The sequence below is a fragment of the Diadema setosum genome, chromosome 2, assembly GCF_964275005.1.
Source record: "Diadema setosum chromosome 2, eeDiaSeto1, whole genome shotgun sequence".
In the NCBI taxonomy this organism is placed as follows: domain Eukaryota; kingdom Metazoa; phylum Echinodermata; class Echinoidea; order Diadematoida; family Diadematidae; genus Diadema; species Diadema setosum.
The window spans coordinates 41858963-41918788 of record NC_092686.1 but is presented as its reverse complement, the minus strand read 5'-3'; the positions used below and the strand labels follow the sequence as shown (position 1 = coordinate 41918788).

Here is a 59826-nt window from a genome sequence, read left to right as displayed (position 1 = left end):
GGGTATATTCCACTTAATACCCCCACCACGCCCTTGCTCGACGAGGAAAACCCGGGCTACTCCCCACCGATCACCGGGGGTGATGTCGAGAGAGGCGACGTCGGAACCGAATTTACATCCACTAGACCAGGTCCTTCCCTTCCATAAACGAACACACCACCGGTGGCTTTTCAACCGAACCCTCTGCCGCAAAGGAAGACCCAGCCCCCACGAAAAAGAAAATACTGCACTCTTGGTGAAGACAATGAGACCCGACCTGAAACTCCCCTCTCTGAAACGGACCGCATCATCCGGGCCATATCAGCGATGGAGCAAACACTCAAAGCGGATATCGCATCGCTTCGGTGCGATATTGCCAGCCTCTCGCACGCGGTCGCCAGGCTTGAGGAGAAGGTCGATTCCGAAGGAGACGATGCCCGCGAGTACGCCCAGCACATTCAAAATGACCTCAAAAATGGAATAAATCATCTGTCTGGGGTTCTCGGCGGACAACGGAACAAAGTCTACCGGGCTTCGTCCATTCTTCAGGACCTCCTAACGACGACCTCAACGCCGAGCTCATCCTCGCTGTCGGATTAGCAGTTAGGTGGCTACGATACAGCTGGGGAATCTGAACGACCCTATGGGAATACAGTCATCAAGAAACGACTTTTTTTTTGTCCTTATTAATCCGGCCGAGTTCGTGCCTTTAGTTGATTTCAGTGTAAAAGAAGCCCGGCCTATAACGGCACCTTATATGATATATGCTTTTGGATTCAACTTTGAAGAGAAAAATTCCCGTGCGCATTCCGTATCACTTTTATGCGTGGACTGTTCGACTTTTGCCACGGGATGATGTAGAAAGGAGATCTGATTTATAACACGGGACACAATTATTGCCTCCTTTTGGACAATGAACTGAGTGTGACCAAAAGGGACACTAAAAAAACAAAATGTACGTATGAATTATGGTGTTCATTTCATTTATTTGGAATCATGCTTTGATGACGTATATACTTTTCTGTCGCAATAGGCAATACTTTTCTTGGAGTTTTGATTTACCTTTGCGTCCAATATACCGCACTCTCGTGTCTCTCTTATGACATGTATGATGCGTTCGAAAACTCACGATGTCTGGATTTATATGCAATTGTGACATACTAGAACTCTCTACTTTATTTTTCTCTCGTCTTTTTTCTCTTCTTTATGTTTTTCCTTCTTCCTCTCTTCTTACTTTCTTTATTCGTTGCATAATTCGTTTGAATAAGACGCATTATATATATATTTTTTTTCTCAGTCATGAAGTTATAATTTATCATGCAGTTATTTTTGTGTTTTCGCCAAAATATGTCCTTAAATAGTTGCTGTGAGGATTTATCGTTTACACATTTTCATGATGTATCATTACTTGTACATAGATTTTTTTTTCTCCTTTCATGCATTCGTCCCTTTAATTATGGTAGCGCCATTACTCGCTGTTGAATTTCTTATATCCATCTACTTTTTTTTTCTTTCTTTCTTTCCCTCTGGCCTGTCACACCCCTGATCCTCTTTTACTCACTGGTTCCTTCGTCTGGCTTTTCTCTTGTTTACACTCTCCCTCATTTCACTTTTTCACTTCTCCGTCTTTCTTTCTTCTATTCATCGTCGATCCTTTCTGAGGAGTACCTCGGGCTTCTCGATTTCTTACATTTTTTGTTTTGTTTTGATGTTGTCTTTTCCGCTAGTGCTTACTATACGTACATTTTGATTTAATTTGTTTTAATTTGATTTGATTTTATTGGCGCATTTCGAACCACGAACAGGGTCATGATATTGTTTGTGTATATTATGTTTCTGCATTTGGGAAACGCTCATTTTTTTCGCATCATTCTTTGAAAGTGTTAATTTTCGTTGTTCTGGATACGTTTTTGGAATCTAAATAAAAAAAAAAAAAAAAAAAAAAAATCCTCTACTCAAAAAAAAAAAAAAAAAAGATGTAGCAAACAACTCGGCCATGAGAATCATTTGGGATAGTAATCATCTCCTGGACGGGGGGACTATACACCCAACTGGACTGTCTAGCATTTATCTCGTTATTTTAGTCCGTGTTACGTAAGGAAGAATGTATCCTTGAGTGTAGTATTTCTCAAATCTTGTCGGCGAGCACGTGTACAAAGTGTAGGAATTCATTCCTTCGCCTTCGTAACTTTTCCGATGTAAATACCACTTTGTAAATAGCTGGATTTATTTCGTAGGTCTGTTTTTTTTTCTCTCGAGCTTTGTGCACAATGATGGACTTGTTCAGTACAGACACGTGCTCTTGTCATGACGACTGTTTGATTTGCCGCAATGATGATGATACACTTTTGAATTTGAGTTGATTTTCATGCTATTTTTTTTTTTTATTGCTGCGTTGTTAGTACATACAGTAAGCCTGTTACCGAAGTTGCTTTAAGTTGTTAATTAGAATCGATTCTCCCATATCACTTATGTGCCCATCTGGTTCTTCTACTTTGTTTTCCTTGCCTTTCCTTATCTACTCGTCTTTACATCCTCATTGTCGGCATCTATCTTGGTTCGCTCTCGCGATTTCATTTTTGATTGTTTAGGCTTTATTTAGCTCTCCGTTTCCTCAATTTTTTTCTCCTCTTCTGATTTCTCTAAGTTCTCTGTCATCCTGCTAAATGTATTTATTCCATCTCTATCATTGCGATGCTCGTGTATATAGAAGTTCCTTTCGTTTAAATTTTATCTTACAACGTCATTGCTGAGGACAGCAATATTTTCGAAGGAGGGGGATGGTGTTACGAATTCTGTTGAGACATAATTCATGATATAGCATTTACATCGTATGTTCTGTATATTCCATATATATTCATTTATTTTTATGTATTGTTGTATAGAATTGCATTTAAATTGATATTGAAAGTAAACTGAGTTCTATATCAGGCCTTGCTTCTCGTCCTCGCTCTATCCTTGCTTCTCGTCCTCCCTCTATCCTTGTTCTTTTCGTCCTTGCTCGACGATCGGCCTCTGTCCTCGTACGATCCTTGCTACTTTCTCCTCGAAATGTCCTCTCGTAAATTTTACTTGTCTCAACTGCCTGTAGCCCTCCTTCTCGTTTTCTGCTGACTATTATTTCTAACCCACGCTATCGTTTCATTTCTGCTTGCTTGCACTTTCATCTCACCTTCCCTCGTGATTTCTCTGACCCTGCAGCCTGCGCGTCCGCGAGCAGTGGCCTCGTGTCGTAAAAAGCAAGGATGCCGCATGCGACCTCGGTATTACGTAACGAGAGGACGCGTCCGCATGCGACCCCAGCTAAGGACAGGGTCGTGTGAGGACAGGGACGCGTAAGGACACGCCCTCGTCCTCGTAGTGATGGACGGCGACAGCTGTCCGTAAGGTCAGATTGCTTGCTCACAGGAAGGCCACTCTCGCTGCCGCTAACAGGCGAACTCAGTATAAATAGACTTGTTTATGCCAAGTTGAGGAGCTTGTTCGTTTAGGAGTTTCAGCATGTAGATCATAAGTTTTTCGTTGTAGTTTTCGTGGTGGACATAACTTTCTTCACAAATAAATTGGACAAACTCCATATGATGCCTCCTGTGGTCTTTGTGACTTGTGACTCTAGTATTTCTTGTTCCGCAATAGCTTACAATTAATTACGTGATTTCCAGTACACTGGCTACCAGTAGGCACGCTTACCAACCACATAACGGATTTTGAGGAGAGTAAACGAGGAACGGAAACTAAGTACCCTCAGTATACCAATCGCCCTCTCCATACCAAAATTTCGTTACAATATCATGAACGCCAATACACTATATGTTCCAAACATACATGTTTTCAAACATCGATCGTGCCGTAAATCAAGGGCACTTTTGTTTTCAAAAATACGTTGTAATTAATAGAGGAGACATTGCTCTACAATATCCATATCGTCAAGAGGGTGAACGTTAAAAGACAACCCCATGGGAATTGTCCAAAGTACACCTACGCTCAAGCCCCCTTAAGACAAAATATAGATATTAGCAACACAAACATCGTTGTTCTATAGCGTGGATGGTTTTAAAAGCAGTTCCGGCAATATAGCAAATACACTTTTTAACAATGAAAAGTCATGGAAATGATAGAAGAGGTTTAACTTTACAAGATCTATGCAGTGAAGAGGGTGCACATTAAATGGCAACCCTGTAGTATGTGCCAAAAAATATCCCACCCTCACGGCAATATTATATAAGACATATGAAATCATATAATGCGAATATTATGTTCCAAACGTGTATAGAGGAGACATTGCTCTACAATAAATATATTATCAAAAGGGTGAACATTTAAAATTTATCCCTTGGGAAGTGTCTAAATTCACACCTAAGCTTACGCCCTCTTGTTACAGAGCACATAATATATATTAGCAACGCAAATACCGTTGTTCTAGCGTGAATGGTTGTAAAAGTAGTCCCGGCAATACGGCAAATACAATTTTCATCGACGGGAAGCAATGGAAATGATAGAAGAGACTTAACTTTACAAGATCTATACAGTGAAGAGGGTGCGCATTAAACGGCAACCCTGTGGGATGTGCCAAAAATACTCCACCCTCACCGCAATATAGAAAACATTGTAATATCATATAACGCAAATATAATATGTTCCAAACGTACATGTTTTCGAAATTCCATCGTGCCGTATAGCAAAGGCACTTTTGTATCCAAAAATGCAACCAATTACTAGAGGAAGCATTGCTCTACAATAACTACATTGTCAAAAAGGTGAACATTCAAAGGTAAGCTTTTGGGAGGTGTCTAAATTTACACCTACGCTAACGGCCTTTATTACAAAATATGGATGTTAGCAACGCAAATACAGTTGTTCTAACGTGAATGGTTTTAAAAGTAGGTCCGGCAATGCAGCAAATATACTCTTACATCAATGAAAAGTCATCGAAATGATAGAAGAAGATTTACCTTACAAGATCTACATGATAAAGAGGGTGCTTATTGAAGGGCGACCCGGTGCCGTGTGTCCCCAAAATGCTCTTTATCCTCTTGGCAATATAGAAAACATATATTATCCTATGACGCGAATATATAATATGTTTCAAACGTACATGCTGTCGTGCCTTATAGCAAGGGCACGATTGTTTCCAAGAAATGCAATGTAATTAATACAGATTGTCACATAGTTCTTTACCTCAAATGTGACATCCATCATGTCCATATTAATATATTTTGATAAACAGAATACACAAGCAAAATGACACTTGACAGATATGTTGAAATTGCACTCTCATTCCATTGCGTAAACCTGCTTCCGAAGCTCTTTCTCGTTGCCATGGAAACAATTTTGGTGACCATGGTTAGCCTTACAATGAGTTGAGTCATCTAGTGACTGGATACGTTTACTGGGCACCTACTTATGTAAGCTTAATAATAAGCTTAACTTATTAAGCTTAATTTATAACTATTTGCGTAGAAAGAATTACATTTTATCATTTAGGGGTTTTTTTCATGAAAGCGTTACCATGGCAATGACTATATTTCCCCCGTATCAACACACGAGTAAGACGGAAATTGGTTCGGCACTTCGCTGAAACCAACAAGACACATCATAAAACATATATTTAGGAATTCTTATTATATTTCAACAAATTAGATGAAAATTATGAAAATTATTATGAATTTTTTGTTTATTTCTACTACGTCAGTGTAAGGTTGCTATAGAAACGCTATTGGTATGCGTACAACTCACCAGCTCAACTGAAAATGAGCATAATTGATGTCTGATGACCTGAGGTACATGAGAAATAGCATTACTGTAGCTAGAATTACTTCCTTTCCGAAATATTCCATTTTTATTATTACAGATGTCGAAGTGACAATTACTCTGGCAAAATTGCAGTTCTTAAAAGGCCATTTTGATGACGTCATTTGAGCATGTTCCGATTAGATTTTTTGGGGTAAATTTCACGTGGGATATTGTCAGGATGTATACTTTTTAAAAAAGTTAAAATTTGCTTGTTATACGATAGTTGCCAGTTGAGTCTTTTTTAAGCCACTTTTTGGCCATCGTCTGCAGGCCTACAAGGGGAGGGGAGGTAAGCTGGTAGATGGTCCCTGTCGAGGAGAGGTTGGTCACCTGCTACTGACATAAAGGGCTCACACGGGTAAATAATTCCCCATAGAGACGTGTGTTAAAATTCAAATTTCAAAAAATTCTGTAAAATAGCTGGGAGAAATGAGATGTTTCATCTTCACTAACCTGGATAGGTGAGCTATTATACCCTGTCATCCATCAAATTTCCAAGGCAGGTTCGTCGGCTCAAACTCTGTCCAAGGGTCCGCAAAGCAAGACTACGAGTTCTTGTCACTCAAAAAATCACCTATTTTCCGTATACGCACCCAATGAAATATAGTCCCTTCAAAGTCCATGAGGAAAGCTTTCATCTTCCAACCAAAATGCAGTTTGTAGAGGAATTCATACTCAATATCTGCAGCTATTCAGTTTTATGCCAAACTGCATTAATGATTTTTAATTATTTTTTTTCTTCATTTATTTTGGAATCTTTGGTACGAATTTGTGAAGGGGTCTGGGACATCCCTTTTTATTTACAGGTGTGAGCCCTATAATGATTGTTTATACATGCAGTCCGCTGTAACCTTGAACTGACAGGGATCATCGGCATCAGTCCCGGGTACTGAGATTGGAGTTGGGCGTGCATCATTGTTGGTAAGTACTTTGATCTGCTTATACCACTTTGCAGGCAGGTTGTCAACTTTGAGGTTCTTCACTCTTTTGCTATTATAAGCGAATCTGGCCTTTTTGAGACAACGAGTAACTTTATTTCTGAAATGACGCCAAAGCGGTATGTTATTCCGTTGAAAGCAAGCTGCCTACTATACGGATTAAAGATTTGATTTCAGCGGTTATCCATACTTTATCTGAACTGTGGGCATGGGTGACTCTGGCAGGTAAGTAAACATCCAATTGACTCTGAATTGAATTCATCAACACATCACACTTGACAAGAAGGATCCTGTTCCTGGAAAACCTCCTCCCAGGTATGACTTGTTAGTTGTTATCCAGTTACCAAAGGCTCTTTTTCCACTGTCGAATCAGAGGCAGAATGACAGAATGACAGAGGCAGAATGACACAAAAAATGACAAAAATCAGTTAAGAATTAGGGAAGATATGGCATTTTGAAATTTCACTTTTTTTTTTTCGGAAAATATTTCTTGACCAGTCCTTACAAATATTCAAATGAGCAAGTTGATGATGTCATACCCTTACAATCTTTTGTGTATGTTATACGAAATTCGGGGAGGAGGGAGGGAGTTATTTCTATGAATAGGTAATACAAGTAAAAGCATGTTCCCACACCAAGATATATCAGTTTGTTTGTTTTTCGGGGGGGGGGGGTTGAGTGGTTTTAAGACAAGTTTTGTATTCATACAGATAAAATGTGATATTTCTGTAATTTCTGTATATCAAATGAATAAGAAATGCTGCTTTGAATATTCATAAGGACTGGTCAAGAAAATGTTTCCCGATAAAATGTGAAATTTTGAAATGCCACATCTTCCTCATACCATTTTCTTATCCGTTTTTCTTATTTTTGTATCGTTCTGTAGGGAATGTTTTTCTCTGTCTTTTGAAGTTTATTTATTTTGGCGTGGATTTCCTCTTTAAGAGGACGAACGTAACACCGAGCCATATCAACCATAGTGAAGTATAAACGAGTGTGGATGTCACTCATAACGTCACGATCTGGTTCTCCCTCGTGTCTGTGTTCATTTCTTCCTACATTCATGAACCAAACTTTGTAGAGTTTTGGGGGATTTATATAAACTAGGACATTGTTTACATAGACCCTGCTATTCAAAGTCTTAGGAAATGAAGACCTGAATATAAGAACGACCCACGTCCAATATTTGGCCAAATTCAGTTTGGCATGGGAAATTGTAGCTTATGCATGGACTCATCTTGTGTATAAATGATAAATCCTAATTACCCCCGGAAGTGCCTGAAGTGAATGATTTAAATCTTATATGAATGTAAGAATGAAGGACTTTGGTCATTCTTACATTCATATTATAGCGCCCTCTCTCATCCTTCTCTCATCTCTGTAGCAGAATATCATGTGTATGATTCAAAGAACGACCCAAGTCCATCACACAAAATGGTCTCTCCACAATTAATGTAAATATTAATTGTCATAATAATATAATTATGTTATAATTTGTACATACAATGTTGCCTTCCCATCACAGTTAAATAGAATATTATTGGACAAATAAGATATTAAGTTTTTTTAAGTTTACTCGAAATGGTCTTCCATGGACTTGGGTCGTTTTTATATTCAGATACTCAAAATAAAATGTATGTCTACATTCAATCAGCATTGGTTGAAATCACTAAAATCTTACATTAATGGAAAATACCAGTAGCAATGGTGGCAATACACGTTGTACTAATAGCAAATGAGGGAAAATATTGTTATAGAATTCAAAACTTAATATGCCCAAAAGGCGACAAAGTAAACCTATAATGATGCTACATCCTTTGTTAAAGTTTTCTATGATGGAAAGGCATTTATTGGAACATTTTGAAAACAATCTATGCATACGTTCAGAGGTTCAAGATCACTGCGCAAAACTGCAGATCAAGGGGTGCGAGAAGTTTGCGAGAAAGGGATTCATTGGACTACTTGTTTTGCCCAGTTTTGTTAGTTTTGCACGGTTTTTTTTTTTCTTGTTTTTTTTTTTTTGTGGGGACTGCTATTTAACCCTCTCCTCCATTTCCAACAATTTTGTTTCGGTTTTTGTAATAAAAGTTACAACACACACATATACACGTGTATGTCAATTCTCGTGCAGTTTGTTTGTTTGTTTGTTTGTTTGTTTGTTTGTTTTTATCATGCATTGGTCCACTGATTGCAATCACGACTTGTCGTGTATTCAAACATGTCATTGTCATTACATTGATTTTGTTAGAGGTGAAATTGATCATTTTCACTTGAAGTTGAACTCGCCAGATCGCCTTGTCTAAGACGAAAATGCGAAGCGTCTTGTACAAACTGGTAAAGGCGCCTTGTTTGAAACAAGAAGATGAAAAGGAGATCATAATTATGTACAGACTCGCCAAGGTGTCTTGTTTAAGACGAAAAGGTAAGAGTGCGACTTCTACAAACTCGCCAAGTTTGTACTTTCGTCCGAGACGAGGCGACCTGACTAGTGTTTAAATGTCGCTAACTCGCTTTCTCGTCTATAGACAAGGTACCTTGATGAGTTTGTACCAGCCACCCTTTCCCAAGGCGCCTTGGCAGGGTTTTGCAAGACACTTTCTTGTATTTAAAGGGGAAATCCATTTCAAATATAATTCAATCTGATAAGAAAGAGTAAAATATTAGTATATATTAATAATAGTATAATAACACACACACAATGGACACTCAAGGTCGTTTCTTACAGACACCTTTGTAGTGATCCTTTGAAGACCCGCTTTTAAAAAGTCTTTACGTACGCATAAGGACGTTTTCGCGGCACTGTAAAAATGATTAGATACACTTTCTTTTAATCAACACAAAAGTACAGCGTATCATACTAAGCCTTCGGTCTTAAGGCAAATATCACTTATTTTTGTTGCACACGAAGGTGCAGATCAATGAACAGAATAACAGACTGGTATTTATACGTAGGTACTGTATTTCCTTTGCTCCCAAAATGTTTGTTGTTAATTAGAGCGATAATTTCCACTATTTGGAGCGGAAAAGGTAAGTGTAGATGAAGTATGAAAAAAAAAATGTTCCTTTTAAATCCACTGCAGAGAGGTATTAATGTATAAAGCTCTTCCTACTAACACAGTTACCATACTAACACAGTATACAAACGCAGTATCGAGATTCAAAGCGCTTTAATTTCCAGCCAAGTGAGGGTTTTGTGCGTGTGTATGTAGGGTTTTTTTTTTTTCTACTTTTTTACTTTTTAGGGGGGATTGGGGCGAGTGTGAACGGTAGAATAAAAAACAAAAATAGAAGAGTGGAACATAAGTCCAGCCCGTGACGTATTCTTAGCCATTTTTCATATTTTGACTGTCCGCCCTTGTCATGGTTACATTGCGTGATTGTCACGATTTGCTGGCCGATGTGGTAGCCCGAGTATTATGAGTCGGGGTATACCATGTTGGCCAATTAGGTAGATCCGTGATCGCTGTAAGCAACGAAAGGAGATCCAGTGCCGTATTTACGGCACTGAGGAGATCATAAGACTCACGCCATCTATTGATGGGCAGCCAAAAAAATGAAATAGGGCAAAGAAGACATAACAAGCTAGATAGGACTGCGCAAAAGGCAATAATTCCCGTTTCTGTTACACGCAACGGTGACCCTGAATGTTTCAAAGCGCATCGTCGCTCATTGCATTGTTCGTGGTATCATTGGTGTTATACAATGCGATCAACGCATTCTCTGCACTGTAGACGCCTGTAAGAGATAAAGTGCGCACAACTGTTAGGGCAGCACTCCAATAGTTTTGAGCGAGGATCTAAGATACGGCAAATAAAAGTTTGAAAACGACTTTTGAAATCTCGCAGCCGGCCACTGTTTCCAGAATGATGAATTCAGCTCAGTTCAGAAAGACCATCTCTAGAATATCGTCATATTTGTAAGTTCAGATCACCAAGCAAACGTCGTATACCTATATTCACGTACTTTATCTTTTCATGACCGCTTGTTCATTTTGTGCTTCCATCTATACAGTCATATGACTGCGCGTGGTGTGGATGTACAGTTATTGCTGCTTGACTTAAGACTCAATATCTAATATCAGTCATGTTTTGCCCAGAAAAGGGGGCTTTCGTAAAGGCAACACAGAGTATTTGGGAGAAACGTTCTTGCTTTGTTTTGCCTTTTTCTGAGCGGGGATAAATAACATATGTGCATGTAGATCCTACACATCCACTTAATGTTCCGCGCCTTTGGTCGTGACTATCGCCACATTGCCATTGCCATGTATTATGTGGCATACTCAACCATGACAACGACTTCTTAAAGCCACTATTTCATTTGCAGAGTATAAAAAAAAAAAAACTAAAACAAAACAGCATAGCACTACTACTACTACTACTGATATTTTCAGCGGGTAATGATACTACTTATAATAGCTATGACAACACTGACAATGATAATAATAATAATAATGATAGTAATAATGATAACAATTATTATTATTATCATTATTATTATTATTATTATTATTATTATCATTATGATTATGATAATAGTAATATAATGATAATAATAATAACAATTATAATGATAACAATAATAATAACAATTATAATGATAATAATGATGATATGGTAATAATGGAGTCTAAATGCGCCATGTCTGTCACGCAGTGGCACTTCTGGCATATCTGGCCCAGAAAGGTAAGACCTCCTCTCACATTGCTTCAATGGGAAAAGAGCTACGATTGAAAGAAAGCACACAGTTACTGCAATGGAACAAAAACGTTTGGAATGAGGTCTCCGTAGTAGTTCAAATAGTTCTAAAATAGTTTTAAAATGTGAATTATGGATAGAAACCACAAACGTTAAATGTTAGTCGGTATAATAAATGTTAAGTTCTGTTAAGATTATACAAAATACATATAGTTTAATAGTTATGGTTTATTGAGAAAATTAGTGAAATCTCCATATATTTGCGGCTTTATTGCCAAATTTGTATACGGTAGGATGTTTTGTGTACAAATGAACTTTTCATATTCATCAAATAAGATAATTGGAAAATTATATTTAATCACGGCTCCCAATAGTAAACAGTGGCTTTAACAGAAAGCTTGAATACTGTATAGTATGGACGGCATGGACATTGGAATCAACCCACAGTTTATAAAGCCAAAGCTGGAGTTACAGTGATTTTGCATAGATTGACTTCCATTGTTGACGTAACTGAATGATCAGCTGTATTAAGCTCCTTTGCATTTAACGAAAGCTGTACCATTAGTCAACACTGAGAAATCCATTTCACCTCAGAAATATTGATCGATATGCTAAATTTTTTATTTGTAAAAGCAGAGAACAGAAAAAGCCACCTTCATTTATAATGAAATAAAAAGGAACAATAACAACTGTTTTATATTTTTGTAATATTTTTGTGTTTTCATGGACCAAAGCAAGGCATTCGATACTCTTGACCACACTCTCCTTATACGTAAATTGCATTGCTATGAAGTTCGTGGTGTTCCGCTAGAATGGTTCAAAGGTTACTTATCGAATAGAAAGCAATATGTGTATTATGAATCTGTTAACTCTGAAGTATTACCTATACAATGTGGCGTCCCACAAGGATCTATATTGGGACCGCTACTATTTCTAGTGTATATGAATGATATTTCAAACTCATCTATGTTACTGCAATATTATTATGTTTGCCGATGAAACCAACGTATTCTGTTCCAATTCTGATTTTCATTCCCTCCTAAAAACTCTTAATACTGAATTACCAAAATTATCTACATGGTTTAAGAGTAATAAATTATCACTTAATTTAAAAAAGACAAATTTCATTCATTTTCATAATAAGAAGCATAAAAATGAAATGCAACATTTGAATATTATGGTAGATGGTATACCATTGGAACAAAAAGAAAGTATCAAATTTCTCGGAATTTACATAAATGAAAATATGAAATGGAGGACACGTGCAATACATCTCTGATAAAGTGTCTCGTAACGTTGGTATACTCCATAAGCTTAAGTATTATGTCCCTAAGAATATTTCATTTATGTTATATAACTCGTTAATATCATCGTACATTTCATATTGCAACATAGTATGGGCAACTTCAAAAAGTCACATTGATAATAATACTTCTACAAAAGAAAGCTATACGTATATGCACCAACTCAGGTTAACGAGACCATTCATATCCTTTATTCGCAGAATTAAAAACACTAAAGGTAAATGACATTAGTTTGGGGGGGGGGGGTTTGCAAAATTCACTCTTTATGTTTCGTTTACATAATGGTCAATTGCCATCTTCTTTCTTCTCACTATTTCAATTAGCAGGACATACATTCTTATCCCACGAGACAATCTGATAAATTTCAATTATTAATCCTAAAACAGTGATGGCTCTGAAATCTATCAGACCTTGATCAGACACACCGGACCCGATGTTTGGAACTCTCTTCCTTCTGAAATTCGAAGTTTAAAGTCCTTGTATTCTTTCAGGAAAGCTGTAAAAACAATGTTACTCTTTCGATATCAGTAATTTCGCTCTCATTGTTCGTGTATAATACAAGAAGTTCCTTCGTTTATATAAATATCGCCGCATTTCATGTATTATGTAATCTATTATGTAATCATGCAACCAGCCATGAACTGTCACTGTTCACATATACCTCGGTGAGAAATATTTTGTCATGCCTTACTGATCAATGATCCAGGTAAACTAAGTTTGTGTAAGCCTTTAGTGAAAGCAGACAAAACCTCTCCTTTCCCTTTCTCCTTTCTATATACTATCCTATCTCTACGCAAGTCATCCCTCTCTCCTAATTTTGCTATGTGTATGTGCGAGGGCTGCACGCATATCAAGTCACGCTTAAGTTGTGGCCCTACTGTATTATTCATTGTACGGTTGTATTGCTGATACGTTTCTGCTGTACATTGAGTAAAGGCAATGAAGAAAAAATATTTTGTTAGCTACCGATGTTTATGTATATGTATGGCTCCAACAAAGTATGTATATTCATATACATGTGCATGTATGTTCATGTACAATGATGATACAGGAATCAATAAATCAAATCAAATCAAATCAAATAATATCATTCTTTGTATAGGATATTATTTTCTTCATGACATTTTACTTTTTTGTAAAAGTCATTTATGCTACTTTGCAGTTATTCTGTATCATTTGGATACGGAAACAAATAAATGAAATTAAATGGAATCTTTACTTTCAAAAGCATATCGGATCATACACATAGATAACTGAAATAGTTTTCGTGTGTAATAACCTGTATAGAAAAAAAAAAAAAAAAAAAAACCTGCTACCATAATGCCAACTTTGTAGTACTCAATACAGTTGAAACGTCTGACGACAAGAGTCACTGTCTCTTACAGTGATAATTGGGAGCCCTGAGACATAATGGGTAAGACTCCATGACTTTCATTCAGAGGTCAAAAAGTTGTGCCTACGTCCTTGGACAAGATGTTTTTACCTACCACGTCTCCAGATATTTAAAATCAATGGATAGCCTGGCAACGCTGTATGGTAATGATAATGGTAGCGCCCTTTGGTAGAGCGGTGGCAACACTGAAGAGGTCCCTCTGTATAGAGAAGACCACTATGACTATTATACTATCATAATTCCTCACACCATTTATTTCAACTCCCTTGGTAACATTTCCGCTATAGATTGTCAATTTATGTGACGCACACTACAATACAGTCAGGCAGTAACCCTCTGCGTGACACATTAATTCCTGTCCATGGGTTTGTGTATGAAATTGATGCACACCTGACTTACTGGCATAGAAAGGATTAATAGATACCAAGTTATAGTGTGAAAAAATAATTAAAAAGCCTAGACAAGTCAATATACAATACAATAGAATATCCCTCGGATATAATAGGAGATTGTAAAATGGAGGTCCCGTGTGTGAAAGAGTCACAACTCATGTACGTGAATATCTCTTTTCATATACATTCATCGCAAAGAACAGGGTGTATAATCCGGTGAAGTGGTCCCGCCTCACACCCGACTGGACCCCATGGAAAACCACCTAGTGCAGCTGAAGATGCTCTATCCAGCCATCTTCTCAGATGGAAAGTGAAACAAACAAAACAAACGGGCACGGCAGGAGAGAGATTGTGTCTCTTTATCTCATGTCCAAGTAGACAGACTCGTTACACTTAAGTTTCAGCTTTAGTATGTTTTATCTCTCCACGGTTTTGTAATCCGTGTGACAAAATCAAACATTTTCCACGTGAAAATATGAACATCATATTACTCATAAGAAATAGATGATTAAGTGCTATGCTAAACAGGTGGCCGGAGGAGATCGTCAGCGATAGGTAATTCGCTTGACTTGGATAACGGTCTCTGGGCACTATAGTCTGTTACAATTCTCCCTCATCTTTCACTGAAGAAGCAACACACACACAAAAAAAAAATATATATATATATATAAGTAACGTGAACTTCAGAGTATTTTCATTGTCATTTGACGGAGAGGACAACCAAGGAGAATACAAGAAAAAGACGAAATCAAGGGACAAGAAAGGCGATACCTGAATATGAAAAAGTAGGGAGAAGAGAAGAGGTAGGTAGGTAGGTATTTATTTCCGTTAAAAACATATGAAAACAAATTACAGTTTAAAACGGCTGGAATGCCCATACAATGGCACCACTGGTCTTCCATGGGGTCCAGCTACATAATAATTAAACAAGCCTTTACAATATGCAAAGAAACAGAATGATAAATAAAGACATAGAGATAAAATTGGAAAGAGGATGAAAAAAAAAGAGCCTAAGGTTACAGCAAACATACGTGAGATCACATAATCAAACATTACAACAGAACAGAATAAAATAAACCCGGCTATCCTGTCACAGCAAACAATACATTGCAATTGAGATTCATGAATTTGTACATATCCTTAATTTAGAAAAAAAAAACATTCAAATTTAAGGCTGATCGAGCAGCCGGTGGTAAGTTAATATACATAAATGCCACTCGATATGTAAATGATCTTTTGAGAAATTCAGTATAGGGTTTGGGTAAACTCAGTCTGTTTCCGAAAAGCAAAGAATAAGGGTTAGAGAGATAATGAAAAGATTCAGAAAAGTATTCTTGGGTCATACCATGGAGTGTTCTAAACAGCATGTCATCGGGTGTTTGTTTCTTCTTTCTACCAAAGTGTCCCATTTCAGAGCATTGTGAATCTCCACAGACTTTAGGAACTCCTCTAAGAAATCTGCAAGAACAGAATAAAGGAGCAGTCATCGAATCGAACTAAAATAAACACTATAATATGTGAATTCTTCGTATATTTCACAGATACGAATGTTTTATAATATTTCCGCACACTGTTGCTACTCGAGTCTCTGCTGGTTGCGGATATGTCTCCGCGTTTTGGTGTTCTCTCCTTACAATAGGACAAGGTGCTGACATAATCATTTTCACATATTTTCTCCTTTTCTGACATGATGCCAAGTAAAGAGAGAGAAACTTTGTCTACTTCTCATGATTTAATCGCTGTGCAATACCAATCTAAGAAAAATATTAGTGATTTTTTTTTCCAGCATGTACACAAGATCATTTGCGATGTTGTTTTTTTTTATATGGTATTTTCTGTGAAAGAAGAAAAATGAAATTAATTTAATTGAAAAATATATATATATATTTTTTTTTTTTTCTAATTTGGTGAAATAGATTGGGGAAAGTTCGTAGGCTAGTCAATAAATCACAGGCTACACAAATTGACCAGAGAGATTTGAGTTCAGGTTATGGGGGAGCTGTGGTATAGTGGATAAGACTCCCGACTCCCGATCGGAGGACCCGAGTTCGAATTCCGCCCAGTGCTTACGTCCTTGGACAAGATGTTTTTACCCACTATGTCCCTCTCGACCCAGGTGTATAAATGGGTACCTGGCAATGCTAGGGTAATAATAATAGCAGGGCCCTCTGGTAGAACAGTGGCAACACTGAAGAGGCTACCCTGAGTAAATAAGACCTTATTATTATTCTTATTATTATTATTATTATTATTATTATTATTATTATTATTATTATTATTATTATTATCATCACTATATCAGCGATACTGAAGTATAAACGAGTGTGGATATCATTCACAACGCCATGATCTGCTTCTCCCTCGTTCCCATGTTCATTTCTTCCTAAAGTCGTGAACCAAACTTTATAGAGTCTTTATGCCTCTGCCACGTAGTAACGCCGGAGGCATCATGTTTTGGGGTTGTCCGTCCTTCCGTCTGTCCGTCCGTCCGTAATCAATATTTTGTGTATAGCGTAACTAAAAAACAGTTTGCGGTATCCTAACGAAATTTGACATAATTATATAGGCTCTACAATTATGTATCAGTAGGCGAAGTTGTACCTATCAACTTTTGGGTGCACATGCTCAAGGTCAAACGTCAAAGGTCAAGATCAAATGCTCAAAAACGTTTCCCCCATATCTATACAATGCCGGAAGTTATTTTCTTGAAACTCAGTGTATACAATAGTAGTACTCAATAAAGATTCTCTAGAGAGAGTTTTCAGGCTATGAGGTCAAAGGTCAAAAGTCAAGTGCAAGTGTAAAAATTTCACTTTTTTCTCCATATCTCGGAAATGGTTCAAGGTATTTTCACGAAACTTGGTACATATGCATGTACTGACTGGCAGTGATTATCTTGGGAATTTTACAGGATCATGGGATCAAAGGTCAAGGTCAACCCCTCATATCTATGCAATGCCTGTGGGATTATTCATGAATTGTATTACCCAACAGAGATTCGCTGGGAAAGGTTTTTGCCAACAGGTCAAGGGTCAAGTTGAAATGCTAAATTTCATTCTTCCTCCCTATCTCGGAAGTAGCCGAGGTATCACCATGAAGCTTAGCGTGTATATGTGCATGTAGCCTACTACTTGACAATGATTCGCTTGGGAATTTTGGGGTCATAGTTCAAAATCAAGGATCAAAAGCCGGGGCACAATGTTACAAATTTACTGTTAAAGGTCTTGTTTACCTTTGGGAACGGTGATTTAAATTTCTTTCAAGATATGACATTTAATGCATATGAGCAGGTCTGTTGTAACCCAAAACATTGACATTGACATTGACATTGACATTGACATTGACATTGACCCAAAACATTGAATGCAGAAATAAAAGCAAACAAACATCCTATCATATAAAAAATTTGCGATAAAGCCTAAAATATAAGGAGATATCTGTATTTTTCTCAATAACCGTAACTGTAGACTGTTTAATAAGGATACATTTTTATCACAACTATTGTTCACATTTTGTATATTTAACATCACTTAACATCGAATTTACAGATTCAAATCTTAATAGTTGCTGTTTTTATCCCAAACTCACATTTTATTTTAAAGCACTCATGCTGGGTTTTTGTTTCGTCTGTAAATGGTAAATTATGCCTTTAAGTAGTACTGAAAGGATATACTCATAAACTGCATAAACTTATAAAAGGGTCAAAAGTCAAATAAAAATCCTCAAATCCCCAAATACCTGCTCTCTTAGACAATATACAGCCATTCATCCAAATAAACCTAGTTTAAAAGTGAACAATCAACACATTTGTGACAAAATGTCATTTTAATATTTTGCCAATTATGTGAAACTGTCGAGATGTGCTATAGACCTAGAAGTACAGTGCACTTACGCTATAACGAACACGGTTATAACGAAATTCTCAGTCCCGAGGACTTCGTTATAACGGGAGTACACTGTATCGGGAGAACCATGCATTATGGCGGAGGCATACCAGTTACATATCGACATTTCTAGTCGGGTTTAAACAAGGACAGTGTCTACAAGGGGCCATCATAGATCCTGTTAACTCTAACGAAATGTATGTCCACATTTGATCTGTATTGGTTGAAATCACTAAGTAACAAATCTTACATTAATGGGAGTAGCAATTGTGGCGATACTAATAATTATGAGGAAAAATATGGAATTCAAACTTCGTCATGATAGTATCTTATGCCCAAAACTCAGCCGATGTCAGCAAGGCCTGTAATGATGCTACAGCCTTTGTTATTGTTTTCTGTAATGGAAAAGACGTAAATAACAGCTTAAACAGAAAGCAGCTTAGCTGCATATATTTATGCACGCGTAGCGCAAGTCGCGTTTGCTATGTAGACGCGCCTTGCTCATCTTCACTTTCATGCTGTGCAAAGTTTTACACTTATACGTGTACACATGTCTCACTGTGCAAAGTTTTACAATTTGTATCATTTGTATACGTGTACACTCTATTGCTGACCTTCGATCATGGAGTAACCGTCATGCTTTGATTCGCTGATTGGGCCGGATGCATAAACGCTAGCAATTGCTTGTGCTAGCCTTTTACTTGAATCCACATGCATAAAAACAAGCAATTGCTTGCGAGCAGAAGCTTTTGCTAGCAAGCACAAGCAATTGCTTGCTGCCCGCAAGCAATTGCTTAGAGACCAAGCATTTGCTTAAAAACGTATGCATAAAACATACCTTTTGCTTGTTCTTGCTAGCAATTGCTTACGATTTTCCAAGCTCTGTAAAATGAGCTTGAGCTTTTGCTTAACTGGGACGTTCCCTTTTAAGTATCATTTTCATATTCATAAAAGAACGACCAGACTTGTGCAGGAGTGGTATAAATCTACAAGAAATTACTCCTAAGTAGTGTAAGAAACTTTCTCGTTTCAACAACGGGAATGTCCAGTGGTTAGCACGCAAATGTAATGAAAAACAGGTAGGATGTCTGTCATCTGTGGAGAGCAAGGAGACCTCTCTTAAGCTCCACGTGCGATCTGGCACATCCGGGCTACTGTAAGCAGTGATGGGAATTAGCCAGTACGTGTGTGTGTGTGTATAGACGTGTGTGTGCGTCGGTGTGTGCATTTATGAGTGTCATTTCATAGCTCCTTTGCTATGTCGGGAAATGTTTCCGCACACACGTGCCCTTTCAAATACAAGTACAGTGTACTGTAGTACATGCTGCCACACTCGCCTTTGTTCTGTGTTCGCACAGGCGTGACGTCCCTTTTGTTGGACAAGCAAAAGGCATAAGCACAAGCAAAAGGTTATGCATATGGATTTAAGCAATTACTTGAGCTAGACCTTTCGCTAGACGACCTTTTGCTTTTGCTTGAAGCAATTGCTTGTTTTATGCATTCGGCCTATTGTACATAGTACACATTGTACTATGCCTATGTTGCACTCCACTGGAGCCTTATATCAAACTTATGGCAATGTAAAAAGCTGTGTGTGTGAGTGTGTGTGTGTGTGTGTGTGTATGTGTGTGTGAAGGGGACGTGTCTCCCTTTGAGGTAAGTTTCCAAAAAAAAAAAGTATAAAAGACTGCTCAAAAGCAAGTGAAAACTACCTTCTTCTTTCCAGGCAAAATGCGATCGTGAGTGCTTCAACTGTTCAAAGCGCATTGTCGCTCATTTCATAGTGATTCATGTATCAGTATAGTGCTATGAAATGTGATCAACGCATACATACTCTACACAGTAGACGCCTGTAAAATCAAAACAAAAAATGCACATGACTGTTATGCCAGCGCTCCATTAGTTTTGGGTGAGGATCAAAGATACGGTAAATAAAAGTTTGAAAACCACTTCGGAAATCTCGCAGCCGGCCATTGTTTCCAGAATGTTGAAGACTCAATTATCAGACATGTTTTACCCATTGCAGAATCGGGGCTTTCGTGAAAGCAACACAGAGTATTTGGAAGAAATGTCATTGCTTTGTTTTGTGGTCATAATCGTCTGTTTTTATAGAAGAGGGGAGATAGCACACCCTCAACGTTCCGTGCCATTGGTCGTGACTGTCATCACATGTACGTGGCATACACAACGACTTCCTAATGCCACTGTTTATCATTTGCAGCGTAAAAATTTGCAGTGCTTCAATAACAATGATAATAATAGTAGCAGTGATAATAATGATAATAATAATAATAGTAATGATAATAATAATAATTATAATTATAATAATAATAATAATAATAATAATAATAACAATGGAGTCTTGTAATGCGCCATGTCTGTCACACAGTGGCACTCCTGGCTCAGAAAGGTAAAACCTCCTCTCACAGTGCTTCAAATGGAAGAGAGCTACGATTGAAAGAAAGCACGGAGTTACTGGAACAAAACGTTTAGAGTTTTTTCTTGAACAGAGAGAATGAAGTATCCATTCTAGTTAATTCTAAAATAGTTCTAAAATGTGAGTTAGGGATAGAAAAAAAACCGTAAAAATGCTAGTCGGTATAGCGTACCCAAGATCATTTGCGATTTTTTTTTTTTTTTTTACATTATGGTATTTATATGGGAGAAGAAAAAAATAACAAGTAAATTTAAAAGTATATATTTTTTTTCGTATTTGGTGAAATTGGGAAAGTTCGTTGGTTAGTCGATAAATTACAGTCTACACAAATGAACAGGAGAGATTTGAGTTGATGATATCATTACTAAGTCATCTGGTGTCAATATCATAATTCGCTGAAAACATGTGACATTTTACTTACTGTAACTTTTTAAGTCTATTCCGATTTGGTGAAGCTACTTGCCATGCTCATCGTCACTGTTTTATACCATGAAAGTCGACGTGGATGTTGAGTGGCGTTTCAGGAAACTGCTATCCCAGGGATCGTGAATATTATCTTTTATGCAGTCTTAAAAATGAAAATGATGGTGATGATGGTGCTAATAATAATAATAATAATAATGATAATAATAATGATAATAATAATGATAATGATACGGACGATTTATTATTATTATTATGATCTATCACTGTTATTATTTTCATTACTATTATTATCATTATCGTAATTATCTTTCAGGTGTGAGCTTCTTCAATTTGTCTCCCTCTACAAATTAAATTTGTTAAGATTGCAACTGTTGATCTGTAAATTTACAAATTTGTTAACAATTTGTTAATTAACAGATCAGCAGTTGCGATGTCACCAAATTTAATTTGTAGAGGGAGACAAATTGAAGAAACTCACACCTGAACATTCACCCCTCTAAATAATATCTTTCTTTCAAACATTATCATTGTTTTTATTGTTATTGTTATCATTATTATTATTATTATTATTATTATTATCATAATCATCTCAATCATTATTTCTTATTGAGCGCTTTTATAGGGACCTAACCAAAGCGCTGTACAATTAACGTACGACATTCAGAAAATAAAAAGACAACATAATCAAAATTCAAATAGTTCAGTCTTAAGTTTCCTTCTCAACATTTCGTCTGAAACGCATCTAGGCGGTGTTGTTTTGGTATCGAAAAGTATTCCAGACCACAGATCCAGCATATAAAAATGTGCGTTCAAAAGCTTTGGTTTTTGCTTGTGCATGGGATTTGTAGGATTGGTTTATCATTTTGTGACCGGAGTTGATATCATTATCTGGAGACTGTATATAGCGGTGGTTAGCAGGTTGAATAGGTATTGATGCTGGCTATACAGATTAGTTTGTAATTAATACTCTCTTTGATGGGGAGTCAGTGTAACTGCTTCAGTAAAGGAGCAATAGGAGATCTACTCTCTTTTACAGAGAAATTGATAAATTCTTGAGGACTTTACCACATTCCGAATCTGTGAAATCTTGACTGGTGGTGTAAAACTATTTAGATTCGGATCTAGATTCAAGCAGGATATTAGGTGTCCATCTGCTGTACACTGCAATGTTTGATGCAATACAGTAAAGTGTATACTATTAACAATAAAGAAAGAAAAAAAATCGGAAAAATACGAGTAGATGAAAAAATAGATACTAGTTTATTCCGGTGTAACAAAAATGGTATATAGCATTTTTAAAGACTGAATTGCGTATCATAATATGCATGCAGTACCTATAGGTAAACAAAATGCCACGAGCATATTAAACATGTAACGAGAAGACTTCACAGGTCTTCACTGCACAGAATGTAATTCTGCTTTGAAATATAATTCTAAATTATAGGCTAATTGTACACAAAATAGAGGGTTGCGACTGAATATTATATCGAGTGATATTGGACGTAAGGAGAAGAGAATGCATGTAAACGTGTGATAAAATCGTAAATGATAATATAACCTTAACAGTTAACCATAATACTAGGTGTTACAAAAAAAAAAACTATGAAAAACCTTTTTCACTTTTGATCTCAAAAACTATGTATCAGATAACACTGACATTGATATGAGTAATAGCTGAATAGTGTACAATTTATTGTCCCCGCCGAACAAGTTCGAGCAGGGGACTATGAAACGGGCTCCGTACGTGTGTGTGTCCGTGCGTCCGTCCGTCCGTCCGTGCGTCCGTCCGTCCGTGCGTCCGTCCGTGCGTCCGTGTGTGCGTCCGTGTGTGATCAAAATGTTCAATTTGCTACTTCTCTGTCATTTATGAGCCAATTTTGATTCTGTTTGCTTTATATGATAGCACTACATGGGAGCTTTAAAACTTCTACACAGAATTTCAGTTGTGACCTTTGACCTTGACCTTTGACCTATATTGTACATTTTGCTACAAAATGCTACTCCTTCGCCATTTCTAACCCGATTTCGATTCCGTTTGCTTTATGTGATAGCACTAGGTGAGGGCTTCAAAACTTCTACACAGAATTTTGACCTTTGACTTCTTTGACCTTTGACCTTGATTTTTGACCTATATTGTACATTGGCTACAAAATGCTACTCCTTCGCCATTTTTAACCCAATTTCGATTCCATTTGCTTTATGTGATGGCACTAGGTGAGGGCTTCAAAACTTCTACACAGAATTTTGACCTTTGACTTCTTTGACTTTTGACCTTGATTTTTTACCTATATTGCACATTTTGTTACAAAATGCTACTTCCGGCGGGGACATATATTACGCACCGCGTAATTTCTACTTTTCCTTGTTTGGAGGTGATTTGAATATGAATGCATGAATCAGTTACGTTAAATCCATGATTAATTTTAAAGTTAAGTTCCAGATTTTGGTCAAATTTGAACCCTCTGTACAAAATTGAACTTTACACAAGAACTAATGATGTGTATCTGAGTGTGTGCTTACAATGACCCTGAACAATAGATATGAATACCACGAATACCACCTTTTCAGTGCTCTGCTGACGAGGCTTCTGGAATCTTGGTCCAAGGAACATGAATGCTGTATTAATAATTCATGATGGATTGCCCCGGGCACTGCACTGGTAGTCTGAATTCATGGTGAAGGGGTAAAATGCATGCACATGAAAAAAAAAGCATATGTTTTCATGTGCTTGCATACACTACATTTCAGGATGAATAAAGACTACCTGTGATAGTGGAATTTCTCATGAATAAGTAATAGAGCATTCCAATCCTGGCCATTGTTCAGGACCATTGTCAGGTTGTTAACCACACACTCCCATACACACCAATTGACCCATGTGCAAAATTAAAATTTTGTACGAAAGGTTGAAAATAGAGCAAAATCTGATGGCTAACTTAGAAGCAAATCTTGAATTTAATGAAACTGATTTATGCTGTTATTTTTAAATTACCTCTAACAAAATTACTATTCAGCTATTGCTCGTCAATGTCAGTGTTATCTGATATATAGTTTTTTAACTATATATATAGTTTTTGAACTATTAAGAATCAAATCTAGTATTATGGTTAAAGGGATCGTATAGTTTTGGTAGACACCTAATTTCAGGTTTCTAATATTTTCGGTGAGATAATGAGAAACCTATTATGAAATATGAAAGAGCATGGAATTCCATGAGGAATTCAACATTTGTTAGATGAAAATTGGTTTTGAAATGGCTGAGATATCCAAAACGGAGCGATTCTAAGAAAGTGTGGGACCCACACTTTTTTACGATCGCTTTGTTTTACGTTGTTTTTGGATGTTTCAGTCATTCCAAACCCGATTTTCATCAAATAACTTTGAATTCCTCTTAGAATGGTATGCTCTGTTCTATTTCATAAGCGTTTTCTTGGTATCTTGCAAAAAGTTAAAAGCCTAATTCTCATCTCCACCAATACTGTACCAGCCCTTTAACTGTTAAGGTTATATTATTCGATTGCTGTTATTATCATTGATATTTTAGTATATCAATGATAATAACAGGACTATAACAACAACTGCTAATGACGATAAAGCATGCAAAAATAGTCATGAAGTGATAAGTGCAATGCAGACATTCTCATGTATTCAAGTGGGATGTTTTGTGAAACATTTCAGAGCGCCTTTCATATAAAGATTCGTGATATTATGACCAAAAGTGTATATATCTAGTGAGCTGGGAAATAATTGAAGTGCGTTGTACAGTGATGGAGCCATGTACACACAGGAATGACAAGGTGTTCATATTCTGCATATAGGCCTAATTATAAATGACACGTAATTTGAATGGGGATATACATGGTGATTGAAACGAAAAACAAGCAGCGGTGATACACGTATTCGTAATCTTGATGGAATTTCTTCTTTGTTTATACCATTTTGACAGAATTGGAGGTCAGTATTTTCATGGTAATGGTGACTGCCCTCCTTGGTAGCACTTTTCACCAAATATCAGCTGTCAGTATGGAAATCAAAGGCAAGAGATCGTATATAAACTACGGCATAAAAAATTATGCCGTAGACTCAACGTATGGTTTCGTAATAAAAAGTTGCTTGACCTATATCTAATCTATGACCTTTACTATTTGATACCAAAACACAAGGTGTACAGGCGATAGCTTTCCGTTTCCATTATAGCCATAATATGAATGTTTTCTTCTCATAACTCATGAAATGACTATTTCTATAGTGAGCAGTTAAGTTTCATGGGTTTTTGTATCTTCTTTGCAGTCTTCATCATGAGAAACGAAACCCCGTCGTCTGCAGAAGGTGGCTTTCATCGGCGACTGAAACCAAGAAGTAAGAGTTTTTAATTCTCGTCAGTATCATAGGTAAGAAAGGTTTTGGCCATTGTACTGATGAAACCCATGTGCTTGTGTGTCAATATAGGTATACCTGTCCATGTTTGTGTGTGGAATTCTCTGTTCTTTATCATTACTTTGTGCACTCAAGGAGGTAGTGTGATACATCCTGAAGGTGTAATGCAGGACAACAGACTACCTATACAACATCACTTGATAGTCGAACCATGGTGCTATAACTGTATAAGCGTTATATAAGGAGCTCCATGGTCGAACACGGAGCATGCAATATGCGTTATGACGTCACGGCTAGTAATGCTACAATAGCTCGTGATACTACAGGGGCCCGTTGCATAAACATAATTGTAACTTTATGCAACGGGCCCCAGAAGTATACTGCAGTGAAAAAAAAAAGAATAAAAGGAAATATAAAGAAGATTCCATACATTTTATTTTTACGGCAGAATAGACGAGTTCTGCACTTACCTCCCTTAAATGGCAGGCAAAATAACATAAACCTTAACATAAGTATGTTGTGTCAATAATAAGAAAAGAGTGGAGGAAATTATTGTGTACTCTTCGAAAGAAATGAAATGAGTTTCTTATATGTGAAAATTCCCTTATATCATTGTATAACGCTTTGCATTGTGACAGTGACGTCACTACTGAAAGATATGGCGTTTAAAACATTGATATTTTTTTTCAGGAAGCCGTGAAATTCGTCGCAATCTGATCATATGCAATTTAGAGCAGAATATGATGTTCAGCAGGATATAATCTTCACTTTATAAGATTCCCATGGAGCTGTACATAACTCTTCACTAAGTGTTCTTTGTTTACATTAAATCGGAACATATTGACGTATCCTTAACATCATCAAATCATCATGTCGTATTGTCGCTGTCTACCAAAAACATGCCTTTTGCCATGTTTCTTTACGAAAGAAAGTGAGAGTGGTCATGAGGTAGCACTCTCGCCTCTCCTAATTTTTTGCGTGTGGTTACGATCAATACATGTACCACAATAATCATTGAGGGAAAATCTGTAAAATTTGAATTTCATAACTTCGTTTCCCATGTTTCGCTTTTGATGGCACTTCCTATACATTCTGCTTTAGTCCTTTTGTTGAAAACAGATCCTGAATCATGGTGTAGAATTACTCTGTAAAGTTCAGCCATTTGCATAGACTAAAAGTGTATGGACGAAAATGGGTCGATCAAATTAAAGCAAAACACATTGTGTTCATCGCATGTACTGTTCCGTTGTTTATACCATACCACGCATCCAGTTTATAGCTCGTGCAGACACAAATTTACACCCTTTATATTGCGATCATTAAGTCCTATCAATCTTTGGAAATCCATTCCGACAGTCATGTTTAACCTTACAGGGTCGTAATATATCTGTGCCCTTTGTATCATCATTATGACCTGTCACGTCTGTAGGCCTCATTGCACCCCGCATGGAAGTACGCCGGAATCGCGTGTAAAGTCAATGCTGTAGAAAGGCTATGAGAAATCGCTGATCGGCGTTGCCAATTTAAGAGTGTACGGAGGTTAAACAATGATCAATATTATATTATTATCCGTGATTTCTCCACTTATCCCAGCGATATACTTTCTTCTTCTTCTTCTTCTTCTTCTTCTTATTATTATTATTATTATTCTTTCCTCCTCCTCCTCTTCTTCTTCTTCTTCTTCTTCTTCTTCTTTTTCTTCGTCTTACTCCTTCTAAGCCAATACACTTAAAATTGTTACAGACAGTGTAATCTACATCGTATAACAATTTAGTGATATGAAGAAGAAAGACTGGCCGCTGTGATCGACCATTAGTCGGTTTTGGAATGCTCGCTGTTCTCGGAGAGGAGGAATGGAGATGCGGTTCAGTCCTCGAGTATTATATAGGCCTATGGTATCTGATAGGTATGTGGTTGGTGCCTCTCGACGCCAGTAAAATGAATCCAAGCTTTGATAAAGTCTGATTTCAATGGAATATTTGAGGGGTCACATGAACCCTAGCATATTTTTAGTTGTCACTTAACAATTTCAACCAAATTTGATTGACTTTTCCTGTAGAGAGCGTTGTGATAATCATTATGTACAATCTATCGATAATAGCTACTATAATTACTTGCCATGGCAAAAACTAACAATAAAGTCTGTCAGATTTTGCGAGGGTAGGATTTTCTGTTCCATATCAGACAACTTCTATATGGAAACGAGAACATTTTCTCTACTTCATAGCGGACCGCTCTACTCACCCCCCCCCCCCCCTTCCCACCTGTAACCCCATAGCCTTCGTACACGAAGATGGCGGCTGATGACATTGCTTTAGAAAATATGATTTTTGAACGCCTGAAACCACTTATTTTTTCATGAAACCTATAATGGAACTTGTAGAAGAGATATCAGACTACAACTTCTATATGGAAACCTATGAGAACATTTTCTCTATACTTCATAGCGGACCGCTCTACTCACCCTCCCCCCCCCCCCCCCCCTTCCCACGTTGTAACCCCATAGGCTTTGTACACACATAAAATTGGACGCGCTCCAAGCAGTAGCACTCCTTGTAAATTTCTTTTTGGCCATTTTACCCTGATGAAATTTTTCTATTTATTCTGTCTTTTTTTTTTTACTCATGTGTGTATTATTTTAATTGATGCTTGTCTAATTTTAACGTTTTTCTTTGACTTCATTATTTTTAGAATCTTTACGTTGGACTTGATATCCAAATTGTGGTGTGTTTTTTTTTTTCTCACTTTCTATCTCTTTTTGTCCGCAGCTTTACCGACTAGTCTACTTTATATTGCTCAGGAATGTTGCTTTTGCTCTTTTTTTTTTAGATGGAGTATTTTTGGCATTGACATTATTTTGTATAAGTGTACAGAGGCCGAGGATCCTCGGGGATTGCACCCTCCCCCCCCCCCCACCCCCCCCCCCCCACACACACACACACATTTTTCTTTTAGTATAATAAAAAGTTCAATGGGGAAAAAAATAGCGAAAGAAATTACAACAATAATGTTTTTAAAAGATTTCGCACTTACATTCTGGGGGTCTTGACCTTGATCCCCCCCCCCCCCCCAAACACACGCACACACACGCACACACACTGAAAATGGTCCGTGCCCCCTTCTGTGAGACGTGAGTGAGACGCACTACGTTCAGAATTTCCCATAGGCTCCTTTTGTAAATAATCAGTAATCCTTAATAATGTGCCACTCGTCAAATTGGTTTTCCGGCTGCGCTATCTGGTTCATTGCACCTCTATATTGCATAGAAATTGCTAAGTCAGCTGTTTACATCCCGGAGCCTACCTCGTCAAACAATGCTTAGGTACAAAGTACGGAACTAATGATTGTGTCGGAATAGGTTCCTGTGTAGTCCAGCTATTTTTATCAAAATCTTGTATCTCTCTGTCATCGTGCTTGGAGAAAGATAATGCAGAAATTAACCGAACCAGATCAGACCGAACCAAACCAAACCAAAATCATGTCAACCTGTTATTTCCTATCGACGCAAGGCTAAATACAGAGCAAGCGAGTCGAGAGGCGGCCAATCACCAAGCACGCGTGGATTTGGCGGCAGCATACAGAGCCCTCGATTTCTACGATCTCAGTGAGGGAGTGTGCAACCATCTGACCCTGAGGGCGCCATCTCGAGTTAGAGACGAAGACGTGATGCTCGTCATTCCGTATGGACTACACTGGAAGGAGGTAAGAATAGATGTTTGTTTGTTTGTCTGTCTGTCTGTCTGTCTGCCTGCCTGTCCACCCTGAAGTATGGAAAATAAGTGGAAACAATTATTTTCAGTTGTTAAATTGGAATGTCTTACTCGTCTGGTTTCTGCCAGAAAAACCATGAGACACATGGCAGGTAATGAGACAACATTATGCAAACACTTCGAAGGCATTGCTGTCTAACTACATAAACCACAAGCTCTTAACACAAGGGCAAATGCCTGTTTATGTCGAAAACACAGTGGCGGATCCAGAGGGGGGCATACCGGGCGAGCGTCCCCTCTTTATTCTTTGCTTAAGCAAAAGAAATAAAAAGAAAAAAATGCGGGGGTGGGGGCGTGCTTATGCGCCCCCCCCCCTTTAATTTTGCAAAGGCCCCTCCCCCTTTACGGAATTCCTTGAACCGCCCCTCCGTACCTTAAGAAAGGAATCTTTCAACATTATTTGTTTTTTATATTATTATTTCTATCATTATTATTACTACTACTTTTTATATTATTACTATTATTATTATTACTACTACTACTACTACTACTACTACTACTTTTTATATTATTATTATTATCATTATTATTATTATTATTATTATTATTGGTATCTCTTCACAAGATATCTCTTGGAGATTAATATCACGTCAAGTTCCATCCTGGAACCTTAGACTTCCAGTACTTTTCTCAGGATTCGTGCCGTCCCCAGCAATGCTGCTTTTTGGAGCGTTTGCACTATTATTATTATTATTATTATTATTATTATTTGTTTTGTTCTCTCTTTCCGGTCCTGGCTATTGGCTCTTGGTGCACAAAAACAGTAAACTTCATCTCTGTGACTCACCATATCAGGTTTATACATAAGAAATCAGAACATGAGGAATCTACATATTAACAAGACCACTGCAAGATGGCCTCTGCTTTTTCCTTCAAAAAAAAAAATACATACAAAAATAAATAGATAAAAGATTTTCTAAATACTGGTATGCGCCAATCTCATTAATTCATTTTTTTTTAATCATGTTCAAGTACAAGTTAATTCAAGTTCATCTCAAGTCTATTTTATATTTCCCAATCTCAACATAATTAATAACATGTGTTGGGTATATACTCGCAATTTTAACGAACGTAAATAGATATCAACAAATAAGTCATCAATAAAAAGGGTGCATTATACTTTTGATAGGGGTTGCAGAAATACGGCATTTTGGTGATAAAGAAATTGGAGGAGGACCCATGTAAACAGCGAAACTTGTATATTTTGGGTCCCACAAGTTACTATGTACAATGTACATACAAAAAAGGAGAAATGCTTGGTCACCAAATTCAGTACATATTGATTAATCAATTAACCAGATTGAAATAGAATTGTATTCATAACATTAATTTGTTTTAGGGGGCTTATAAAACTAAATAAAAAATAAATAAAATTTCTAAATCCAGCACAAACTAGACTAACAGACAAACAACATGCAAGACAGGCACTGGAGTACAAACATGAACACGGCAAATGCAACAATACCAAAAAAAAAAAGTAATTAGTTTGATTATTGAACCAGACGCCTTGGTGCATATTCATTTTCTCCGGACGTTGTCTACCACTGTCTGATTCAAGAGTCATCCATATTGCAGGTCACAGCCTCACGTCTACTTGGGGTGGACTTCTTCACGGGCGAGTTGATAGAGGGCGAGGGCGAAATGAACATAGCGGCGAGCAGCATCCACAGGCCCATTCACAACGCTAGATATCCAGTGGACGGGGTGACATCAGTTTTCCACACTCATCAGCCGTACACTACCACTATTGGTAAGATCCTTCAAAAGGGGAACTCCGCACCATTCCAATCTTAGTCTAAAATGTAAGATTAATGTATACTCCCACACCAGTGAAAAATTGATAAAAATTAAATTAAACGTAACACAGGTATGATGATGATCATTCCCAAACAGCTATTAAAGAGTGAATAATCAATAAATGATGATAGCAGGAAGAAGAAACTAAATCTGATATTGCCGATGAATTGTCCCTTTCCCTGTCCATAGATCTTTGCTTAGGACTCCTATAGCTTGTTTACCAAATTAGCAAATAACATAATTCACACTGTTTTGGGATATGTACCATAGCATAACACCGAATATCGAATTTTCCTGAATGTTATGATTTTAAATGATTCTTTACATCAGTATGATTGCTCACATTCTAAGGTCATCGTAGTTTATCTATGTCCGTTGATAATATAATTTGAGCACTGGCAAAACGCGCATTTATTTTGCTGGGTACTCTTCTTATTGTATTTGAGAATTTCGTAATTCTTCTCTTGAAGGATAGGCCTGAACAATATCTTATTCGAAACCTGAATGCGTATGTATGTAATTTGAGAAATGACATGTTGGGTTTTTGTTTTTCTTGTGTTTTTTTTTCAAAAAAAAAAGTTGCTTGTGGTTGCTGGCAGCATGTCTCTAGGTAGCAAGTCAGATTAATCAACCAACTAGAAATGATCCTGAAATCAAATTATTTTTTTCCTCATCTATCAAAATTTTTGAGAGTTTTATCGCAAAAAGAGCTAATTCCATTCTTGTAAAGGTGAGATGTTTGTGAGTAAAGCTGCTAAAAACAAAGATGATAATAAAAAGATATGGGATATCTTTAATGATAACTTCTAGAATATTCCTTGTTATGTCACAAGTGAGGTATCATTGGAACGGGTTTATTTTGTTCTATTTGACGATGGACATAAAATGGCGCTTAACCTATTTTGCAATGAAACTCTTCATTTGTATACCTCAGCATGCATGAAAGACCCAGAACCATTCAAAGTGGCCATGAGCCAGGTAAGCATGCGATTCCTGGACTTGATCGCTTACGACCACGAGTACGACGGCTTTGCCAATGCCGCCACTGAGGGCGCCAGACTGGCTAAAGTTCTCCGTGACAAGCAGATTCTCATGATGGCTCAGCACGGCGTCGTTGCGGTGGGGAAGAGGGCTTGCGATGCCTTTGACCTGCTGTACTACCTCGAAAGAGCTGCTCGCTTACAGGTTAGTTTCGGTGAACTCACCAAAAGAGCAAAGAAATTATGAAGCATGAACAGGTTATCACAATAAAGTCATATTATATCTTAACTAAGTTTGATGTCATGACTTAAATGGTTCCTATATAATTATGTCAACTGCTATAATGTTCATCACACGCTGTTCTGAAGATAGTACAACGAAAATAATAAGTGCCGTTCCAATCCAAAAGTACCATCCGCTTATAGGTTAAGAAAGAACACAGAATTGCTTTGGCTTTCTGTTGAACAATTGGACGTTCCTGAAGAGGGTGTATAGACTAAACATACAGGGATCAGTTGACCAGCAAGATGCGATTCGTCGATTAAAAATGTGCATTATGATGTAATTTAAGTGAAACTCCTCTCACGGTTCTCGTTGACTTTGTTTAATAGATAAACCTAAAGTCAAAGCAAGAAGGACGATGAACTTTTTAGAGAAATCGGTTATGATCTAAAGAGTCGGAGCACTTAACAGGTTCACACGCTTCACGAAACAATAGAATAGGATCATATAGGTCATGATTAAAAGTGATATCAGTCACACACGTACACACACACACACACACACCCGCCCACACACACACACACACACACTTTTTTTTTTTTGTTTTATGATATTCTTTATTTAAGTTCCACTCAATATCAGGTCCATGTTGACAATGAAATTAATATGAACAACAACAAAATAACAGCTGTATTCTTCTTTCTTGTGCTGCCAACAAACACACACACAAATGCAATGTAGAAAGGGTAATAATGTAATCGCCTCACAAACTTCCTATTCGTTGCCCACAAACCTTCACCAAATAGAAATATCCTCTTCTTCTTCTTCTTCTTCTTCTTCTTCTTCTTCTTTTGGTAAAGTACAGACCAATATGGGGTGTATCAGCATGCCGATTTGATCACAGAATTATATTTGGTGATTATGAAGACTAAACTTTGATGATTTCTAAGTGTTTTCCTTGTATAAGAAGCCAGTAAAACAGTAACTATGAGGCAATTCCTCGTCTAATTTTCATCTGCATTGAGCAATATCACCTTTTCGAGGAAAAGTGTAAGCACTAAAGTTTCTTAACTTTCGTGATTATTTTTTCTCTGTTTTTAACGACGCTGTCACCTTCCTGTTGTACACTCTCGTTTAAATCAGAGTTAAACATAAATGGAATTTTTATTTCCTTTAAGTAGATTGAGATGCTAACTTAATATGTTATATCAGAGTAGGAGCTTATTTAGTTGATATATTATATATACAGTATTTTTTTTTTAATCTACCTCAAGTATCAGCTAATACTAATCGGGGATGGCTATTTATCTCCAGTCTAATTTTCCGTGCCTCAATCTCTTTTTTTTTATGTCTGACATCTTTATACTTCTAGAAACATTATCATAACCAGTGAGAGCTGTTATTCGTTAGAATGTGACATTGCAAAGCCATATTTCCTCTTTCCTTCACTTTGGCAACTGAATGGAAGCAGGAAGCTAACTTTGAATCTGATCATGCATCTTTATGAAAAGCAGACAGAATATTGTGAGTCAGTTATTGATAAAAGGGTCATTCCGTTTGCGAAACCACATCTTTTCTGACAAATGCTCTATTTCTTGAGCTGCCTTTGTGTAGGAAAATAGAAGAGGATAGTATGTCACAAATTTAGTTTTTCCCGTTTACCAGTTGATTGGTTGCAAGTTTTGGCATTTCATAACTTCAACTTGATATCGTTGCAGAAGCATTTATGTTTTGCGGAGCCAACATGATGTGTCCTAGTAAAGGTTCATATAGCAGGAAAATGAAACCAGGCCTATGAGTACTATCCTGCAAGTACAAAAATCTTTGCCTTGATTGTTTGTTTGTTTGTTTGTTTTTTGTTCCAGTTGCTATTGTACATGGGACTGTCATGCTCAAAAGACATTAGTCTGTTTTAGAATTGAGCGGAGGATTCCTAGCGATCCCCATATTCGCAAATGATATTCTTAAAGACCTCAAAATCGAATTGCCAAATAACTTGTTTTAAGATAGGATTAGTTTGACGCGAATAAAATAGGCCCTCTGCACTCTTCTGTAAGTCTAAAAGCAGATTCAATAATGTTTCTCCCCAACACATTTCCTCAAATCATGTTTGGCCAGTTATCGTCCGACGCGGTGTTTTCCAATCGAGATTAGTTCCATTATGGCTGCCGGTTTGCTAGTCTAGACTGCCTGATCTCCAAAACAAAATGGAGGAAGTTGGGATTACACGTATTTATTCAAAGTCAAAACATAGTTCTCGTATGCTTTGCTGCAGAACTGTCAATTTTTGCTGTATTCTTTACACTTACGTACAAGAAATGTGTGAAAAAACGACATGGTAAAACGATCACGGCTGGGTAATGACGAAAATGCGAAATACTGACAAAAAAAAAAAAAAAAAAAAGAGGAAGCACGACAGTTTCAGACGGAATACCCGATCGTGGTTGCTACGGAATGTTGTATATTCGAGAACATCGACTATAATACATGCATATCGGACCATAGCAGTACCCATCGCTCGCGAGAGTGAATTGCATGCATTTAATTTTGTTCTGCGTGCGATTCATTATTATACTGCTAAGACCTGATTCGATCATCACTATACTAACTTAGCAGGTTGTGCACACCCAGTACTGAACGGGGGAGGGCGCTTCCGGAATAAAAGTTGGTATCCCGACTTTAATATCACTTCACACTCTTTATACCCCCGCCAAACGAAGTTTGAAGGGGGTATATAGGAATCAGCGGACGGTCGGGTGGTCGGGCGGGCGGTCGGTCGGGCGGTCGGTCGGGCGGTCGGGCGGTCGGTCGGGCGGTCGGTCCGTTGCAAATCTTGCGTCGCGAACTACTTCCTCAGTTTTCAACCGATTCTCATAAAACTTGGCACAGATGTGTGCCTTGGGTTGTAGATGTGCAAGACGTATTTTTTGACAGTACCCAAAAGTACGTTGCCATGGTAACGGCATATTATGGGCAAAAATGGGTACAAATCTTGCGTCGCGAACTCCTCCCACAGTTTTGATCAATTTTTATGAAATTAGGTACAGATGTTCATCTGAATATGTTAATGTGCAAGACACATATTTCCGCAGTGGCAAAAAGTGCGTTGCCATGGTAACGGCATGTTATTGGTAAAATATAGGGCAAAATGCTTCATGGCAAAACTGCTTCATCAGTGTTCTTCCAATTCTCATGGAATTCATATTGAATGTTTGTCTTAGGATGTAGGTCAGCATGACACATTTCTTGACAGTGACAAAAAGTATGTTGCCATGGTAACAGCTCACATATTATGAGCCAAAATGATGGAAAATTTTGTGTTGCAAACTACTTCCTCAGTTTTTGCCCAATTTCCATGAAACTTGGTACAGATGTGTGCCTTTGGTTGGAGATGTGCAAGACGCATTTTTTGACAGTACCCGAAAGTACGTTGCCATGGTAACGGCATATTAATGGCAGAAGATCAAGGAAAGATCTTGCGGATTTAACTGCTTCCTCAGTTTTTTGACCAAAGCTTATGATATGTGGCACACACCTTGATCTTGGTGGGAAGATGTGGAAGACATATTTTTCGGACGTGTCGGAAGCTGCGTTGCCATGGTAACGGCATATAAATGGCAGAAGATCAAGGAAAGATCTTGCGGATTGAACTACTTCCTCTGTATTCGACTGAAGCTCATGAAATGTGGCACACACATTGTTCTTGATGGGAAGATGTGCAAGACATATTTTTTGGACGTGTCGGAAGCTGCGTTGCCATGGTAACGGCATATTAATGGCGGAAGATCAAGGAAAGATCTTGTGGATTGAACTACTTCCTCAGTTTTTGACAAAAGCTTATGAAATGTGGCACACACAATAGTCTTGGTGGGAATATATGCAAGACATATTTTTCGGACGTGTCGGAAGCTGCGTTGCCATGGTAACGGCATTTAAATGGCAGAAGATCAAGGAAAGATCATTCCTTGGGTAAGACTGTCGTCACGGGGCGGGGGTATTAATCACCTTAATTGATATTTCTAGTTGATCTCAAAATCCATGTACTACAAACAACTCGATATCCTGGGAAATCGCGCCATCCAGACAAGCTTTCCGATATACATTGTACATGTAGCAAGCAAATTCCAGACGGTGGAAGATATGTGAAGGTCCTGCTGAGTACTACGTTTTGACTTTAAACGTATATAGAATTATATGTTTGATTGATCTGATTGACAAGTCATGATGCTTGTGACACAGCCGCTGTTCAGAATGTCATATACAGTTAGCGACTTCAATACTCAATGCCTAGTAAAGCACTAACTCTGTTAATCCAAGGAGGTACTCGCCTGATGCCTCCTTGGTAAGTCTAAAGCCGAGCTGTAGAAACACTTTTCAAAACGTGATTTCAAACAGGTTATTTTGTAAATGTTAAACCCAGGTATGACTGACGAATAAAGAGGCCCTTTTTTATTCTTTATTCGAATCTCGTTCAATTTCATATGGATATCTTTCCCTCTCCCTTTCACACACACATACACCTCCCCCCCCCCACACACACACATGCACGGACACACGCACACACACACACATACACTCACACACGCACAAATGCACGCAACTAAACTCACTCGCTCACTCACTCTCCCCCTTCCCTCTCTCTCTCTCTCTCTCTCTGTGGCAACTTCCTCCAGGTGCTGCTGATGTCGTCAGGGGCGGAGATGTCATTGGCCCCGCCCAACATCGTGAAGGGCGTGGCAAAGGATGAGTGCTATGACTCCGGTGCATACGTCTTTTTCGAGAGCATGAAAAGAATCCTTGCCAAAGAAGAACCATGCTTCATGGATTAAAGGAATGTACAGTTTTGATTGAGATGAGGTTTGACGTTTCCAACACTTTTGATGATAATTTTGTGAGATGAGAAACCTCTTATGAAATATGAAAGAGCTTATAATTCTGCGAGGAATTCAAAGTTTATTTAAGGAAAATTGGTTTTGAAATGGCTGAGATATCAAAAACAAAGCGATCCCATACGAGGTGGAACCGACCTTTTATTAGGATTGCTTTATTTCACTTTGTTTTTGGATATCTCCGGCATTTCAAAACCAGTTTTCATTGTCAGCAAATAAACCTCGAATTCCTCTTAGAATTGTAAGTTTTTTAACATTTCATAAAGTAGTTTGCAAGTATCTCACAAAAGGTTAGAAGCTGATTTCTCTCCTCAACCAATATCATACCATCCATTTAAACTCCCCTTTTAAACTATTACTCTCCGTGTTTCTTTGCCATAGATTTACAAAAATATTATGTCCTTTCAAACTCAAGCTCATTTTATGAGAAGATGCACGAAGCCGTACAAAAATTCACTTAGCGTTTTGTTTTTGAGTATGACTTTCATCTCGTGAGTTTTCTTGAGTATAATCCAGTGTGTAGTTTCTACTTCATTCAAAGCAGGTATATGAAAGCGGCTTATCCAACAGTACTAACCATAACTAACAAGATCATTTATATTCCTGACATATCGCACAAGAATGTTTCCATAAGATCATTATTTTGTGTATATCAGTGATGTATCTAGGGCAAGCGCAAAAATTGCTCCCCTAATTCTGAAAAAGTGTTCAACCCAAACCCCATCCCGGTAGGGATTTTTTTTTTTTTTAAGTCCACATGATATGCCTTTTCAAGCACTTAAAAGGGGTCTTTTGAGGGTGATTTAAATGTAATAAAATTTGGCGAGCGAGCACAGCGAGCGAGCCGAAAAATATTTGTATTTCAGCTTACAAAACATGGAATTCTTGTCATTTTTTGGTTGTTAAATCTTACAATTCTAATCAAGATATAGTGACGGCCTTATAGATAAGGATTTATACCAACAAAGTGAGGACTTGAAAAAATACTCTAGATTAGTACGCGCGAGTGAGCCGAAATTTGCATATTTCCGCGTCATCATTACGTTTCGTTCTTACCTTGCTTGATTTGGTTTTTTGCGCCTCCCCCCCCCCCCCCATGTTCGAAACCGTTGGCGCGCTCTTTTGATCCAATCGGCGATTGCTTCAGAACGAAAGAAATGAGGGAGTTCATGGTTAGCGCATGTCTCATTTGACCCCTACACCACAGACTTTCAAATAACATGGAAAGGACCTGTGACAAAGCATTTTTTTGTTGAAGCATGCCACCTTTGTAATCAATGCCAAACAACTTAACATTCCAAATCCTCATTTGCCTGAGGATTCTTTTCGTTTGAAAGTCAATGGCAAATACACAAACATTTTCATTTGACATTTATTTTGCTCATGCGCAAATCGCCACCGTGAACTCCCTTATTGCAGCCGCTGCTCCGTGTAACATTTTCCCTGCGCATATAAAATGACATGTGTGAACACAGTAGACATTGTTATTTTGTCTGCGTCATCATCACGTTTTGTTCTTATCGTTTTTATGTATAAATTTTGGCGACCGAGCACAGCAAGCGAGCCGAAAATGTTTGTATTTCAGCTTACAGAACATGGAATTCTTGTCAGTTTTTGCATATTAAAGGGGCCCTGAAATCCAAATGCATGCATGGCATGTTGATTAGTGTTGATTTATGATACCCTCAACATCACTTTTGCGGTAAAACAAATAACTAGAAACATTTCATATATTTTTAATGATTTTTTTCTTCTATTTTTCTTCACATTACTTGGAACGCCCACAAAAAGTCCTTCTAAACCAATCAATATTCATATACTTGAGATGACCTCATCTGTCAATCATTGCTAAAGTACTGAAATGTTTAACAAGAGACATTGGAATGCACCTTCCTTTCGACTCAGCATAACTTGCATGTTTCTGTCATATTAATGTGACTAACAAAAGACATGGCGAGGGAACATGCAAGTTATGCTGAGTCGAGGGGAAGGTGCATTCCAATGTCTTTTGTTAAACATTTCAGTACTTTAGCAATGATTGACAGAAGAATGTTAATATTGATTGGTTTGGAAGGATTTTTTGTAGGCGTTCCCAAGTAATCTGAAGAAAAATAGAAGAAAAAATCGTTAAAAATATATGGAATGTTTCTAGATGAAATATTTGTTTCACCGCAAAAGTGATGTTGAGGGTATCATAAATCAACACAAATCAACATGCATTTGGATTTCAGGGCCCCTTTAAATCTTACAAATCTAATCAAGATATAGTGACGGCCTTATAGATAACGATTTATACCAACAAACTTGAACAGGACTTGAAAAAATACTCTAACTTAGTACGCGCGAGTGAGCCGAAATTTGTATATTTCCGCGTCATCATTACGTTTTGTTCTTATCTTGTTTGATTTGGTTTTTTGCGCCCACCCCCCCCCCCCGTATGTTCGAAACCGTTGGCGCCCTCTTTTGATCCAATCGGCGATCGCTTCAGATCGAAAGAAATTGCAGCCGCTGCTCCGTGTAACATTTTGCCTGCTAAATATACAATGACATGTGTGGACACAATAGACATTGTCATTTTGTCCGCGTCATTATCACGTTTTGTTCTTATCTTCTTTTTTTATGTATAAATTTTGGCGACCGAGCGCAGCGAGCAAGCCGAAAATTTTTTGTATTTCAGCTTTAAAAACGTGGAATTCTTCTTCTTCTTCGGTTTTTTTTTTTCTTCTTCTTCGTTTTTTTCGTTTTTGGCGCCCCCAAGGAGTGGCGCCCGGGGCACGAGCCCCCCTTGCCCCCCCCCCCCCCATACGCCACTGGTGTATATTTCCCAATCATGTAATTACACGTTATACCTATGCCCAGACTTACTCAACCTTCTGTTCACCTTCTACAGCTCAAGAAGTTTATCAGATATATACTTTGTTTATCTTTGATTAACAGATTACATGTTGTTTCAATTAAACTCCAGTTGATACAAACATACTTCATAACGGATTAAATGAAGTATGCGTCACGACCATCGACAATGAATTGATTTGAGTATTGTATTGTCAACAGGTGAAAATTAAATTTTCACCGGCAACGAAAATATACAAACAGGTTGCTAGTAATATGGTTTATTGTGTACGGATGGGATTTAATCCTGCTCAACAGATGTGAAAAACGTACGTCAAAGTCTTAGGGTTGTAACTCCACTTTTATAATGAGAAAACATCGCATGATTCTCAAAATGGAATAAAGAATACGATAAAGAAAAGCAATGAGGTACATGGAAACAAAGCTATTTTGTATTTAGATTGGAGAGAAAACAAAGAAGAGAAAAGGCGAGTGTCTACTATATGTTCTAGAATTGTCTGTTAGTCAGTTCAATGTAAAGCCTGACTGAGGTGTACGTTCGAATGAATTCCTTGCTTTTCATTCTGTTGTCCCTGGAACACGAAGTCTGAATCAGGAGCTGGTGTACGGTGTAATACAAATTATCTAATGTTCCGTTACAATGATTATGCAATGGATGAGCGGGATCAAAAACAGTTCCATGTATCAAGTTCATGTCTGTATACAGATCTGTGATGGAAGGTAAATGTGTTCCGATAATACGCTGACCTATAGTTCATTTGTTTGTGTTTTTTAATCTCTATCTTTAGAATCATCCTATCTCTTACGAAAGACGCTTTCAACCACTGTCTACAATGGAATATAATCGGGATTGTGTAGAGCACATGCATCTTCTTTATCCCTTTAACTGCAAAATTATGTAAAGAATCCGATTTATTTTTTTTTCTAAGTACAGTGCAGCGAAATGATAAGTCCTGTATGGAGATTGAGATTGAGATTGAGATTGTGATCGTGATATCATGTCTATCGATGAATTCCGTTTCAGTTAACTCAAACTTTAAAATTATTTGTCTTTAATCATGTTTTGTTGTTGTTGATGATGCTGCTGTGCTTCATGAATGTTTAGCACGCGAGGTTTTCTGTGGCCAAGATATATGGTTCAGCTGTATGCAGTGTTTTGTATTGCACACTACACTCAGTGTGTTCCTTATTATTTACCATGTAAAATCATGAGCTCTTGTAGTCCGTTTTGCTGACATTTTTATTTTATGTTTACCATGTAAAGTTATAAACGTTTGGTCTGTTTTTCTAACATTATTCTATATTTCATAACGTAAACCTGGGGCCCGTTTCATAAACTTGTCATCAGTGACAAGTTGTCATAGATGTGACAAGCTACTGAAATCCTTGCATCTGATTGGCTGAGAGCAAATTTGTCATAGAAATGTGGCAGTTGTCACTGATAACAAGTTTTATGAAACGGGCCCCCGGTTGTAAGGAATCATTTCCAATGAGCCTCTTGTGTGCTTTTTGTGGAAGGCGTTGTAGGATACATCAATTTGAAATCTGTAAAATGTCCTTATGACATCATACTTTAGAATGGAAATGATAGAATGAAAGAAAAAAATTATTATACATGAGCGTTTAGTCAATTTTACTAACATTTTGGTTCACAGAACTAATGTTTGTTTTTTGTGTTTGTGTATTTTTCTGTTTTTGTTTTTAATTTTGTTTTTGTTTTTGATATAAGGTTCTTTCTTTCAAGTTCTGGGTGCTGAGTAACCATTGTAATGTTTTGACCAACCAATGTTGTTGTTGTTGTTGTCGTTGTTTGTGTCACTTGTGACTGACCAACATTAAAAACACAGTTTGATGGTCTAAAGAGATATGTTGTTTGTACTGTATTTCCGTTAGTCAGCAATTGTAGGTCTTTGCATGCTTGTGTGAATGTGTTTGTGTGTATGTGCGTGCGCGCGCGCGCGTGTCTCTGTGTGTGTATGAGTGTACATGTGCATACATACAGGGAAGGGATAGAAGTGAAATGGAAAAAAAAAAGGAGGGTTAAAGTATGAATGAATGAATATCATATAGAGCGTTTTTGGTTCAGGGCCGGTGGAAGGGGGGTCGCCGCCCCACCTTTTTTTTTTTTTAACCATATAAATGAAAACATAAGGTGTCACCATTTTGGGTTTTTTCTTTCTTTTTTTTTCTTTTTTGCTTATTAGCTCATGAAAACCGGAAGAGTGCCCCCCCCCCCTTCCCACTTTTGAAAACGTGGCACCGGCGGTGTGGTTTGTGGTGTAGGTAAGGAGAAAATTGATAATACATGTATTTCATCAAGGTTTTGTTGTAATATTCTTTGTTTCGATGATTTTATTCGTTGTATTTTGCTGTATACATTAAGAATAAGATTGATGTATACATTAAGAATAAGATTGATGTTATATCACTGAAACGTAATGAAGATTGCTTTTAAAAAATGAAAATGAATTCGTGGACGAGAGGGGGTGGAGGTCACCCATTCTCTTAGAAGTGGGTTAGATGTCTGGTTTTAGGGAAGCTTGGGGGTTGGGAGGGATGCCAGCCGTGGGTACATGTATGTGTCAACATGGTCAATGTGGGATATAGGCAGGACTTTTTTGAATTTGATTTGGATTGTTTTTTTGTTTTTTGTTTTTTTTTTAACATAATAAATTCCGCAAAGTTACCTCTTCAGTTTTATTTTATTATACGTCATTATCTGATCTCGATAATTAAAGGTCAAAATAACTGGGTAATATATCTTCAGGTAATTTTATGGTAATTATAGTTAATTTTCACTTTTAAAAGGATTATATATTATTGTTTCGTTCATTTTGTTAAAACATTCAAATCGACTTTGTAAATCTATTTGTATTACATGTACATGGAAAGAGAAATGAAGATTATTTTAAAACGCATGTGTGTGTGTGTGTGTGTGTGTGTGTGTATGTATAATAAATACATATATGATTATATATGAATATATAAACATATATCTGTATGTATGTGTGTGTGCATGATTAATTCTATGGACTAGTTTGTTATAGTGATATTCGAAAAACTCCATATCAATGTAGGTAGTAAGCAAATCAAAATCTATATCTGATGACAACAATCATGTGTGAAAAGAAAAAAAAAATGTCAGTACTTTGGTCAACATTGTATATGCGTTGAAATTGAATCATGTCTTCGAAAATCTTCAAAATCCCTTTTGAGTTTCGATGTGGATATCGTGACTCAGGACGGTTGAGATGACACTGTGTTTGACCTAAAGTATATCCTTCCGAGGCGAGTTTGGCTTTTTGGACTATATTGTGTAGAGTCTGACTAAAACTTCCTATCTCTCAAAGGTTATGACAACGTCCCGGCTTTCCTTAGGATTTCATCGACGTGGACATTGCGCCCTGTAAGCAGTTTCATAATACCTATCTGATAAATTTCACATGCTCAAGAGTGTCAGATTTTCATGCCATAACGTTGTTCTCCCCCCCCCCCCCCTCCACCGTTTTCCCCTCCACTTTTTCCTAATCTTTCGGCCTCCTTCTCTCTTTCTCTAAGTCTTCATTCTCCACTCGTAATCTCGCTCTCCTTTTCTTTGTTGTCTTTCAAATTCCTAGTTTCCTTCTCTTTCTATCTCTCCGTCTTTACCTTTCTCCGTTCTGTAGCTCTCCCCACCCCCTCTCTCCTTCACTTGAACTTCTGCATCTGTCTCTGTCTTCCCTTCTGCGTCTTTTGCCTACTCACCCTGTCTTACGTCCCTCTTCGCCAGAAAATCCAGGGTCCTGTTTTCCCCATGACATGTCGTAACCATCTTTCCTGCGTGATAACATCTTCACAGGGACGTCACAATATTAACTAGAAATGAAATTGTACTGAAGAAGTGTAGAAGACGGTCTGATGAAACCAAAGAAAAACTCGTACTCGTCGTCAAAACAACCCTCCCCCTGAGTCTGAACACGTGATTACCTCTGAGGGATGGGATTGGTCAGCATACATACTACGTCATTTATAACCCTAGAAGACACGTGAACGCCGTAATGATATTAAAGACCTTTTTAAAGTCAGCAAGAAAGGTCTGTTTTCATGATCAGCATCAAGAAAGCATTTAAGCAATAAATTCAGGAGACTTTCCTACACTGATCCAAACGTCTTATTCCTGGCAATAAAGAGCGGACGCAGTCGGCTGCAGTGGAGCTTGTAAAAACTGCAATCCTCCCGAACAGAGCAAGGTATGGTGAACTGACAAACTTCCTATAACTTATATTTTGTAAAATATTAATAGATGCTGCTGATCATGAGTGCCGGTAATAACGAGTGCATAGGAATTTCATGTCATTCTGACGAGGTCTCGATTTATATCTATGAAAGCGTTTATGACATATTCACTCTGTGTTGTAATGCAATTTTAGCTTCGTTTTGGGTTATTTAGGTGCAAAGGCGTGACATTGCTTGATTGTGTTTGAATATGTGAGGAGAGATGAGAGCAACCATCATTTTCGCATATTGACGCACTGTTCATCCTCTTTCGCATGATCCATGATGAGGTGTGAGTACCGCACAAAAACTTCGCAGTTTGTACACGACCGAAACTCATGCAAAGACTTTAGATTAGTAGGTGCGATCAATGATGTTCTTATCTTTTTAAATCAATTTATAATGATAATTTTGTATTAAATCTCACTTGTTACTTTAAGTAGTTTAATATTACTGGTTATAAGACGGCGTGTATATGATATGCATATACCCCATATCTCAACGAGAAGATACATTTTGCGTCCTTTGGAAATACTGACTTGTATCATTGCTACTACATTTACGATCCACTTATCATACATTGAATTACTCAACTGGATTGAACATTTCACCGTTAAAAGTTGTTTACAGGAAACAATTTTCTCGAACTTGAAATGAATACATCCAACAAACAGTGTTGAAGGAACACAATATTGCTGCATCATTTTTAAAAAAAGAATATTGGGAAATTTGGGATGGTTTTAACATATTCGTTTTGAAAATATTCATTGTGTCTCTTTCAGAGAAATCGTGCGTAGGAGAAATAGTACATGTTTGAAAGGTTGAAACATTGTCTCACCTTCAACGCCATACACTGCCATAACGTAGTTCCAATGACTTTTCTATCTTGCTTAAAAATAGTTTCGGACCCTCATCACATTTTCTTTCCGTCTAAATAGTTCATGCTGCCATTCCATAACAGTATGCTCAGCTAGCGAGAGCCGTAACGCAGAAAATATCACGGCGTTGACTGAGTCGGCGCGAACTTTAAAATGAGCGCATCACGCCGTATTTCCCTGTCTGGCTGCTCGCCAAGAAGTTCCCCGAAGTTTTTCGACATTTCATAGAGCCACGCGACATGATGCACCATCCGGTGCGCCGAGGTGCCGCCGGTAGCTCCCGTCTCAAGTGACTTCCCCCAACTACGCTAGCCAGAATATCACATCTTTCAGCTCATCGACCTGCAAAAAAACTCTCTAGAGCAAAAGCGAGAAGAAGAATGTTCAGGGATGCAGTCGAGTCATCTTCACCGAATATCATTAAGCAGTTTTTAGCTTCATATAGTTCATGATTGTGGTTGTTGAAGAGTCTCTTGAAACTCTAATTCTGAAAAGAAACAACGTGTGGAATGACATTTTCCCTAGGAGAGAGTCGTACGAAAAAAGGGCAAATCGACCTTTAGGGTGATTTTACATGTCTGCCAAAATTGTCCATCCTCTTCAAACTCACAAACCTTGTATTCACTGTCCATGCATCAAGTGTTTAAAATTGGGTCTTCCGTTTCAGATACTTCTTGGCACCAATACAATCAAAGCAAAGGGTCTCGGATTCTTTTTACTTATGTACATCTCCACATGCGCTAACTATTTTTTTTTTTTTTTAGATATCCAATAAAGATACCTTGTCAACCGTAGATTGTGGGTTACACGTCAAGTTATTTTGCATTGCGAGTCTCCATCAACGGTACCAAAAACAGCAGATGGCAAGAAAAATTACCAAACATCGCCATCCCGCATCTTTACTAGAGTGACCTTATACATCCCCTTTCTTTTTTCATATAGATCACATCAATTTTTCTTTAAAAATGTGCAAATTCCAAACAATGATTCTTCACTTTGTGATTTCTTCAGTCACCAAGTAAAAATCTTCAATCTTCAATTGCTTTCTTCAAACAATACAATGTGACCCATTCCTCCATCCAAAGATGACGCTTAGAATCATTTTCATTTTAACTTGGTATATTTTTATGATAAAATTACGCCTGTACATGGTTAACATAACCTATACCGTATATAATGACAAGAAATGATTAACCGAGGAGATGATGTTCGTCATTCCTAAAGATTTGTCACTCCGAAAATGACATAAGGTTCCTTTTCCGAATGCTCGTTAGTCGGAAATAAAATAACGTTAATATATGAAGAGTTTGTTCGCAAAAACCGATAAGTCCATTTTTGAAGATTTTGAAGTACGGTCTCCGTCATAAAGTACAAAATAATACCTTTTAAATGATATATTGTTCACTACATAATTATAAAGGTACATTTTTGAAGTTATGGTCAGCAGAAGCAAAAATTTGCTTATTATTCTCTTTATTTTTCCTGACCTTTAATCGCAAATATCTCCATTTGGCAAATATGGACTTATCGGTTTTTGCGAACAAACTCTTCATACATTATAATCCGAAAATGGCAAGAAGGTGCGTACAAACGTAATTTTGGATTTACGAAACTTATTTTGCTTTCGGATTAACGGACATTCGGCAGAACGAACATTCTTTTTTCCATTTTCGAATAGTAAAACGACGATTCGGAATAAGAGCCGTATTTCATTTTCGGATTAACGAATTGTCAGAAAACGATCCTTATTTAATTTTCGGATGAGCGAACCTGCGGAATAAGCGAACCTTCGGAATAACGAATTGAGGGAACGAATCAACTTGTGTGGTCTCGTTAACTTCAGGTTCATGGACCTGCTGTAGGTCCATGTTCAGGTCTGATCCTTCCCTAGCCCATATCAATCAAGTGTCATGAAATGATCTTTACTTAAATATGCCTTCTTGGCAGTGCAGCCAAACTGAAAGTTTCAACCTTGTTTGTCTGATGATGAGTGACAATGATAATTGCTTCCTTTATGTAAGTTTGTCTACATTTACATTCACATTTCTGAATTTATGGAAATGTATGTAGTCTAATCATCTGAAATTGAAGTATCAATTTTGCACACACTACCATCTACAGTCAAGAAATTATCCTTCTGCAGTATGACTTAGCTCCTACTTTCTTAAACTGTGCAGTCTACTAGTATCATGTCGTTTGGTCTCTATGATTTGAGTGTATCTATGAATATCATCTATAATTTGAATCCGGCGTGCCGATGTCAGCCCCGAACGTTGACATGGTTGAAGTTGGTCGAAGTGGCAGTATTCCTGCACTTGTACCCTCTATACATGCGTTCAGCGAGATCTGTTAAAAAAAGACTTATTATCTTAATTAGTTGCATACTTGACATCGCAAAGCAACTTGAAATTGTCTAACTTCTATTATCTGGAGCTCTGTCTTTTTCCTCTTTCTTATATTTTTTTCTCTTTGCTTCACTCTGTTAGTCTTTTCACAGTTTTACCTCTCTTCTCTCCTCTTTCGTTATTCTTCTTTCTTCTCCTCCATTGCCTTTTCATTTCTCTCTTTTTTCCCACTCTTCTCTTTCGTCTTTCTTCAGTTTTCTCTCCTGTCTGTCAAGTTTTTTCTGTAAAGAACTCTCTCTCTCCGTCTCTTCCTCTCTGTCCATTTCTGTCCATTATGTGCCAGTAAACCTAGATGGGGGAGGGGGAATATGATGTTATTGATGCCTCATGAGCGACATCCGGCCCTCCCCTGCTCAGCACCATTGACATCGTATCGTTCCATCGGTCATGTGTTTAGACGGGAAGCACGGCCCGTTGTGGCTCATTCCTTCCGAGCGCCTCCCCCAGTCTATCTTTGAAAATGTCACGAACCTACCGCACCAATATAATCCATTTGATAATACGCGGTACAAAAATGTAGTAAAACATAAGTGATATACTATGCATCATGATGACGACCCAGTTAGCACATATCACAATCTGATTGATTGTTACTGTTGCATATCTGATGAAGTACACTATCAAACGCGATTGAATCAGGAAGGTAAAATTTATCTCATCCTAAAAAGATCCAGATAGCTCTAACTGCTATTTTTCATTAACTTTGTGTGGAAGAATGCCTTGTGTTGCAAATACGACAATAGATGACAAAATGCAATTTCATAGATAACGTTTTTTCCTTATACACAGCGTCTCTTCCAAACGTCTGCGACATGCTATAGTTAAAATAGAAATTGATCTGCTGATTGTGAGCTATATATTTGGTATAAGTCTTCTTGCTTCCTTCATGAATGCTTCCATCTTTTTTTTTTTCACACTTCCACAGATGAGGGTGTCGATCATTTTAGGCCTGGTCATCGTCTACGTTGCGTGCTCGGAAGGTAATTGGTCTATCATATAATCTCATGTGATCACTACTGCAATCTGTCTCACAGTCTCTTTTGTCATTATTCTTTTTTTTTTAATTGACGATTACTATAATCACTTCATTACGTGATGGGACATTGATTGATTGGTAAGGTTGTTGGATGTCATGCATTTGCTTTACTTTTCTTTTCTTTCCTTTAAGACGAGAGTTAACGTAAACACAATTCATCTTTCAGCAACGCCCTTTTAAGATTCTATAGTTTAGATTAAACGCAGTGATTAATGTTCAGCCCTTTTTGTTAATCCAAGGAGGTACTATCATGCATACCTCCTATCTTAACCTGACTACCAGCAACTCCAGTGGCCTTTCCATCTACTTTGGCAAATTGACAATGTTATTGCTTTTACGGTAGGCGAGTGTATTTTATCTCATTTCGAAATGTTTTGACATGTAAATTAAGTTAAAAAAAAGTGAAGTAAGTGTTGGAATGCCAGGATTAATCATGTTTACTTTAATCTTCTTTCCTTACCACATTCCCACAGCACAACGGAACAGTAAGTACTTTCTCTTCTTGAAATACCATATTTGAGAAGTCATTAGTCATACTATAGATCAGTTTACCATTTTGTTTTGTTTTGTTTTGTTTTTGTGTGAATGTGATCAGTTAAGTCTATTATCCAACTTACTGTTTAATAAAAAAAAAAACTGCTGTCAATGTTTATAGGAAGTAGTCAGGACATTGTTCAATGCCTCATTGTGTTTCTGATGATGAATATTATGGAAAGAACATTTATTACATGATGACTTATAATAGTTTTTACGTTTGATATTCAATTTTCTTTCAAGTTTTGCTTTTCAATGTGAAATTTCCGTATGAGAATATAGATTTTCAAAAGCTCATTCACTGTGCAAAGAGAAAGGTATTTGAGTCTATCATCACATACACACAGAATAGTATTCATTATCTTATTATCAGATATACAGTAATAAGTTAATCAACATAACAAATGCATAGTTACATGGACTACTAACATACTGAAGCAAGTGTATGAAAGAAAACATTCATGATCATTGCAACTACCAAGATAATGTGTCAAAGATTTTGTAATTACCACCCCTGAACACTTAATAAACAGTGTGCCTCCCGATGTATATATATATATATATATATATATATATATATATATATATATAAACATGAATAAATACGCATGGTTTGAATAACAAATTTCACAACTACGAATAAAAACATGTTTTACCCTCAGGATGTCGAAACATCCAGTGTAACATCAACAGCGGACCGGTCTGCGCCAACGGCAGGAGGTTCCCCAATGACTGCGTCTTGAGGAGATCCTTCTGTAACAGACGTCAACAGTTCCGGCTCGAACGCTGCCAGACTCAAGGACCAAGGCAGCCACAGCAGCAGCAGCCATGGGGACAGCAGAGCAACAACCAACGTCGGCAACCTCCCTTCAATCAGGGTCGGCCTAACCAGGGTTGGAACAACCAGGGTCGCCCCAACCAGGGATGGAACAACCAGGGTTACAACCCGGGTTACAACCAGGGCTACAATGGAGGTTACAACCAGCAGTGGTACCCCTCGAGTCAGGGTACATGGGGCCAAGGATTCGTCGACCCGGAGGAACGGCAAGAGGCGCTAGAAAATCAACGAGAAAATCAGCAAGAGATGTACGAGAACGATTGGGAAAACCAGCAAGAGATGTACGAGAACGAGCGCGAAAATCAGCAGGAGATGTACGAGAATCAGCGGGAGAACCAAGAGGAAGGAGGGATGGGTATGTTCCAGGGAGGCTGGTACCAGAACCCCAACCAGAACATGGGGCGCTACCGTGGACAGCAACCTAGATGGAGGGGTAACTACAATCCACCACGCCGACAGATGCAACCGATGTGGACAAGCCGCGAGCAATTTAACCCGATGATGCCCAGTGGACTGGTAGCAGGCGGCGACAACGATTTCATGGAGGCAGAAGAACTCGAGTTTGACGGACCTGCGGCTCAGACTGCAGGAGGGACAACTAATTCACAAGAGACAAGCTCCGAGGAGATACTCAGTCCCGGTGGCAGTCCCGGTGGCAGCCCTGGCCAGTCCTTCAGCTCCCCGAGTGACTCCGTCCTCAGCACGGGACCGTTCGGCTCTCTTTAAAGCTAACACGATTTAGAATGAACATAGGAGAGTCAGTAGACTTGTAGACGGATCTCGGCAGGTTTTACCGAGTAATTTGTAGTTACGGGATACATTAATCATTTACGACGGGATATATCGAAAGTCTCTTGTTAAGGTTTACCCACAATACAGCAACTGATTCAATTTCGACTTATAGTACAATAAAGACTTTTCTAGGGAAAACTCGACGACTTGGAAGTTATAATTACTACACCTTATGTAAGGATTCAGTATCAAATATCACAGTCAACGAACTTTAGGAAGAATCACGAGGTGTACGTTTGTTTTACTTCTGGTTTGGAAATTTTTCCCTGAAAGCACTGTCATGCTGACTAGAGGTCAGTGCATTACAGCATGTTCCTAATGAGCTCTTTTCCCTTCCGTTTCAATCATGTATTAACAACTTTTTGGGGAAAGAAAATTCTCTTTCAACTGTATTTGAAACTTTCTGTAAATGTTAAGTCAACAAATGAAATGATATTTGATTTCTGTAAAGAGTAATCGCTTGGTATCGGTCATCAGCTACATCAGTAGCTGTCATTGAAGGTACCCTTTGCTCTGCCCATTACAATATTGTATTCAGTCATCTTGACTACATTGTCTATTACAAGATGCAGTTGAAATATACGAAGTAGTTATCCTTACAATAAATTGGTGTGAATTTCCATTATTCTTGTTATTTGTCATCTATCTATAAATCTCTATCTCTGAGCAAAATATCGAAGTGTTGCGGCTGAGTCGTACGTTATACATGTACTTTTGATTTGATTTAATTTGATTTAATTTGATTTGACTTGACTTCATTCTACCTCTGCATTTTCACAAAGTAAGTATAATGTAATAAATAGAATTTCCCAAAGATAATCACACATTAAACATATATATATATATATATATATATATATATATATATGTATATTATACACCAATTGTAGTAATACACGAACAATTGGAAAATTGTTGATTTTTCGATCAAATTATAACGAAGAAAATACAGGGTACCGCCATTAATGACAGCTTCTGAGAAGAATGCATATATGGTTAACTTGTCATTACAAATAATTTCATATTAAATTGTATTGCGGTGGTGGGATGAGTAGAAAAATGCATCAGTGCAACGGTGAATCGGGGTAACGTGTATGGGAGTGCAGTTTGGTTTGGTTTGGTTTGTTTTGTTTTGTCTTGTTTTGTTTTGCTTTGTCTTTTCTTCTCTTGATTTGTGTTTTATAGATTCTTTTGTGTGGATTTGTAGGCATATAAGTCGTGTCTTTCTAAAAGTGTATGATTCTGTGTACGTGTAGGTGGATGTGCATGTGTACATGGTATACATATTCTAATATGAAATTGAAAAAAAAAACATGTGCGCTAAGAGGTGGGGGGGGGTGAGAATGTTTTATCGAGCCAAAGTCTTAATGCATACAGATATAAGTTCATCGGGCATTTCGCTGATGAGTTTATGCACAGTCAGTTCCTGTGACGTTGAATATGACATTTTACATGAAAAAAATAAGAAACACTATATAAAACAAACAATAGCAAAACGATCCTAGAGTATACATACTGACCGCTTCCGGTTTAGTGCGCACAGCAGTCTGTCTGAGAATGTTTTGTTGTGTGAAAGACTGTGATAACTCGTTAAATTTGGTCAGGGTTGAGTCATATAAATGTGCATGATGGCAGTAGTGAAAATGAAAAATAATGATGATCATTTTACAGCATTTTACAGATAAGTTTGACATGGAAGAGGATGTGTTATTTAGGGAAAGTTACCACTATCAATAGCCTGAACACGTTTCAATGGAGGAGATATGGCATCATAATTCAATAACGCATCATAAAACAAACAACGTATAAAGTAAATATAGATTCGTTTTATCTGACAGTATATTCAATTTATTCGAAATTTCAAATCACAAATTGGGCATCATGAATCGATTTCGCCTTGTTTATGAAAATGGTGAAGAATGCTTGAGCAAAATACATAATGTGGCATCCCTAACTATCACAATTTAAGTCAATGTTATGGAATCATGAATAGATCATGGTTGTTGATGATTACTTTGGGGAAACAGAGAGTAATGTTTAGCAGACAAAAGAAAAGAAATGAAACAAACACTTTCTTCTATAGCTGGATAAGAGGACTTTAGTATTAAGAGAGAATATAGATTTCTAGTTTTCACGTCGGCATACATTTTGTATATTATCTATTCTACATTCCCTTTTTCTCCATCCACTTTACCAACACATTCAACACACACAAACATAATTATCATCACATTCTGTCAAAAACAAATCAAAACATGCAGTCAAGAACATTAAACCAACGACAATCTCTATCTAGAATATAATTCAAGAGCTCCACATGTGAAATATAATTGTGTGAAATCTATACAAGTGCAAAATGACGTTCTCTTTTACGAATGATTTTCAGCCATTCTGCGCTGCAAGGAAACTAACAGTAACCATAATGCTCACTCGTAAGGAGAGATCCCTCTTGCTGGTGTTCAAAAACAAGTGAGAAATTTTTGCCAACTACTTGTATCCGATGCCCTTAAGCAGTACTAATGGCGGGATGCAGCTCAACTCTTTGTTACCATTTTCATTGCTCAGCTGAAACTGCAAACCCATTCGAATAATGCAGCCCGTAAAAGAGGGTATCCACAATGTTACAGCAAAGAGAACTTCATTTGCATGAACAGAATAGAGAACAACAACAGAGCACATTTATCAAAATCAGAATGACTGTCTTGTTTACCTAGAGCTTTTTGTCAAAGACCTCGTTTATAGTTGAGTGCACTACACGCTGTTCATGGATTTCGCAATGCAATTATATTTGCCCATCACACACAAACACACACACACACATAAGGACACGAATTTAAACGAATAGAAAGAAGACTGTTGCATGCACCCCCTCTCTCCATATATATATATATATATATATATATATATATATATATATATATATATATATCAAGAAAGAGATAGAAAGTGAGAGAGACCTTGCATTTATATATGACTTGAACAGTGTTAAACTTTAAACTAGGCAAGCTGCTAGGGTGCCTAGTTTTCACTATATATTCTGATTTCATGTTTTTAAGTAGGCGTTTCAAAGCAAATGAAATATCACACACACAACACATAAATAATACATATAATACATATCATTTATAAAGCGCTTATTACAATATTACACACAAATATAAATTGAATAATGACAATACTGTAAGGTCTTGCGTAGAAAGATTGTTTTAAGGTTTGCTTTACCTTTTTTATTCTGATTCTAATCAGGAAGTGTCTTTTACTAGGTTACATCGCTAAATCTGTAGCTTTAAAAAACGAGACGAGGGTTCCACGGAATACAGGTGACAAAAGTTCACCTTTCCATTAGTTAAATCAACCAATCAGTTTAAACAAAATAGATATTGTCATCAACGAAGTTGAGAAAATAAGTGAAATTAAGGCTGACACTTTTTCCCCCACAAACAGTGACATAGCTACAGTCATAAAGATAACCCAAAGATGACGTCATAGCTTCGCATGATAATGATTATGTTACATCCACCCTTGCTCCGCGAAGAGAAGAAATTTGATATCCTCAACATATTTTAGTTGTTACAATGATGATATTGTACATAGAAGGGGCTCAAGTGGCTGAATTATTGGTTTAATGACTCATTTTGGATTTTATGATCAAAATATCTGAATAATTGACGGCCATGATATTATCTCCTTTCATTATGCCTGTATGTGTCCGCCACCATTGATCTCTCATTTTGAAATCCCATAAACTTTAATTTTTTGTCCGATTTCAATGAAAAATTAATTTTCGGTTTAAGTTCATCCTTTAACTTTCTCTGGTCAAGTTAACCATGGATTAGAAGTTCACTTTAACTTTATATTATAAAGCTGAAGTGAAATTCCAATCCATGGTTAAGCTATATAGGCAAGCCTTGACACTCACACGTTTATGGTCTCAAGGAATATACAGCCTACACATGCAACCTACATATACCTACAACTCTTTCTAAATCCCATAATAACGTGCTGGAAGAAAATGGTTTAAATGTGGCTAATTTTATGGAATAATACGAAATGATCTCAGATTTGATATGAAAAGTCAATCTTGCGTTACTCTGCAACATTTTGACCTGTAATATCGATTTGTACCAAACCAATTAGAAGTTCAAGTACTGAAGCTGTTATCAAACCGAAGAATAAAGTAACATTAGAAAGTTGGTCCAAATAACTCTGACAGGACATGCATGGGGTGGTATATGTACACTCAGCCAAAAAAAAAAAAAAAAATAGAAGATTTTTGATGAAAATCAATGTATCATAAACCATATTAAAGGTAATTAAATTGGTTACCAACCTAGAAGGTCAATATAAAGGGAAACTTTACGCATGTGTAAAGACATTCGTTTTTGTCCTCCAAGTCACAAAAGTAAAAATTGAAAAAAAAATGACATGTTGTCTTTCAATTGGAAATACCCTTCAAGATAACAATGATAACCAAAGTCCAGTTTAACACAATGAGAGACATGAATGAAAAAGCAAAAATACGTTTTCGTTCTCCTTATCTCTTAATAACCTCCAACAAAATCAAAGTGGGAAACTAAAGGGGGCAAAATCATAGGGAGTAAGTGCTTAAAGATGATTAAATGAACAGAATATCTGTATTTCATTCTTTTAATTCAGTAATTTAAGAATTCGTGAGATAAACTCAAGAACCAATGATTTACAATTTTCCTGATTTGAGAAATCAATTCAAATTCCTGCCATTTTTGTTTATTTTACTTCCTCTCTCATTTCATTTGAATATCGATTTATCATCCGATTCTTCATTTTCCTCAAATTTTAGCCTTTATTGATCTTTTGGGCTTCAAAGATATTATAGAGATCATAGATTTATTGTTGCAAATTACTAGTAAGTCTTTTTTTTTTATTGTGTTAAATTCGTCTTTTGTTCTTATTGTTACATGGAAGAGCACATGCGCATGAATGACTTATCTTGTTCATTTTTGCAATTTTTACTTTTGTGCCTTTGAAGATCAAAACAAAGGTGTTCACTCATGCGTAAGGTTTCCCTTTTTGTTGACCTACCAGATTGATAGCAAATTAAATTACCTTTCATATTGTATGTAATACATTAACTTGTAGCAAATTATTCTATGAGAAATATAAACTTGAAAAAGTGTTTACTTTCTTTCTTCTTTTTTAATGCTGAGTGTACTTACTGTCATATGTATCTTATGATGAAAACAAGTTGTTAAGGTGTGGCCTTATAGGGAGAAGAGGGATAATATTCGTCATCCAGTCACCCATGGGAGAGAACTTCCTCCTCAGCCTCCAGAGAGTGGCTACACTGAGCTAACGTCATGGTCTGTGACTTTAACCGATGGACACGGGGGACGATCCCCAACGACATGGCGGGACAAGAGCTGACGGACATTTCCCGTCTGCCGTGAATATGAGTGATTATGTCTCCACCCCCACCCCGTGCGTTTGATATCGCGATATCTCTATATGTCCAATATCTGACATTATATCGTGATGGTCTCTAAGCCCACACACACACACACACACACACACACACACACACACACACACACACACTATTCCCCTCACTCTTTATCTCTTTCTCTCTGTATCTTTCTATCTACCTATTAACCTGTCAATTTGACCATCTTCCTCTGTACTCAGGGTCTTCACCCAATGAAATACAAATTTATCTTTAAACCTTAATATTATTCTTATATATTCTTGCATGTTATATTTCCACATCTTTATTCTTTTTTCTGCAACCGTATGAATCTATTACTTTTCCTCGTTATTCTTATATATATGTATATATATATATATATATATATATATATATATATATATACATATATGTTATTACCATCATCATCATCATCATCATCATCATTAATATTACTATTATGCAAATTCATAGGATTTCATCGCACAAAGATATACTTAATCACCCTTTGATATAGTCATATCCTATTGTTCAGATAATTTAGTGATGGAAACTTTAGTTCGAATGCTTAAGTCAATCTTTTGGGCACTTCTGTTCTCTCGAAAGATTTTTCTTTAAGAATGGAGAAAACGTAAAGGTTCCACCGATTTCTATTATTTTTACACTAGTTCAAGGAACATTATATCAGTGTAACCATTATCAACAAAATTAAATTGCATTACGTATTGTATTAACGGAATGCATTCTGTTTCTTCAGTACATATTTCTCTCACATTTAAACGAAGTTGTGCATGTGAGGTTATTTTTTCTCTTTTTCTGTCCCAGTTGCATGTTCTGCTCATCTCCTTGATATACTTTTGAGAGTGAATGACTATAATTCAACTATTTCTTTCTTCACCATTACTTTTTTCCTCCAACATGTACCAGTGTCTTCTTTCATATACATTTCCCTCTGTCTACTCAAACCATCTGAGCAAAGTCATACAAACTAGAAGCGTCAGCATTCTATAGATGAACATGATCGGAGATGCGGAAGTCTGAGTGAGATTGCATCGCGTTTCTGGCTCGAGAAGACACGCGACCTCAACTTTGTGTCTGAGAACGCAATATTGTAAATAAGCAACATCTTTCGCAGTGGACGGGGCTATTGGAGACATTGAATCACGCTCCTGCACAAGCATTCATCAGCCCTGATTAAATGTAAACTATTGGGTCTTCTTACTCACGTCGTGCCAATGTGACCTTTTAGACGACTGAAACGGAACCCTTTGGAATCGGTTATCATCTTTCGGTGAGCAATACTTCATCCAACGATTTTCGGACGTTTTATTCAAAGTCATCTTCACATGTTTACCTCTCCCCCGACCTCCCCATGATGTATGTGATTTCAGAGACACTTTTTATAGCAGTTCTTCGAATTTCAATCTGAGCAACAGTAGGTAATGAGGCATTGCTTGTAAACGCATGCACCTAAATGGTGTAATTAGATCATCACTGGACGTAGTTCTGTTTCTTGGATTAAAAAGAGATAATTATCTGAATCTTGATTAATTAGTAAGGAAAGAGAAAGTGATTTTCACAGTATGCAGCAATACATGGAAATGTGATGATTGCTTATTTTTCCCTCCCATCCCCCAACAAATGACGGTAGTGGTAAAGTATTTGAAATGTTACGACGGGAACCATTTTATCGGCACAGGCGTCCCTCAGCACGACAAACTAAAAACGAAACAACACATATATTTGGTAATCATCTCACATGCTAATGTTATTTGTGTTTTGTTTTGTTTTTTATCAACTGAACCTAAGGCAGCATATTTTCTTTATCCTTGTTTTAAAGCTGGTTTGACCGTCCACCAGCGTTATGAAGGTTCTTCTATTCTTCGTCTGCCTGTTTGCCTTCTACTCACCTAGTTTGAGTCAGCGGGGTAAGTATATGCACCATTGTTACCGCACAGATACAATGATATCCAAACTTACACCTAAAATAACACATTTACGCATTGTATAATCTGCACAAATGTGAATTCCAGCTATGATCCTCTCTTCAAATCGTTGTTACCATCATTCGATGTTTTCATCATCAGCGTTCCTTTTCATAGGTTCATTGCGCATATTATGTTTAATAAAGTGGTACAGTTGGAAAGATAAGACATGATGTTTACAATCGACATCGTGTTCTAAGGTTCCGCGTAATGAAGTTCAAGCAGGCTCTCGTCAGATTCTCTTTGCAATGCTTGAATTTGATGTGATGTTCGAGTTAAACTCCTGTGAAAGTATTTTTAACGTCCAATCATGGAATTCTGACGATATTATTATTATATTGTCAAAGTGTTCCACCTTGACTAAGTGTGACTGCTGTTTCCCGCCTATAACTGTGTAATAGTTCATCTCAGGTTATGATATTGAATATACATGGATCTAGAATGCTCATCAATTTTACGTTGGATGTCATGGCTTTAACTGTACGCAAAGCCACAAAATTAAGAATTGAAAATAAACTAAAGTATTTTTTGTATGCAGAAGCTCACGACAATTTTTTGTTGCTATAAATCTGGTCTTCTGTAAGATGTGAGAAATACAATGTAAAAAGTGAATGTGTTAGGGGTGAAACTGTCAGTGGTAAGGAGTATATTTAAGTGGAAATTAAACGTAAATATCAGTCCATAACATAAATATTAACTGTCACTTCAGTGCGCCTTTAAAGGTACTAGCCCACATTTGAAAACCCACGAAAATCAAAACTGCATAAAACAGGTCCAATGTGACTTCAAGTACAAGACTGTTATAACAGTAACATACCTCACCTGTCGCTCTTTGTCTATACAATTCGATAAAAGAGAGAAAATCATCGTTTTAAAATCAATTTTCAAACCGGGTCAACCCGACCCAAAATCGAATTACGAGCGCGGGCTATAGCTACGTACATTGTACATGTAGCACGTACGTGGACCGGAGCTAGCGAGCGTTATACGCATGCATACGGATTACGGTGCATTTTCATTTATTTTTATGAAAGTAATGGACTAATTGGAACGAAATTTTGCACAGGTGTTACTGCAATCATACCCAAACTCCATGCTAACTATGAGACCAATTGCTGCAGGTTTACAAATGTGGGCTAATACATTTGTACCTTTAAGGGGCTCTTCATTTGAGCTGCCCGCAATTGTATTTACACAATCGAGATGCTTATAGCACCTACATTATACCTTTGAAATTTTCACACCAAACCACAAACCAAAGAGAGGGCCTTAGTATTTTATCTATATCTAAGTGTCTTGTGGGGAAAAAAGAATCGAGGAATTCCTTCTTTCTAGGCGTGCATTACCATACTCGGCTGAGTGACTATTAAAGTCATTAAATGATTGTCTAGAGCTGCAAAGCTTGAGGACAGCTGGAAGGATAACTTGGTTAACACCAGACAGTCTGGCGTATTGATTTTGAACGTGCTTTAGATGGCCGTTTTAAACTCTCATAGTCAAGCTAGTAAAGTGATCAGGAACTTAAACAATGGAAT

The 59826-nt window shown here is 37.3% G+C and overlaps 2 protein-coding genes across 2 annotated transcripts; both read left to right on the top strand.

Annotated features, from left to right (window-relative positions):
• Nucleotides 1-11347: 11347 nt before the first annotated feature.
• Nucleotides 11348-37867, top strand: LOC140245137 (putative aldolase class 2 protein PA3430). The gene is made up of 5 exons (XM_072324740.1): nt 11348-11392; nt 29038-29319; nt 30963-31137; nt 32119-32369; nt 37061-37867. Exons 1-5 carry the CDS (start codon nt 11348-11350, stop codon nt 37214-37216), a joined length of 909 nt encoding a protein of 302 aa, XP_072180841.1. The 3' UTR covers nt 37217-37867.
• A 10724-nt stretch (nt 37868-48591) lies between these two features.
• LOC140245995 (uncharacterized) lies at nt 48592-51332 on the top strand. The gene is made up of 3 exons (XM_072325446.1): nt 48592-48646; nt 49176-49187; nt 49899-51332. The coding sequence occupies exons 1-3, from the start codon at nt 48592-48594 to the stop codon at nt 50798-50800; spliced, it is 969 nt and encodes a 322-aa protein (XP_072181547.1). The 3' UTR covers nt 50801-51332.
• Nucleotides 51333-59826: the final 8494 nt, after the last annotated feature.

What these genes read in the sequence shown, in the direction of transcription:
- LOC140245137 (XM_072324740.1), top strand. Translation starts at nt 11,348, where the DNA reads ATGTCTGTCACGCAGTGGCACTTCTGGCATATCTGGCCCAGAAAG. An exon ending in GGCATATCTGGCCCAGAAAG is followed by an intron (nt 11,393 to 29,037) that starts GTAAGACCTCCT and finishes TCGTGCTTGGAG; the next exon opens with AAAGATAATGCAGAAATTAA. An exon ending in AAAGAGCTGCTCGCTTACAG is followed by an intron (nt 32,370 to 37,060) that starts GTTAGTTTCGGT and finishes AACTTCCTCCAG; the next exon opens with GTGCTGCTGATGTCGTCAGG.
- LOC140245995 (XM_072325446.1), top strand. Translation starts at nt 48,592, where the DNA reads ATGAGGGTGTCGATCATTTTAGGCCTGGTCATCGTCTACGTTGCGTGC.